Source organism: Hemicordylus capensis, chromosome 1 (genome assembly GCF_027244095.1).
Source record: "Hemicordylus capensis ecotype Gifberg chromosome 1, rHemCap1.1.pri, whole genome shotgun sequence".
Taxonomy (NCBI): Eukaryota; Metazoa; Chordata; class Lepidosauria; order Squamata; family Cordylidae; genus Hemicordylus; species Hemicordylus capensis.
In genome coordinates, this window is record NC_069657.1 from 154,027,654 (window position 1) to 154,099,742 (window position 72,089).

The 72,089-nt window shown below is 45.3% G+C and overlaps 1 protein-coding gene across 1 annotated transcript; it reads right to left on the bottom strand.

Moving 5' to 3' along the window:
- Window positions 1–4,606: 4,606 nt before the first annotated feature.
- GYPC (glycophorin C (Gerbich blood group)) lies at window positions 4,607–53,356 on the bottom strand. The gene is made up of 3 exons (XM_053287371.1): window positions 53,135–53,356; window positions 12,334–12,378; window positions 4,607–7,059 (listed from the first exon to the last, which is right to left on the bottom strand). The coding sequence occupies exons 1-3, from the start codon at window positions 53,163–53,165 to the stop codon at window positions 6,863–6,865; spliced, it is 273 nt and encodes a 90-aa protein (XP_053143346.1). The 5' UTR covers window positions 53,166–53,356; the 3' UTR covers window positions 4,607–6,862.
- Between the last annotated feature and the right edge of the window lie 18,733 nt (window positions 53,357–72,089).

Sequence of the window (72,089 nt, forward strand, 5' to 3'; positions counted from 1 at the left end):
AGGCATATAGTGTGAGGTAGGCAAAAATGACCCCTGAACAAAGCCAATCTACCAAACGCCAAAAATATTCCTATCCAGCCCCGCAAACCAGACGACCAGCAAGAGCCCACACTATAGCCAGGGATGCGGGGAGGGCTCACTTGCAATCTCCGGACTGAGCTTGAGGCAGGCCGAGAGCTGCAACGGCAGCTCGCACCCCACCCCCAGACAGCCCTCCAGCCTATGGCTGGCTAAGCTCTGCCTCGTGCTTCTTCAAAGGCCTGGGCAAAGAGCACGCCCCCAAGACAAGCTGGGGGGAGCAGACAATTCCATTTAGTGCTTGAAACAGGCCCTTTATTTTACAGATGTTTTGTTCTGAGCTCAAAACACTTGGAACAGCACATTTCGAGCTTGGAATGTTTTGCACATCCCTAGGGTGCAGGCATGCGTGTGTGGGTCTTCTGTGCACAACCACCTTCTGTGCATAACCCTGCAGTGCCCTTGTCAGTTTGAGCCACAGTTTGGCAAAGAACAGCACTTTTCTGAAGCCCATAAACAGCTTTGTGGTCTTTGGAAACAAGAATTGGCTTTCTAGCGTTCATTATCAGTGCACTAAGGAATGGGGACGTGCATGAACCTGTTTGGAGGCCCCTTTACGGACAGTTCGAAGGGTTTGAAGGTGGGGGTGGGACAACATTAAGGGTGGGGGAGGGTGCACTTACCCCTTCCTCCTCCCCCCCGCCGGCGCTCGCTTGAAATGGCGGGGTGGAAGTGTACCTCCCTGCTGCCCCATCTGCTTTTTGGACTGGAAGCAGGTGGAAATAGCGTGAGCATGCGCTAGAGCTACTTCTGCCTACTTCTGGTCTGAAAAGCAGATGGGGTGGCAAGGAGGTATGCGGCTGCTCCACTGGACCGGTTTTTAAGTGAGCACCAGCAAGGGGAAAGCAGAGGGAGGGGTACGTGCACCCTCCCCCACCCTTAAAATCGTCCCACCCTCAACTTTGAACTGGCCCCCACCGGTTCTGTGCACATCCCTACTAAGGAAGTGTATGTCCGAGACTCTGATTCAATGTTTCTTTTTTTAATGTATTGCTAATGAACACCAATCTACTTTTAAAAACAGTCAAACAGTCAAACAAACAAACAGCCAAACTGTTTTATGTATACAAATTAGTCCATTTGAGTACATAGAAATTCAATTATAATATTCCCCCAGGTGGAGACATCTGGACTGGATATATCAATATACCCTTAGCATTAGCATGCATAACATTTCGTCCTGTTTCCTGATTTCAGCAGCTGTAAGAAGGGAAGAGGTTAACCACCAGGAGACTTCCCACCTCCTTAAAAATCAATTAGATGTTCTCATTCAAGGTACTCAGCCACCAAGAGATGTGGTTCAGTATGTTGTGAGAGGGAACAATTAGACAAACCGACTTTTGAGTTATGCAACATGCTGTTTGACTTCAATGATTCCAAGCCAAGGGATTTACTGTAGAGATCAAAGTCTGCCAGAGTGATATTCATCCCAGTGGTCTGATCCAGTCCTTTTGCTTTTCAGAGTAAATGCCTGAGCTGTGTAGAGATAAATACAGACACGAAGATCCAAGCAGAACCACATGAATGGGGAGGGAATCTGTTACAGAGCGGTGTGTGTGTGTATCTATGTGTGTGTGTGGTGTCGGGGATGAGTATGGCTATACAACAACCTTGAGTCCAAAGGCAGCCTCATATTGGGATGATCTGGTTCTTACATGGCAAAGAGCACCTTTTTTTCCTATGTGAAGGGAAATTGCTCATATAAGAAATGTCTCAGCATCAGTATTCAGGAGCTTGCTGATCATGGAAGTGTCTGCCATCATGCTTACAGGGTTCACCTCTTCAGACAAATGAGCAGAAGAGTGGTGCACTTTGGGAGGCTTGTGCCTCTTTTTTAATAACATCTGGAGAGGGCTATTATGTTGTACAAATGTACAGCTGCCCATACACGTATACATGTTTTCATGTGAATGGCTGTACCTGTGTTCATTTTAAAAGTGAACCTGAATACAGGCCCCTCAAACACATGGCACAGAATAGGAAGTGTACAGAATAGGAAGTGTAGCCCCATTCAGACATTCCAAAACATGCGGCTGAAACCATATACAATGATGGCACAAATGGGTTGCAAGTCCCACCCCTGACCTGTCAATCACTGTGGCTCCCTGTCATATGCTTAGAGTGATGAATAGGAAAATGCCCTAACCATGATGGTGGGTGCTTCTGTGATTGCGAGGCTAGGGTAACCCAGCCTTGCAATCACGGAAGCGCCCATCATCATGATTAGAGCACTTCCCTATTTACACAAATCCCACTCTAAGCATGAGTGGTGGGGAGCCACAGTGATTGATGGGTTGGAGCAGGACTTCTGACCTGTTTGTGCCTTTGTATATGATTTCAATGGCATGTTTTGGAATGTCTAAATGGGGCAGATCTGTACCTGTGTACATTGGCTATACAAGCATTGAACATAACATGTGATTAGGGCTAACATATGAGGACCAATTTGTTTTGTCCTATCACCTGGTCAAAAAAGTTCTGCATGCTTTGGAAGCATAACAATGAAAACAACAGCAATTAAAGCTAATAGTGATCATCCTGCCTTTTGTCAAAGTTGCTCGGAGCAATGTATATGGTCTTCCTCCCTTGTCTCACCACAACAAACTTGTAAGATAAGTTGGAGATTGTGACTGGATAAGGTCACTCAGTGACTTTGCAGCTGAAGCAGGATTTGATGCTGCTTCTCCCTGGATTGTTCTTTCCCCTCTTGTGTGTTCAATGAAGATGTGAATGGAGACTGGGGTGTACCTTCTGGCTATGCCCCCCCATCCCTTTGTTGATGTGCCTGCTGGCTATGCTCTCCCCATCATCCACATATTCAGCTGCATGAGCACAGGATCCTGCATGGCAGTCAATCAGAGTTCTAGCATGGAGGAGCTCTGCACTCATACAATTGTCCATGTGTAGAATTCCTTCCTCATGCACACTGAATGGGGACATCACTGATGGGCAAAATCCTGCTATCTGAAACTTTGATTTCCTGTGGAGGTAGTTTTTAGCAGTGGTGGATTATGGTGTTTTGATCCTTTGTTTCTGATGTATATGGACATACAGTATGATACAAAGTAGTATACCATTATGTTTATTGATCAGTAGAGATGTGCAAAACATTTTGACAGCAGGACATTTTGACTTGAAATGGGCTCAAAAGTGTTTTGAGTGTTTTGAGTTCAAAACAAAACACGCCCTAAGGGCCTGCTTTGAGCTTGGACTAAAACAACCCCTTTTTGATTGAAATGTTTTGACATTTCGAGTGCCATTTTGGAGGCATGTTCTCCCCCTGCTGATTGATTTTCTGGTACTGGCTTTCAATCAGTTTGCAATCTTCTTGCTTCTTAGTTGGCTGGTTAGCATACAAATCAAGTGTTGTCAAGGGCAACTGTGCCCCCATTGGATGTGGGTAGGGAGGAGGGGGCCCCACAAAAGGAGGTAATTTCAAAATTTATTAAAATGGATTGGAAGGCAGAGAGAGCCCTTACAGTGTGCCTCTCTTGAAGGATACATCATTTCAGGAGGAAGGAAGGTTTGATTTTGTGGTTTTCTTTTCTCAGCACAGAGTGCTATTGCTGCTATAACTATCTGGATTTGCTGGATCTCAGATTGACAAAGGCAGAACTTGGGTGCCTGCCTGCCTTTCTTGCGGTTTGTTTTGTTTGTGAGATAGTGTTGTGGCGAGAAATGGACTGTGTGTGTGTTTCTGTGTAAGATTTCTTGATGATTGCTGCAATGACCCCATGTCTAGCCTTGAGACTAACTTGTGCTTCATTTACTGCTCTGCTCTGCTCTGCAATCTGCATTGCAAGAAGCACTCAATCAAAATGTGGCTCGAGCTGAGTGTATGGCTATGCTTGCTGCTAAGTGTGCTGCTGTGGCAGCTGTTGTAATGCTATGAACTTAAGGAGCCATAAATGTTGCCATGCAAATTGCAGTGCAAAACTTGTGTGTGTGCACTCAGTGAATGCACCTTGTTCTGGTTCTAAGGAACAATGAGGAAACTCGAAACATCCCATTGTTCCCCATGGGTAAGTCCTTTGGACACCAAATTGGTTGGATGCTACAACCACCCAACCCACAAAAGAAATGGGCAAGTGGGCAATTTTAAACGTATTTGTAACTTCCCCCCCTCAAGCCCTCATAGGATCCTAAGGGGAAAGGTTACAAATCTCTTACAAATCACCCACTTTCCCATTTCCTTTGTGTAGGTAGTAGGTAGCACCCATAATGCCTTATCACTCAACCCACTTTGGTGTCCCTAGAGGCTACCTGTGGGGAACAATGGGGTGTTTTGGGGTTTTCCCATTGTTCCCTATGGCCAAATTTTTTTTCATCGAAACAACCAGAGTTGACCGATGATTCAGTGAAACTTTTCAAGCATTTTGCGTTTTGTTTTGAGCAAAAACCAAAATGTAAAATACATTTCATGCACATCCGCATTGGTCAGTTCAGCCTTGGACTGCGAACAGGGTCATTTGTAAATGACAGAAAAAATCCAGAACAAAACTTTGAAAGAAAACCAAGAGAGACTAAATTATTGTATCTATGTTTTTAATAGTCAAACATGCTAATTATCAATGGACAAAAATTAGGTGTTGCACTTGGACTGTTTTTTTATTTAGATGAGGACTGTCAAAAAAACAGAAAAACAAAACAAATCAACAAAAGGAAACAATTGGCTCTTTGAGTCAAATGCTAAGGTTTGTTGTAGAGTCTTCATACTGACTTGGAATCAAATTCTCCTATTGTGTAAACAGCATAGGACCAATTAAGGCACTGATTTCATACTGGCCATGTCCCTATTTTCCTGTTCAGATGAATGGGAAATAGGGACATGTTGGGTTCCCGGCAATGGGAAAATCCGACACTTTATTGCTAATAGGCACTACATAATTTGTCATGCAGAAGGGTTCTCCAGTGGGGTAATGCAGTCCTAAACAAATTGCAGGCCAGCATTTACAGAGGCTCATTGGGGCTGTATAAACGTGCTGTTTTGGCTCCCTATCAGTTCTGTAAACATTTCAAGCATGTAGCAGGCTACCATACGTGGCTAGTGGGCTGCATTTGACTTGGTGGGCCAGGTGTTTTGCAGGCCTGACATGTAGGTGTGGTGAGCAGCATCCAGACTAAGTTACTCAATAGGACTATGTAGAATCCAGAGGAAAGAGTTGTGGTATGCAAGGACAAGACAATGGAGTTGAATCAGGAATATTAATGGTTTAATCAGACAGATATTATTTACAGAGAGGCAAGTACAGTCTGCCTTCAGTACTATTGCTGCTGGCTGTTTGTTAGCCCCATCTCTGCTCCAGATCTGGAATAAAAGTAACTGAAACACCATTCAAAAGCTGGCCTGGATCAATGAATGGATTAACCAAAAACACCACAGACTACTCAGGAGATACTCTATAGAGCTACTTAACTTCAATAGGACTACTCAGTAATTTAGTCTGGATGCTGCCCAGTGCTAACTTGGCCTTAGAGTCACATGTGCCCTGGTTTTGGGGAGGCCAACTCTAATGCTGAGTCAGTGCTAAACCTGCCCCTATCTCCCTTTGCAGCTGAAATCAAAGGTATCATCATGACTCCTATGTCAACATGAATAAAGGTCTGTTCCTACACCTCTCCTTTCTGCTTGTCATCCTGGGCAGCATCAACATTGCTTCAACAACTCTAAGCTGCGATTGCCAGTGGGGCACACCCTGAGAATTAAGCAGGGGGCATAAGCCACCTAATGGCACAGGGAAATGACTTGACTAGCAAGACAGAGGTTGCTGGTTTGAATCCTCACTGGTATGTTTCCCAGACTATGGTAAACACCTATATCGGGCAGCAGCGATATAGGAAGATACTGAAAGGCATCATCTCATACTGTGTGGGAGGAGGCAGTGGTCAGCCTCTCCTGTATTCTACCAAAGACAACCACAGGGCTTTGTGGTCGCCAGGAGTTGACATGACTCAACGGCACAACTTTACCTTTACTTTATCAGATACATAAAGGCAGTTATAAAATTTGAGAAGAATACTGAAAGGTAATGTTTGCTCTAGCGCAGCAGATACAGTATTAAGAAAATATGAGGCGATATGCCCTAAGCAAACCAATTTAGTCTCCCAGTACAAAAGGAGCCTTACAACACCACAAAAAATAGCAAGAAATAAAATCCTTCATTTCTGAAATTTCCCCCAGTGTTTTCTTACAGCATTTTCCTGTGACGTTCCAATTTCTGGGTTCTTTTTAAACTTCTAAACATACTTCAAAAAAAGAAACACGCACACACACACACACACACACACTCACTCTGACAAGCTTATGCATGTTAAGGAAAGCAAAATATCTGGACTGCAAAGTAGTTTGTGTGCCAGGATCCTCTGTTTGTATGCATTCCCTTCCAACCCCATGTATTGTTGCCACTTAAAATTCACTTTCAGATACTGTATCATTGCAGGACAGATCAACCAGTCTATGAAGATGTTTTCCATTGGCACCTGCTATTTTTGCCAAATGTCAAGGTTTGACATTTGATGCTATTATCTGCTATCAGTTAATCACTCATCCTGAGATTTTTGTTTCTCCTGATCTGATATTGAATGGAGCTGTGCTGATAATCAAATAAACAGCCACAGATTGGCATTTAGTTCGTCTTAGGGGCAAACAGCAATATTTCAATTAGTCCCCTTGTTCTCCTCTGCGAATCTCCATATCCTGGTGCTTTTTGATGTAGTGTCTCTGATCGATTCCCTTGGGAAGGAGAGAATGACTAAGTGTGTCTCATTGGGGCTGCCTTTACTCTCAGATGAAATATTCTTTCCGGCTCTCATCCATGGCTTCTTGAAGGGTAGGGTCATTTTTCAAAGCGTCGTCTGCGCTTTCGGCAAATTCAGTTCCCTTTGCTTCATTGGTGTGGTAGGTGCCCTTGTGCCGGTACATGTACCTCAGCATCACCACCAAGAGGCAAATCAAGACAAAAGCCACAGCTGCAGTAACACCTATGGAGGAAAGAAACATTTGAATTTTCCTTTTCATTAACGATTTCAAATAGCTTAAGTTGTTTTTCTTTTTACATAGATGCGGGCTTTCTGTTTCCTCCTTCAAAGGGAAAACATGCATAGATAACAACACATCAGAGAGGGGCTTTTGACATTGTGATGATGAGGCCTGGATGAGCAGTATATAAAACTAAAACAAGAAAACAACAAGGAAATGTTCAGATCCCCCGTCTTGAAATTCTGCTTGACTTGAAAGTACATACAACTTGGCAGTTGTTTGAGAGATCCGGATATTGTCAGTGCTTCATGCAACCCAGGAACTAGATACCTCTGGTAAAGCCCTGGTATAACCCAGAGATTTGGGTAATATGAGCCTATGCTGTTTGATACTGGCTTTATCTCTGCCACTGACTCACTCCATGTTCCTAGGTAAGCTTGACTCTGAGTGAATGGCAGCTCATGAGGTGCGGCAGGTGACAGTAAGTGACGGAGGGGGAACCTATACCTTTACTGGTAGAGTATCACTTGGTGGTAGCAGAGGCAGAGGGCATTTGGGGCAGATCTGTTCCTCCATGGTACTCCTGAATGGCAAGCTGAGCCCAACATGACTGATGACATCATTGGCCTATGCCCATTCTGGGTACTGTCCTCCACCCTCAGCTACCTGGGCCACCTTTCCCTGTTCTTTGCCAAACCTCATGAGCTGCAACTGCTCTGAATCCCACTCCGGCACTTCCATTTGCGGCATTAGTTGTGCGGTTCTGGATCTGGCCTTGACCAGGTTAGACTCCCAAACCTGACTTAAATAGAAAATCTTTGCTCTAAATCATTCTCCATGGCTGGGACCTTGAAGTAAGCTCACAATAGTTATAGAACGAGCGTGGAAAACCACTTTACCTGTACAAAACACACTTCAAGCAAAAGCATTAACAAACCCTCAGAGCTTTATGGTTCCTGATTCCAGGAACCAAAGCTACTGCTATGAAAAAAGAAAATTGCCTGGGTAAAGATGTTGCATCTACCATAATAACATGACTCCAATAGGGGATTCATCAATTTTTAAGGGCCATGATGGACTCCCAAAACACAATAGGCTTTAATGCTCTTTAGATGTCGTACAGTATTAATAAGCCTCGGGGACTCTGCACAATTCAATTTTCTTCCTAGTAACTTGTAGGAAGCCGAAATTAAAGTTACGGAAGATAGAACCTAAGGGAAATACAGCAGAACTTCACTAATTTGCACTAATGACTGGGAATCCACCTGGTGAATTACTGAAATTAGCAAGTACGGCAAGGAAGTGAGCAAACACAATAGAAAAAGAGGCTCAAATAATACATCTTAACATTGAAGATGCTTCTTTGGGGAGGAATTGTAATTCAAGTGAACAACTTGAATTAGGATGACAATGTGCTAATGGGACTGTAGCTAAATTGCTGTCATAGTAGTACTGATCAGTGGAAAACCCCACTAAAGGAATGATTCCTTTAACACTAGTTGATTATCCACTCTGGTTCTGTGCAAGGCATGACTGCTGTGACTAAGCCTGCAAAAGAAGGGAGAGGTTACTGGAGGGAAAAAAGGAGATGTGGTATTAGGCCTTGCATTCAATGCTTCTGGCTATTGCTTAGGGTCTCACAACACCAGATATGGGGCCATGAGATCTTGCCAAATTTATGATAAGATCTAATCTTCTTTATTACAGTTATTGACCAGAATACAAAGCAAAACTACACATGAAGAAAAATAAATAAATAAATAGATAAATAAATAAATAATATAGAAAATAATATACAGAGTAGATTAATCAAAGCAAAAATATAAAACAGGTTAATTGGAACATAGATATTACTAAGAATCTGAATGGAATTTACAGATTATATAACAGTACCTAGCTACTGTATTGATAACATCTTCATCTAGACTGGATAGTAAAAACTTCAAATAAAAATCGTCAGGGTGCCCTATAAATTTGGCCAACAAAGGGGAAATTAAACTAAGATGAGCGTCCCTATAAAAATGACAATACAAAATAGAATGTGTGATAGTCTCCACTTGGCCTGTGCCACAAGGGCATAGACAGGCAGATAAAGGAATAACTCTGAATCTACCCTCCAGAACAGCAGAAGGGAGGACATTCAATCTAGCTAATGCACATCTAAATTGGGAGATTATAACAGAATACAAGTAGCCTGCAGGTTTAGAACTGAGCAGCTGCTCCCCCAGGTAAATATTCTTAGACAAAGAAGCAGCCTCCTCCGGCAGTTCTACATCAATGATACGCTGCTTGACCACTCTCCTGGCCTGTTCATAACCCATCTTTAAAATTACCTCTGGGGAGAACCCATAGTGTGCTAATTTATCAACAATCAAAGTGGTCCAGCTGAACTTGAACTGATCAAAGAGACCAGACCCACCTGGGAGAAGAAGAATTTTATCCAAAATAAAATAATGGTTCTCCAGTAGCAAGTTTCCATTCTAAACAAACCTACCTCTCTTCTCAACACCAACGAGGGGACACAGCGAGGAACCGCTAGTAAAGATCTCAAAAATGTAGACTGAAGGGCTTCTAAAGACACAAGATTTCTAATTGGTCCTAGTTGAGCACCGTAAAACAACTGAGAATGCACTTTGGTGACAAACAATTTGACTGCGGCAGGAATATAAGATGCTCCCCTTGAGTAACAAAAGGAAGTAATAAGATTTATAGTGGATTGGGCCATCAACAAAGAGGAATTTAAATGATCCCTATGTGAGCCTGAAGAGTGGAAAACCACTCCTAAGTATTTAAAAGAATTGACTTGAGCTATCCTATGTGTGTTCAAAAACCAGGTATACTGCCTGGGACATTTAGCAAAAACCATGATTTCTGGTTTTTTGGTAGTTGATCTCGATAGCTTCTTGCGTACAAAATTTATATAGAAGACATTTCAGGCCGATTGGGGTCTGAGATAAAATTGCCATGTCATCAGCGTATAACAAGACAGAGATATGCCTGTCCACAATCTTGGGGGGATGAGTGGAAGGGCAAGAAACGAAAGAGACTACAGGGTTAATATAAAAGTTAAATATGCAGCCCTGTCACATACCCTTACAAGTGGCTATCGCTGATGACAAGGCCCCCAATGCATTGCAGCGGACTTTCAACCAAGTACCCTCATACAAGGAAATTAGCAGTAATAACAGCCTTCTATCTATTCCAAGTTCCAACAGTTTTTGCCAAAGCCTCTCATGGAATATTAGATTGAAAGATGACTTGAGATCAATAAAAGCAACATACAGTCCATGAGATGGCTCGGTGGAATATTTTTCGGATTAAAATTGAAGAGTAAGGGCATGTTCCAAAGTAGACTGGCCCTCCCTAAAGCCAGCCTGCTCTGGAGCCAAAATATCACCTCTATCAATCCAATCCATAATTGAGAAGTAAATGTTTGGCATAGATCTTACTGATCATGCTTAATAAGCTAATTGGGCAATAATTATTTGGGTCATCCCGACTGCCTTTTTTGTAGATGGGAATAATAATGACTGTGCCCCAATCATGGGGAATTTTAGCTGTGGCATCAATATATGTAAAAATGAGGCAAGTAGGGGAACCCACCAATTTAGATTAGCCTGCAATGCCTCTATGGTAACAAAATCATAGTCTTGCCATGAGCGAAAGAGTTAATAATCATTTCTATTTCCAAGTGTGATACAGGCTAAAAAAACACTGTTGTGTGATATGTAAGTCCCTGGAAACATTAATGTTGATATCTAGCCCAGGAGCTTCTTTGTACAGGGAGAGAAAATATGCTTCACTGACTTCCACTGGGATACATTAGGCAGGGGAGGACATTGCTTTGCCCATTGCGGGAGAGACCAGCCTCCAAAAACTAACTTGATTCCTAGATCTAGCCGCCTCAATAAATTGTGTCCAGTTTTCTCTGACAGCTGTGAATTTCTTATATCTTATTAACTGTTTATAATGAGATTTTTTATTAGCAATTTCAAGTGTGGAGATACTCGAAGGGTCCGCCACATGCCTTTTGAAGGCCCTAACCAAATCCCTCTTCGCATATAGGCAATCACTATCAAACCATGGCTTAGATGGAAATCTAGAGAAGTGAGTAGAATAAGAGCAGGTTTGCCAAATTTATGATAATAGGTAGGAATGGGTCCTATAAAGGCCCCATTTCCACCATTTCAGTTACTTACTACTATTATTATTTGTACACCGCTTTTCAATGAACAGTTCTCAAAGAGATTTAGGAAGAATAAGAATAAGAATAAGATGGTTCCCTGTCACCCAAAGTGCTCACGGGCTAAAAAGAAACACAAGGTAGAAACCAGCAGCAGCCAGCCACTAGAGGGGTACAGTGCTGGGGTTGAATAGGGCCAATTGCTCTTCTTCTGCTAAATATAAGGAAATCATCCCCTCACTCACCCCTGCAGCTGATGCTCATGCTTACAGCAGCAAGCATGAAGAAGTGAATGCCGCTTCTGTGATCAGGAGGTGAAGATGCCCGCACCTCCTGATCAAGTGTCTGCCATCACAGCAACAGCATTCGCCTCTTCAGATGAACGCTACTGTAAGTGTAAGTGGCTGCAGGGGTGGGTTCCAGGGCTGAGGCAAGACTTCCAGCCCCATCTGAGAAGCTGTACATGGGTACAGCATTTTCCACTAAGTCCCCTTTCCCTCTCTTGCCCTTAGTATATGTCTTTGAGGGCCCTCCAGCTCTCAGGCACATATTTTTGATGAGCAGCAAGAGCATCAGGGGCAGCAGAAAGAAAGGGAGGGTCAGCAACAATTGTTGCACATGTGAAACATTCTAACATGAGGACCATGTTAGTCTGAATGCTACCCATTAACTTGTAACCCACAGATTGGGAAACCTTTTGTTTTGATTATTTTTAGACATATTTAAAATATGGATTATGAAATTTGATATTTTCTCCCACCTTTGCATAATATCCCACATTGCCTAGGGGAATCCTCTCTCCCTGTGCAAGAAAGTCTGCTGTGCAGCAGTTTCATAAATGGCTCCTCAGATTTTGCCAGAAAGTCCAGGATTCCAAGGACTATAGGCAGATCTCTAACAGAACTGTATTGCATCACACCACTGATTTCTGGAGAAAGCCAACTAGCTAAGAATTACTTTTTTCTGTCTAAGATGGAGAGTTCTGTTTTGTTCCTTTAATAAAATACAATACAATACAATACAATACAATACAATACAATACAATACAATACAATACAATACAGTTTTTCTTAGAAGAATATTGTATTCTTACCTGCGATGACTGCAATATCAGATCCTGTTAGAGAGGCCCCAGGAGCTAGAAATAGAACACACAACTTCTAATTAGACAGAAGATCTCAGGTGATAGACAACCACAGCAACTGCACTGACTACAGAGTGGGGTTTTTAGCCCTTCCCTTCTCACGAAACTGAGAATGTGGGGTATCTGAACAGCAAAGAGCCTCCATAAAAGTACCCACTTCAAACAATGATTTCTGACATTATGGAATGTCACACATGGAAAAATAAATCACTTGCTCATTTAAGCAGTAGCCCTGTAACTCAGGGAAACTTTGTGAAATATTATAAACATTTTCTGGCAAAATTTCTGTGTGAAAATTCACAGCATAAACATTCCTTCCTTCGTAAGCAGGAAATACATTAAACAACGTGTACTCTTTAATCTGAGTGGCAGAAGAGGTCAGGTCAGGCGAGTTTGCTGGCCAATCAAGCACAGTACACTGTATACTTTTCGGAGGTCCGATATTGTTCTATTCTTCAATCCTTGTCTTCTTGGTTCCATGTAATATTCTAATTTTCTGGGATTGTGGATTTGGGGTTTTCATGAGCTGTACGCCATGATCATCACAATTATAACAAATTAAGGCTTGACTTCTCTCACTTTGCATGTAATGCGTCTGTCTCATATATCAGTTTCACCTTTTAATTTGCATTACTGAAATTAATGGACTTTTGCACGATATTCTAATTTTCCGAGTTTCACCTGTATGAGAGTGGATTCTTGTTTTTCACTGAAAATCTCATATGCTACCAGAGAATCTACAATGAACACCTCAGAAACAACAAAACCCAGTACCCCACAGGCTTGTGGGTATGGGGGTGGTTGGCACCCTATGTGCACTACACAACCCCTCACCCCTCCCCAAGTGGAATTATGGGGCTGCTGAAACCTCCATTATTCCCTATGGGAGAAATCTTAAAGACATGTAAACTTCAACAAATCACAAAAGCTCAGCCCTTTGCCCAATTCTTTTGAAATAATTCTGGAAGTTTCCTTGCCCCCATTGGGCATTACCACCCACCACATTCTGCTCTGGGTCATCCCTTTCCCCTTGATTTGAAGCGATACATTTGCTGGAATCCCCATTATTCCCTATGGGAAAATTCTTAAAGATGTGTAAACTTAAAAAAAAAATCACCAAAAAAATAAAATCAGCCCTTTGCCTAATTCCTTTGAAATTTGGGTGGTAGCTTCCACCCATTGGACACTACCACCACCACCCACTCTTTTTGCCCTGGGACCCTTTTTAAAAATCCAAATTGATTCGGATTCGGAAAATTTGGCTACAAAACAAAACAGGGCTGATTCGGATTCAGAAAATTTGGGTACAAAACAAAACAGGGATGTTTCGATTCGGATACAAATCGAAACAAGAAAATTCCAAAATGCACACCCCTAATACTCAGAAGCAAGACCCACTGAGTTCAATGGGACCTACTCCCTAGTAAACGTTCATAAGACTGCAGCCATAGTTATTTAGGAAAAAGGGTAACTGGATTTCTTATTTTAATCTGGTTTCATTTCCCCCCTGTTCCATTCAAATATCTTTCAGTCAGTATTAATTTATATTGTTATGACAGAATGTATCCTTAGATTGACACCTTATTTGAAAGGTAAAAATGACATTAAGATATTTTCTTTTGTCCTCGGCCTTTCTGGTAAACAACGATGCACTGTGATTAGTTTCCCCTCCATTGTTTATAAGTGTTATCATGGCCTAATTCTTACTGAGGGGGGGGCAACCTATGTTCGGGGCTGTTGCACTTCATGACTTAGGTGTGGGCTGATGAGACTGACAGCTCTGTGATGTTAATTGTATACACACTAGGACCACTAGGTGGTGCCATGTGAGGGGACTAAGTTGTGGGAAGGGAGAAATAAAAGGTGTATTTCATTTTTAGCTTAACATGGTATCCAAACTCTCTGTTAACTACATACGGCATCTGCTTGGGGGCTAAATAGAACATCTGCAGGGTACAGAAAGCCTTTCAGGACAGTCAGGGGCACAGACAAAAGCACAAGGAATGACTGATTGCCTTGCTGCTGCAGCCACAATATGCGTATCACTGCTACGTCACCAAGCAAAGGAAAGGCTGGACTAGAGAGAACCCAGCTTGTGGAAACACCACTTCCAATATAAAGCATAGAAACCAGGAGATGTTGTCTGGATGATCTGTGAAAAAAGGATGGTGTGAGGTCATACAGAGACCCATCAGTCCTATTTGGTTCCTGTGCCAGCAGGAACAATCTGCCAAAACCAAGCACACCTTGTAGGAACAGGAAAATATTTAACAACATCATTAATATGTGCAGCAACACCATCTACGGATAATACATCCCAGGGCTGCAACTTCATCCCTCCAGCTGTTGTTGGACCACAACTCCCATCAACTGTGACTATTGGCCTTGGTGGATGGGATGATGGGAGTTGTAGTCCCAGAGCAGACAGAGAGCCGAAGTTTTGCAGCTCTGAAACAAGTAATGAGAAACCTTTATGACAGATGTTCTAGTAGCTCCTCCCCCATAAGGAAGTATCCAGATAGGGAAGGATAGCTGCCAGCTTCCTGGAGAGATGATACGACATCTGGAGGCCCAGGAGATGGAAAGTGTTAGTAGTTGAATGACAGCAGAATAATCTCCGACATAAAGCTGAAAGTCCACACCATCTACTATGACCTTCACTGGCTATTACAGCGAAGGCATGTTTTTACATATAGGTCTTTGCTGTGTGTGTACTACTGCCACTGTGATGGATATTTATATGCCACTTTTCAACAAAGCTTCTCAAAAAGATTTACATAGGATGGGTGGATGGATGAGGGAGGAAGGAAGGAAGGAAGGAAGGAAGGAAGGAAGGAAGGAAGGAAGGAAGGAAGGAGAGGATAAGATTGGAAGGAGAGGATAAGAAAACGTTGGGTACCCAGATGTTATTGGACTTCAACTCCCATAATCCTCAAGCAAAGGCCACTGGGGCTGGGGATTATGGGAGTTGAAGTCCAATAACATCTAGGGACCTAATGAAGAATCCCTGCACTAGAAGATGCTCTTGTGCCGGGGATGGATAGGGACAGTTGCCCTCCCTCTGCTAAATATAAGAGAGCCACCACTTGAAAAGATGCCTTTTTGCTCAACAATTCTTATCCTTCTTCCACAGAAAGCAGGATGTGGTTTGACCTGCACTAGGGCCACTATTGGCACTATGCAAGGAATCTAGTTGTGGGTAAGGTTGTGCCATCAAGTCGGTGTCGACTGCTGGCGACCACAGAGCCTTGTGGTTGTCTTTAGAAGAATACAGGAGGGGTTTACCATTGCCATCTCCCGTGCAGTATGAGATGATGCCTTTCAGCATCTTCCTATATCGCTGCTGCCCAATATCGGTGTTTCCCATAGTCTGGAAAACATATCAGCAGGGATACCTCTTGCTCCCTAGACAAGTTACTTCCCTGCTGTGCCATTAGGTAGCTATCTAGTTGTGGGAGGAAAGGAATAAAAGTTTAGTTTCAATTTTACTTCAACATGATGCCCAGACCCATTAACTGTACTCCATGCTCCTCCATACAAAGCAACAGACATAGGGACGTCAGATGTGGGGCATGGCTAACCCCCATGTCTGATTTCAGACGTAGGGGGCAGGGTGAGTGGGGGCCTCCATGGTGGCCAGACACAGGCCACCACTGGCCTAGCTCCGCTACTTAAGACAATACTGCACATCAAAAAACAGCATGTCATGGGGGCTAGGATAGAGCCATTCTCCTCGAAATCTGCGTTCCTATGTGGAGAGAGAGAGTACTTTTTGTACACAGAAATATAATCAGTCATGTGAATCTCCACCTGGAGCTTGAAGTGGTATAGCCCAGACTCAGGCATGCCACTTCAGTGAGATATATCAGTGAAAGATTGCTTTATTACAATCAGCTGCTACAATAGCAGCAGCAGCAACAACAACAAAATAAAGAGATATATGGTAGGTCATTTGTCATAAGCAGCTACAATGTTTTTGAAGTGGCACTTTCATACAGCAGAGGTGAATTTGGCTCCAGGAATCCCAATTATATACTCTACTGGATTGTAACACCAGAGGAGATAATTCTGTCTTTTAAAAGCATATGAAAAACCCAAGCATGACCTTTAAAAAAATCTGAGATAAGGAATTGGTTTGACAGAGTTATGAGAGGCTGAAAAAAGGCTCGTGACTTTTCGGAATGATCTGCCCAACCTCAGCAGGGAAAGGGCATTTAAATCCCTTTAAATGCCATGCCATGCAAGCCATTCTTCTGGCAGGATTGCACCACTGCCCTCGTAAGACGGGGAAGGATCCTGGGGCCTGGCCGGCTATGACTAAGGATGCTCTTGAGATGGCTCACCCCTGGCAAAGCAGTCCATGGAGACCAAGACCACACGCCTGCACTTGTGACAGCTTGCCACCAGGGGACTAGACCTCTCATGAGAGGGCCAGTCTACCAGGGAGGACCTTAGGCTCACCAACTTGCAGTTTCTTCGGACTGTGTGCTCATGAGTTGAGCTAACATGAAAAAGGGGGCCCACTTGAGTCAATTATAGAACTTTTGCACAGTGACCCCTTCCCCTTCAGGGAAGACTTTCATGTACCCAAAGGAGATTTTGATGCTCCATGTATCTGGGCAGTACCAGGTGGGTGGACAGGGAAACACTGGGACCAGGGACAGAACTTTGCTCTCATTCAAATTCCTGGGGTCAGACCGATGTTGCATCATATGCAGATCTGTCGCTGCGGGGAATCGTGGGAGAGGGGAGCCCCAATTTCCAGTGACCACAGTAGATTGGGGTTTCCATTCTGGGCAAAAATAAAGATGGACATGTCCAAATGGGAGGATGGGCAGGAAGAGGGCATGGTTTGACAGCTTCCTTTCAGCAGTCACCAAGACATGGAGAGCTGTTGCCAGCTCTCATCCCCTTGGCTTGTTTGTATAGGGCAATCTATCTGACTGGGAAGCATCTTCCGTCCGGCCTGCATGAGTGTCTCCATTGTCTGACATTATTAGCGATTCTGCCGGACACTCGTGTCTCCACTGACGGTTCTTCTCATGAGTTGTGGAGGGATATCCCTATGGCCTTACACTCTCATGAGTGAGTGCTCTGCTTAGGAACAGCATCAATCATCATCACAGATGAGGAATCACTCCTTTCACTGGGGACGGTGCTGATTCTGCTGCCTCACCCTTCTCATGAGTAAGCCTAGGGATGGCACATGTTTCCCCAAGGGGAAGGGGCTGCCCTCCCTTCCCCAACATCATTGTGCCAAAAATAGAGCAGAGCCATTCAAGAATTCCTGGTTGAAGCTGCTTTTTAAACCTGACCCTGGGTACTGCTACCCCACCATATGTTGCCATCCCAGCGCTCTAATGAGGTTGCCCTGCTTATGTTGTGCATGTGCATGTGTTTGTGAGCATGCATCTTTATTGCTTCATTTTTGGAGAACAAAGCACATAGTGCCTGTTTTGCTATCCTGTTCCCTTTCTCTCCTGATTGTCAGGATGCACAAGGAACAAGGGATAGAATGGAAAGAGGACACGTCCCTGTGTGACTTTCCCATTTGACAGGCTGACAAGCTTGGGATGGGATGTGGTGGCCTCCCTGTTGCCGGGCAACTGCTTTGTTGGAGCGGAGATGGGGGGGGCAGAGCAAGTGCTCAGAGAGGCAGCCAGCAAGAGGCGCTGCAGGCATGGAGTGGGCACAATCCCAGGAAGGTATGCACTGCCCTCTCTATGATTATGATTCCAGAAGCAGCATGAAACCACAGTTATTGTGGTGCCACGTTTATACGTAACGCCGCCACTGAAAAACCTCAAGTTGTGGCAATGAAACTCACTACAAACTGAAGGTTCAAATTGGAATTCGGCGATGCAAATTTCAGGTCGCTTTTGCAACAAAATTGCAGTTGCAAGCATGTGGACATTCACAAATTCAAACTTCTGCCACATTTAGCTGTGGTTTTGCATTATGTGCAAATGTGGCCAGTGAGGTAGTGAGTGAGTGAGTCCAAAAATCCTTTATGTTATAGATATATACACAAACAGAGAAAGAATAGGATTTTGAAAAAATAGTTTTTATATCCCGCTCTTCATCCAAGGAGCCCAGCAGCTTAGGAATGTGTGAAATGTTTTGCAATTATCTCAGGTCAGAGTCATGTGGGAAATCTAATTCCTCTCTTGGATTTTGACTTCCCCCATTTACTTTGCCATAATCCCTGTAATGATAATGATCCCTGTAATGATACCCTGTAAAGTAATGATAAGCCTCTGGATGGGGAGGTTTATAAATGTAATAAATAATAATAAATAATAAGTCTTGCTTCAGTTAGAGGTCATGAATAGTTTTATGCTTGCCTGCCTCACCCAAGGTTATACCACATCATGGGTTTTGTATTCTTAATGATGCATGCCGTATATAGTCAGTAAGTGTATGCAACAGTAAGGCAGCAGTCCTATGCATATGTACCTGGATGTAAGCCCTATTGAAAGACAAATATGCTTTTTAAGATCTACATAAAACGTGGAATGCCCTCTCTGCTGAAATAAGAGCCTCCCCATCTCGGACAAGTTAAAAAATGTACCTAAGGACTTATTTTTTCATCCAAGCTTTTTTAATTTGACTGTGGTTTTAAATTATTTAAAGGTTTTTATTCTCTGTGTTTTTTGTTTTATATTGTAAACCACCCAGAGACAAAAATTTGGGGTGGTATACAAATTAGATAGATAGATAGATAGATAGATAGATAGATAGATAGATAGATAGATAGATAGATAGGACTTTCTTCTGAGTACAGATGCACTGCATGGCTACACAGTCAATGGTGCAGATTACAGTAGTCAAGTCTGGTGATTACCAGCATGTGTACTACTGTTTTGTTTATCTCAAGAAATTGACACAATAGGTGTACCAGCTGAAGCTGATAAAAAGCACTACTGGCCACCGCCTCAATCTGGTATATGTATGTGTATTATGGATGCAATACATATGCACAAAAATACTAGTGTTTTATGCAGCAATTGTCTGCAGTGTTAGTCTATTGCAGTAGATCAGATGGAAATAGTTAGGATCTGCTTGCAATCCAAAACATGATTCTGCATTAGTAAACCCAGCTATTTTGCCCCATATGCATTATAGGAAGCAATCTTACTGCTAGTGAATGAGAGAAATCATTGAACTATACTAGTAATTAGAACATTAACAATCTGGCCCATCCTATGGAGCCCAACCAGGGTTCTTATATACTGCACAAAACATGATGCTACTGCACTGGTGAAATCTCAGAAATCATCCTGTGCTAGTGCTGTCTTCTCCCTCTCATCCTATTTTCTTTCTTTTGTATTGCTTCTGCAGGGTCTATTCTAGGGGTGTGCAATTCAGATTTTCTGTGTTTCGATTTGTAACCGAATCAAAACAGCCCTGATTCGATTTGGATCCGAATCTGACCCATCCAAACCACCCCAAATTCGATTCGGATCCGAATCACGGCTGATCCGAATCGAATCGATTCAGGTTTGGATCTGTCCTATTAATTTCCCCAGATCCCCAGCTTTCATTTTTTAAAAAAGCTAAGCTCTAGCCCTTATAGAAGTGGAGTTATGGAGCAAAATGTGTGGTCACTATTTTTCAAATGTTCGGATTCTTTGGTGTATAATAGCTTTCACTCAATGAATCCTTATGAGGATTCATTACACACCTTCATTTCTTCTATTCATTTTGACTGTCTTTTGGACAGTGCCAATTGTCAACTGCCATGTGCCAACTACACCCCACTCCCACCCGCAAGGCAGTGAGGTACTACTCAGTTTAAGTTAAGTGCCTAATGGGTGGAGGCTACCACCCAAATTGCAGAGGGATTGGGCAAAGGGCTGGTTTTTGGTGAATTGTTGAAGTTTTCCATAGGAAATCATGTAGGTTTCAGCAGCCCCATAACTGCACTTGGGGGTGCTGGGGTGGCCCAGAGTGAGTGGTGGTGTAGTGAACAGAGGGTGCCAGCCACCCCCATGGGTTTCTAGCCTGTTGTTTCTGCAGTGTTCTGAGTGTAGATTCTCTGGTAGCATATGAGATTTTCAATACAAACCATGAATCCACTCTCATTTGCTACCACAGAATCTACACTCAGACCACCTCAGAAACAACAGAACCATGTACCCCATGGGTTAGCAACCCCATGGGAGTGGCTGGCACCCTATGTGAACTACACCACCACTCACTCTGGGCCACCCCAGCACCCTCCAAGTGCACTTATAGGGCTGCTGAAACCTCCATTATACCTTATAGGGAAAAACCTTAAAGATGAGTAAACTTCAACTAAACTGCAATTTGGGTGGTAGCCTCTACCCATTAGGCACTACCACCTCACCACACTCTTCCACCCCAGATCCCACTTTATGCCCCAAATCTTCCTCAAAGACACTAAACCTTCAACTATTCACCAAAAACTAGCCCTTTGCCCAATCCCTCTGCAATTAGAGAGCCAGCGTGGTGTAGTGGTTAGAGTGCTGGACTAGGACCGGGGAGACCTGAGTTCAAATCCCCATTCAGCCATGAAACTAGCTGGGTGACTCTGGGCCAGTCACTTCTCTCTCAGCCTAACCTAATTCACAGGGTTGTTGTGAAAGAGAAACTAAAGTATGTAGTACACCACTCTGGGCTCCTTGGAGGAAGAGCGGGATAGAAATGTAAAAATAAAATAAAATAAAATAAAATAAAATAAATAAATAAATAAATAAATAAATAAATAATAATAATAATTTGGGTGGTAGCCTCCACCCATTAGGCACTACCACCTCACCACACTCTTCCACCCCAGATCCCACTTTATGCCCCAAATCTGCCTCAAAGACACTAAACCTTCAACAATTCACCAAAAATCAGCCCTTTGCCCAATCCCTCTGCAATTTGGGTGGTAGCCTCCACCCATTAGGCACTTAACTTAAACTGAGTAGTACCTCACTGCCTTGTGGGTGGGAGTGGGGTGTAGTTGGCACATGGCAGTTGACAATTGGCACTGTCAAAAGACAGTCAAAATGACAGTCAAAATGAATAGAAGAAATGAAGGTGTGTAATGAATCCTCATAAGGATTCATTGAGTGAAAGTTATTATACACCAAAGAATCCGAACACTTAAAAAATAGTGACCACACATTTTGCTCCATAACTCCACTTCTATAAGGGCTAGAGCTTAGCTTTCTTTTTTTTTTAATGAAAGCTGAGGATCTGAGGAAATTAATAGGACAGATCCAAAACACAAATTGATTCGAATCGAATCAGCCGGGATTTGATTTGTACCCGAATCTAGCCAATGGACCACAGGGGTGATTCGTTTTGTCTCCGAATCACCCGAATCAGCTAGATTCGGGTACAAATTGATTTGTATCCAAATCGATTTGCACATCCCTAGTCTATTCCCTTGTTCCAACCCAAACTGCTTTCTGAGTTCTCCCAGTCCATCAGAGCAAAGACAGGGAATCAGTGAGACTGTGGACTGGACTTCTCATTCAAGCATCCTTGTATTGATGCTCCCAGTGCTATTGTAGGTAAGGTACAGATAGGTCGTGTGTACTGCTGTACTTGTGTTCAACATGACAGATGAATAAGTCTGTACAGATGTATACTTGCATAAACTGTATACTTGCTGTATGAGCATTGAACATAACCTGTGAATAGGGCTATCGTCAATGAGACAGGCATGGCAGAACCCACCCAACCTGTAATGCTATGACATGATGCATTCTCCTTCTCTTGCAGAAGTTTTTCCTCACACCTAGTTTGGCTCACGAACGGAGAGCTGGCAATTTCTGTATGCATGGTGGAAGAGTGACTGAGTGTGTGTGTGTGGCCCATACACACACACTACAAGGTTTGCCTATGGACAACTGTGTGTGTGGTGGTCCAAACCATCTTGAGCTTTTTCACCCTGCTGTGGAATGGGAGTATCATAGGTGCACACCTGCATACAGCTCTATATGCATACGCCCCAGATCACATATTACGTTGCTTCATGTGGTGGAGAGCATAAGCTCAGGTCCATTTCCACACCATGAGCAAAGAAGGGCCAGTCCCGAGAATACTCTGCTTCTCAATCCAAATAGGATATGCTCTTTGTAGTAATAGCTGCTAATGTAGATGACACAATGTTCAAAAAAGCATTTGGGAAACAAACAGAGCAAGGGTTTCTGGTCTATATTTCTGGCTCTGGGAAATGTACTGCTAAATTATAGAGTACGCTGCTTATGCAACTGCTGTCTGTCCTCTGTGCTTCTGTTTATGTTTTTGTCTTACCGACACCTGGCACTCATTAGAAAGTCATGAATCTAGCCTTACCATATACCATTCATTCTCATGTTGAAGGCCAGGTGGTGTTAGAGCAACTTTCAAAGGACACTTCATGTATTATATTTGTTAGGAATGCCCTTAAATTGCTCCAAGTGTGTACTTGAAAACATAACTGATGAGTGAGATGAACGAATATGCTAATCAAGGAGCTCGTATTGGATGTAGGTGTCGATTCAGTTGCAAACCCAGGTTTGCATCGGCATGAGATATTGAATGGCCCTAAAGGGAATGCTGCATTGTTGGCTGACCATTCTTTTGTTGGGCAGATTGCTGGTTAATAGCCCAGAAAAGTCCAGAGATGGTTGGCAATCTCTCAGTGTTTGAATCAGTTTGAGGAAAGTGACATATACCCTCCAGCTAAGAGTTATCATCAGTAACTTATATTTACTAGGTCTGGAGGTCATTCTCACAACCAGCCCTACCAGGGTAGGACAGGGCAAACCCAAGTAGGGCTGATCATGTGAAACCCTGGAATCACTCCCTATCTCACGCTCCTCCTCTGGGTAGCCCTGATTTGCTACGCAGGCTTAAAATGAAGTAGGAGAACAAACGAAGGCCTCCTACCTAACTTGCCGGTTCTGTAGAACTCCTGGGAGCGCTTCTCACGATCAGCAAAAATCGGGCTAGCAGAGGCTAGCCCGATTTTTGGTGACCATAAGAACCACCGGGCTCACAGCCGAGCCTGGTGGTTCTTGAGTGGCAAACCCGCTCGAGAACCCTTGGTAAAAAGCAGGTTTGCGGAGCGAGCGCTCCAGCAAACCTGCTTTTTACCATTGTGAGTAGCCATGGTGCGGGTTTGCGCCACGCCTACTCATGAGTAGACCCCCGGCCGGGAGGCAAAAAGCCGTCTCCCAGCTCAGGGGTCTCTCCAGTATGCCCTGCGCGTCCGCAGGGCATACTGGGGCTGGTGGGGGCCGTGTGGCCCCCGCTCCCCCACCCCTCGCTGGCTCCGTCTCGGAGCCGGCCATCATGTGGGTGGCCGATCCGGCCGCCCAGGGCTCCCTGCCTGCTCGTGAGCGGGGAGAGTGGGCTTAGCCCGCTCTTCCTGCTCACAGGTTAAAACTGGGTCTCACTGATCATGAGACCCGGTCCCTGGTCTGCCAGCAGCCATTTTAGTCATAGAACTGGGGGGAAGGACCAGCCAGGCAGCTCAGAGCTTTCCCAATACACTGTGCTAGGTCTGCAGTGTATTGTGGGATACCTGGTGGCCCTGACTGCCTCCTCCCAATTGCTGCTAAGCGTAACGCTGCACTGCTCATGTGGGTGCATGGGTGGTGGAGCCTTGACCAGGTTCTGGTTGTCTGGGGGCCCAACCCTTGTAGTGAATGACCTCATGGGCTGCTTAACTTACAGTCTTTTCAATAAGGGACCTTCTAGCTAAGTTCATGCATATTTGCTGTAGCACTTATAATTTGGCATAGGTCTCCTGGGGTGGGGGTGGTATTTGAGATTTTTATCTTTTATCAAGCTGCTTTTGTAAGTTTTCTTATAATTTGTAATGTTATGTAATTTAACAAAATTATTTTAGAAGCAAGTTTTATTGAGGGTGAAAGGATCGTGTGTGTGTGTGTGTGTGTGAGAGAAAGAGAGAGAGAGCGAGAGAGCGAGCAAGCGAGTGAGAGTGCACTGTGAGTTTGCCAAAAGCACCTTCAGTGTGCAGGGTGTCCGTAGGGAGTTGATTTATTTATCTGTTTGTTTGTTTTTCAAATGTGCAGACCACCCCTAACTTCTGTCTCTGGGCAATTCACAACAACATAAAACAGATTATTATTATTTTTTTAAAAAAAGTATAGTCCATTTAAAAAGTCTGAGTGAAAAAATAAGTCCTTAGAGACTTTTAAAAGGTTGTCAGAGATGGGGAAGCTTTTATTTCAGCAGGGAGAACATTCCAGAGTCTCGGGGCAGCAACAGAAGGCCTGTCCCTGTGTAGCCACCAGATGGGTGGTGGCAACTGCAGACTAACTTCTCCAGATTACTTCAATGGGCAGTGGAGCTTATAGCGAAGAAAACATGAGGCTCTTCTCATGATCCGTGAGAAGAGCCATGAAGGGGCTTAGCCCACTCTCCCCGCAGACAGGCCAGGTGGCAGCCCTGGGTGGTCGGATCAGCCACCCACATGACTGCCGGCTCTGTTATGGAGCCGGTGGGGGCTGGTGGGATCAGGGGCTGCACGCCCCCCGGAGGCTCCAGCATGCCCTGCACGAGTGCGCAGGGCATGCTGGATAGACGCCCAAGTCGGGAGGCTGCTTTTCAGCCTACAGGTCAGGGGTCTCCTCATGAGTAGCCGCGCCGCGGCAACTCACGAACAGAAAAACTGGGTTTGTGGAGTGCTCGCTCCACAAACCCAGTTTAACTGCCAGGCTATTTAAGTGGGTGACCCGCTTAAGAACCACCAGACTCGCAGCCTAGTCTGGTGGTTCTCACGATGGGAGGAAATCGGGCTAGCCAATCGGGCTCCCATCGTGCGAATAACCTCATTATCTTAAATACCCAGGGCTGAAGATGTCTAGGACTTTAAAGGTTTTAACTAGCACCTTGTATTTTGCCTGGAAACTTATTAGTAGCCAGCGTAGCTTGTTTAGTATACAAGTAATATGGTCTCTCCAAGATGACCCTGAAACCAACCTGGCTGCCACATTCTGTACCAACTGCAATTTCTGGACTACATACAAAGGCAGCCCCACATAGAGTGAATTACAGTAGTCAAGTCTGGCAGTTACCAGCATGTGTACTACTGTTTTGTTTATCTCAAGAAATTGACACAACAGGTGTACCAGCTGAAGCTCATAAAAAGCACCTCTGGCCACCGCCTCAACTTGGGACACCAGGAAGAGGTTTGGATCCAGAAGCACCTTCAAAATGCATATGTGCTCCTTATGGGGAAGTGTGAACCCATCCAGAACCAGCATATCAAAATTGTCTCCCAAGTTCCGCACAAGAAGTACCTCTACCTTATCTGGATTCAGTCTCAGTTTATCATTTCTCATCCAGCCCATCACCGCCTGCAGGCAAGCATTTAGAGAGGTTATGCCTTCACATTATGACATTGACATGGAGGAATAGATTTGGGTGTCATCGGGATACTGATAACATGTTAAAAAGCACTGGAGACCATATGGAGCCTTGGGGAACACCATTAAAAAGTTCAGATTTTGAAGAGCAACATTCTCCAACGTCCACCATCTGGAATCTGCCTGAGAGTTAAGTGCAGAGCCACAGCAAAGAAATTCCTCCCACCCACAACCCCCTCAGACACTCCAGAAGGACACTATGGCTGAAAGTATCAAAAACCACCAAGAGATCCAAAAGGACGAAGAGAGTCACACTCCCGACCAAGGCAGTCTCCACCCCATAGTCCACCCGAAAGCTAGTTTGAAATGCGTCTAGATAATCAGTTTCCTCCAAGACTTCCTGGAGCTTCCTAATTACTTTGTCCAACTACAGAAGTTTGGAGACAGGCCTATAGTTGCTTAACTCTGAGGGATCCAATGCAGGCTTCTTCAGAAGAGGTCTAATGATTGCCTCTCATGATTTGAGGCAGAGGATCTGTTACCTTGCAGGACTGCCTGTTATTTGCTTCCATGTATGCCCAGGCTGCATATGTGCAAATACTAGAAAAATATGAGAAAGCTTCCAGTATTCTGTCATCCAGTGAAAACCAAACCCAGGTAGTGCTACCCTCTCAGAACCTTTCACTGCTTAGGGGTGTACACACCAGTATGGATGAAAGGAGCACATTTGTAGAACCCCATTTTATATAAGAAGCATTCACGAACTCAGTATCTGATTCAAAATGCGCACGCCTTGATAGAGTTAAATCTCTGCCCATTATCTGTTTAAACACTTTCTGCTAACTTTGGTGCCCCACTGGAGTTGGCATCCACTTTTCTGAAGGGGTCATCAGGGTGAGCTCATCAATCTGACACTTCCTCTGCTGAAAAACCCATTGCTGTCTTCCCTTAGATAGAGAAACTCATCAACACTGCTCTTTGGAAATTAAGGAACAGTTTCTCATCTGTCAATCTGGACAGGAGACAGAATAATTTGGCCTCCATTTATATGCTAAATTATTACAAGGATAATAATGGTGGGGTGGGAAAAAATAACCACCACACCGATAATTTAGGTGACTGTAAATGGTTTGCCTTCAAAAGAGGAGGTTAGAAAAAAATGCAGATAAAACACACAGATTGCTTCAGAATCAAAACACTCAAGGCCCACAGCTCATCCTTCTGCAACTAATGACCATTCAGAGTGAATGGGATTGGGTCTTGAATTGCATTCAGATGCAAATATTTAATTGCATCCCTACAAAATAAAGCTGGGATATTTGCTGGAGGTATTTTCACACAAGCAACATAGTTAAACCATGCCGTATTTGATGAATTAGATTCATTACGTTAATGGACTACATATAATCTGAGCAGCCCACCTTTAGCTTTAAAATATGGCAGAGGTGCCTACGTTTATTCTTGCTGCCTGAACACTATTGCTGTCACTTTAAAAAGAGAAAGCAATTAATTAACCTAAGGGGTCTATAATTTTTTTGATGCTTTGAAAAAAATAATAATGGAAGTCAGTATTCCCTATGAGCTGTTATCCATGTGGTACCATTGCTTATTGATCAAGGTGGGGGTGATATGCTTTGGTATAAGCTCCCTGAGAATAGATGCTCTTTTGTTTAAAAGTACTGAAAGCAATGGACAAAGACTGCATATTGTACTCAGGAAAACAACAGTTGTTTCTCATTCTATAAAAAGACAGCACTAATGAAATCAAGTGATGATGCTGAACAATCTTGTTTATTTTAGTGGGTTTTGGATAGTGATACCATCCGCCCATATAAATAGGCCTGGGTGCCCTCCAAGAAGTTCACCGTGGTTTGAAACTCTGTACTAAAATAAATACTATTCTAGAATTAGAATACATTTATGCAAATATGTACCACTTTGCTAAATTAGAACTGTGTCTGCATCATTTGGGTTTTTTGCAAAATCCAAAAATGTTTTGGCAAGGAGTGAGGTGATAAACGGTAAAAAAGAAAAGAAAAAAAGATAGGTGGCATGAACAAAGGTAGGAGGGGCAGGATGGTAGAGACTAGAAGCTATTTGGAAAGGAATTGATTCCCTTTCAAGGCAGAAAAGAATGGCTTCTGGCTAGAAGGATATCTTGCCAAAGTTCCCCTTTTGTTTGTGAGCAAATATGGGTGAATTTTCATTCAGTTCTGAAATACATTTCATAAATTAAAGGAGAAAATTCTATCTAAACTAGTTTATGGCCACCTTCGCACATAACCCCAAACTGTGGGTTGACAAGAATGAAGTTAACTCTTGAAGCCAAAAATTGTCCCGCAGATGGTCTTCCAACCCAGGGTGGGCAACCTAGGGTTCCAGGGCAGAGGAGCTCTTCCCTCTCCCTAGTCCACTAAGGCCACATCCCAGCAAGCTCTGAAGCACTCACGTCACCAGACTGCAGGCAAGGCATCAGTATGTCAGCAGGGTGGCAGCCATTGGCCATGATTTTTAAGTGGGCATGCCTAGCATGATCGTGCCTTTTTGGTATGGACCACCCATCCTTGGCAGGGAAAGGCCATTTAAACCCTTTTAAATGGCATTTTAAACCCTTCCCCTCACAACACGTGCCACCACCCTTGCAAGAGCTAGTCTTCCACAGGGAAGCAGCAAGACACATGGAGCGGGCAGGGCACAGACTCCATGTGTCTTGCCGTTTCCCTGTGGGTGCACATTCAGAATTCCTCGGCTGGGACTAAAACAGCAGCGTATGCAGATGTGCTGCCATGGGGAATTGTAGATGAGGGGAGTCCCTGTTTTTGGCAATCCCTGTCAAGCCGAGTGGCCGTTCCAAGCAAAAATCAACATGCAAACATGCCAAGAGACGGACAACATGCAAACAACCAAGGGACGGACAACCAGTGAGTGCTTTAAATCCTGCTGCCTGCCAGTCACCACAACCTGGAAAGGTGTTGGTGTGGTACCCTTCCCTGGGACTTGCATGGAGCTAGCAACAGGGCTGGGTGGTCAAAGCCCTCCAGCTCGCATGCATGTCTCCATGGCCTCTCACTCTCATGAGAGAGTAGTCTATTCCAGAGCACCATCCGTCATCATCTCACCGGAGGAATATCTCGTGTGATTAGATAGAAAAACGCTCTAGATGGACAGTTCTTCTCATGAGTAATACTCATGAGAGTATATATCCTACCAATTTGTACAAAAAATAGATCAGAGCCACTCAAGAATACCAGGGGCTGCCTTTCAACCCAGACCCCAGGTATTCCCCCTCCCCAGGCATGTGTTATATTTGCTGGGAAACAACCAGGTTACTCAGTTTCTGGTGCCACCAGGACTCCATCTGCTTATGCAAATACATCTTCATCACTTGATTTGTGGAGACCTCTCCACAAAGTGCCAGGCTTGTCATCCCACCCCCTTTTTCTGCAGATTGCCAAAGCGGGGAGCATGGTACACAGTGTAAAGCAGGCATCCCCCAATGCGGCTTTTACCATTTACATGCTTTGAAGCTTTTGACCCAGCAATGTGGTGTCCCTGTTGTTGGGCAATGGCTGGAGGAGTGTGGAGACAGCGGGGGTGGGGCAAGTGCTCAGAGAGGCAGCCAGCAAGAGGTGCAGTAGGGATATAGCTGGCACGTTTCTGGGACGGTCTGAGCCACCCTCTCCATGGTTTCACAGCACAAAACCCAGGTTATGGTGGTGGCAGAATTTGGATGATATGATGCCACTTTCAAATCTCAGTTTGGAGCAGCAAAACTCATTACAAACCAAAGGTTCAGATTACAGTTACGGCTTAAAAATCTTAGGTTGCTTTTGTGATGAAACCATGGTTTCACGCATTCAGGTGACCATGAAAAGGAACTTCTGCCCCCTTCACTTCTGGTTTGGCGTTATGTGTGAAAGTGCCCTATTACTATTAGAAAAACAGGTTGTTGTTGTTTTTTGGGTTTTTTTGGCAACTTGTAGAACTCCTCCTTGTCCTCTGACTTCTTCACTCTTGTAATCTCCTCCATGACGTTTTCACCCTCCCTGCTTCTTATGATGCTAATTCTTGATCTGCTCTTATATCACAGTGGGCTTTGCTGGCAAAGCAGTCATTGTTAGGGATGTGCAAAAAATTTCGGGCACAGAACGATCTGTGCCCAAAATGAAAAATTTCGGGTGATTCGGGGCCAAACCGAATCACCCCCGATGTCGCGCGATATTTTTCGGGCACGAGCCCAATCACCTGAATTTCGGGCACGAAAAATTCAGGTGATTCGGTTCACGGTTGATTTTTGGTGAATTTTTAAAGTTTTAGTGACTTTGGGGCAGTTCAGGGGCATAGCATGGGATCTGGGCAAAAGGAGTGGGGTGGGGTGGTAGTGCCTAATGGGTGCAGGCTACCAACCCAATTTCAGGGGGATTGGGCCAAGGGCTGATTTTTGGTAAATTTCTGAAAATTTCATGTCTTTGGGGCAGATTGGGGCATATTGGGGCAGAAAGTGGGGCCTGGGGCAGAATAGTAGGGTGGGGTAGTAGTGCCTAATGGGTGGAGGCTACCACCCCAATTTCAGGGGGTTTGGACAAAGGGCTGATTTTTTGAGAATTTTTGAAGTTTTAGTGACTTTGGGGCAGTTTGGGGGCAGAAAGTGGATCTGCCCCAAAATAGTGGGGTGGGGTGGTAGTGCCTAATGGGTGGAGGCTACCACCCCCATTTCAGGGGGATTGGGCAGAGGGCTGATTTTTTGAGAATTTTTGAAGTTTGGGTGTCTTTGGGGCAGATTGGGGGCAGAAAGTGGATCTGCCCCAAAGGAGTGGGGTGGGCTGGTAGATAGTGCCTAATGGCTGGAGGCTACCACCCATCCCCAATTTAAGAGTGATTGGGCAGAGGGGGGAATTTTGGTGAATTTATTTTTATGAGGTTTGTCTTCATAAGGTGAAGTGTGCTAAATTGATTACTTCCTCATATTATTCATAGTAAAGGAAAGTGTGAAAAAGTGAAAGTGGGGACATGAGAGTTGTTTAATTGGAAAAAATCTCATTTGCTATGATAGAATGAGAATTCACACCTCAGAAAAAACTTCCCTTTGCCCAATCCCCCTGAAATTGGGGTGGTAGCCTGCACCCATTAGGCACTACCACCCCACCCTACTACTTTTGCCCAGATCCCATGCTATGCCCCCGAACTGCCCCAAAGTCACTAAAACTTTAAAAATTCACCAAAAATCAGGATTTTGCCCAATCCCCCTGAAATTGGGGTGGTAGACTCTACCCATTGGGCACTACCACCCCACCCCAAAATTTTGCCCCTGGGCCCCTTTTTACCCCCCGAATCGATTCGGATTCGGATTAAATCCGAATCCGAACCGAATCAAGGGTGATTCGGGTGACCCAGATTCGGGCACAAAACAGAACAGTGGTGATTCGGTTCGGGTCCGAGCCGAATCACCCAAAATCCCGAATTGCACACCCCTAGTCATTGTCCCTCTGGCTGCCATTGGTTCAGCTGCTCTCATGTCACACAGGACCTGGTGCATCCTGAATGCAACTGAATGCAAAAAAGAATCTTTGGATACCCTAAAAGAAAAAATTCAAGTCCTTGAGTGAGTTTCCAAATGACACCTTTTTGGTGCCAATCGACAGACTAGCTTTGAAGCTTTTTGAAGGATAGGCAGAAGGACAACACATTGTTCTTGTGATATGTGTAAGATGCTCTTTTGAAAATATTTCAGTTGTTTAATGTTTGAGCATCAACATTAAAATGTGAGAATCAAAACAGACAATGAGCCGGGTCTCACAATCCGTGAGAACTGGTTTCTTCGGGTGAGCGGGGAGGGAGCCCTGGGGGGCCGGATCGGCCACCCACATGATTGCTGGCTGCGAGACAGAGCCGGCGGGGGCTGGGGAGCTCAGGGGCCACACGGCCCCCGCAAGCCCCAGTATGCCCTGCGCAAGTGCGCAGGGCATACTGGGGAGACCCCCGAGCCGGGAGGCGGCTTTCTGCCTCCCGGCCAGGGGTCTACTAATGAGTAGGCACAGCGCGAAGGTGTGCCGCGGCTACTCATGATTGTAAAAAGCAGGTTTGCGGAGTGCTCGCTCCGCAAACCTGCTTTTTACCAGGGGTTCTGGAGCGGGTTAGCCACTCCAAAACCACTGGGCTCAGCTGCGAGCCTGGTGGTTCTGACGATCAGCAAAAATCGGGCTAGCAGAGGCAAGCCCGATTTTTGCTGATCGTCAGAATAGCCCCAGTATGATATCATTCATTTATCAACCTGAGTTGTAGAAAAAACTCTGAAAGATTGTAGCTTCCTGCCATGATCTAGCCTAGAGTATATGTATTGTGGAGCTATGAGCATCCAGATGATAGCAGACACTATGCACTGGATGATACCATGAGATGAAACCATGAGACCATGAGGCTATTCCCACGATCAGGCAAAATTGGGCTAGGGGAGCCTAGCCTGATTTCGCCTGACCGTGAGAACCACTGGGCTCACAGGCAAGCCCGGTGACCTCCAGGCGGTGAACCCGCCAAACTACCCCTCTGCAAACTCGGGTTTTTTAATTGTGTGTTGCTGTGGTGCGGCTCCGCGCTGCAGCAACTCATGAGGAGACCCCCGACCGAGAGGCTGAGAAGCAGTCTCCCAGCTCAGGGGTCTCTCCAGCATGCCCTGCGTGCTTGCGCAGGGCATGCTGGAGCTTCTGGGGGCCATGTGGCCCCCGATCCTCCCAGCCCCCACCAGCTCCGTAACAGAGCCGGCAGTCGTGTGGGCAGCCGATCTGGCCGCCCAGGGCTGCCACCCTGCTCATCTGTGGGGTGAGCGGGCTAAGCCCGCTCTCCCTGCTAACCCCCTCATGGCTCTTCTCACTAATTGTGAGAAGAGCCTCCATGTCAAAATTAGAGTTTTCCCTCTAAGCTTCTAGTACTAGTTAAGATATAAAGTCACCATGAGGACCTATTCCTTAATCTTTATAATAGCAAATTCTATCATACAAAGATATATCTGGGTTTAAAAAACAACAACACTGAGGGATTTTTAAAATCACATTCTGAAGTAGTATTGAAAAAATCCAGTGACTCTGAAGAACCTCTCCCTCTCTAAGGGAGGAGAGCTGATCTTGAGGTATCGTCCTCTTTGCTAGGCAGTGCCTTCCCTGGTTTGCAGTTGAATGAGAGACTACAAAGTTTCTTCTGGAGCTTCTTCTGGGTCTGCAGGCCCAGTGCTGTCGGCTGTGGGGGCTGTGGTGATTGGGGGCTGCGTGGCCCCCGGAAGTTCCAGGATGCCACGCGCAAGTGCACGGGGCATCCTGGAGAGACCTCCTAGCCCAGGAGGCTGCTTGCAGCCTCCCAGTCGGAGGTCTACTTGTGTGTCGCCACATGCCACAGGGTCACACGAGCAATGAAATACGCAATGAAATGAGCAATGAAACACTTGCTCCGTTAACCTCATTTAAGGAGAGGGTGTTTTAGGTGGGCTAGCTGCCTTGGAAGCACCGGGCTTGCAAGCGGGCCCAGTGGTTCGCAAGATCCACTGAAAGTGGGCTAAGGGAGCTTAGCCCACTTTCCGTGGATTGTGGGAATAGCCTCTACATGTGAGAGCACTGTAAGATATTACTCTTAGGGGATGTGGCTGCTCTGGGAAGAGCATCTGCATGCTTGCTGGCAGAAGGTTCCAAGTTCCCTCCCAGGCATCTCCAAGATAGGGCTGAGAGAGATTCCTGCCTGTAACCTTGGAGAAGCCACTGTCAGTCTGTGTGGACAATACTGAGCTAGATGGACCAGTGGTCTAAGTTGGTAGAAGGCAGCTTCCTATTTTCCTATGACCAGTCCTGGGTTACACTTACTAGAAAACCTAATTCAACTCTGTGCATTTTATACTAAATAAATGTGCCTGGGATTGTAGCACACTTCTGTGAATTCTGAAACAAAAGCAGAAGATTACATAGTACAAAGCGGGCAACAGAAGATTATATATAAACTTTCACACTAGAGCTGGCTAGGGAAACAACAACAACAAGCAAGAGAAATTATTTAACATTCTACACAGGGTCTCTCTTGGCCTAACCTATCTCAGGAAGGACTTCAAAGTATATAGTAATCCGTACCTCTTGAAATAATATGTGTGTTCACTTTAGGATTACCATCTAAGTGCTTGTTTTCTGACAGGGCCATTTGGTTACATTATCCCAGCAAAACACCTGCTTAAGGGTTGGATGTAGGGGCAAATGCTGATGGGAAATGACATGTCTATAGACCAAAAATATGTATTAAAATTTGAGGCAAAGCCAAATTCTCTCTTCAGATATGTATGAGAAATAGCCCTTTATGTCAAAGTAGAGATTGTACTAGTATGGGGGTCCAAAGTGATTTTCTGTTTGATAAAAAGAGCCACCACAAACTGATGCTATCACAAAGACAGGAGCAGTTCATACCAGATAGTGCAATTCATTTTTCACACTTGGGGCTGACCAAAAAAAGTCTACTTACCACAAAAGCAGATTTGCATCTGACCTGGAAATAACAGCAGAATAACTGTACAGAAGGACCCCTTGAAGACCCTATCATTTGTTTACTAGTCAGAAGGAAACATGGAGGTCGTTCACACAATCAAAGAAGCTATTCTCATGATCACTGAAAAGTGGGATAAGGGAGCTCAGCCCGCTTCCCAGGGATAGTGGGAACCACCAGGTTCCCAAGCAAGCCTGGTGCTCCCAAGGCAGCTAGCCCGCCTAACTCCCCCTCCCCTTAGATGAGATGAATGGAGCGAGTGCTCCATTAACCTCATCTTTTTGCTCGTGTGTTGCTGTGGTGTGCGGCAACACACAAGTAGACCCCCGACAAGCAAGCAGCCTCCCGGGCTCGGGAGTCTCTCCAGGATGCCCCACACACTTGCGCAAGGCATCCTGGAACTTCTAGGGGCCGCAAAGCCCCCAATCCCCACAGCCCTGCTGGCTCTGTGACAGAGCCGGCAGTTGTGTGGGCGGCCGGGTTGCGCCGTGGCAACTCACGATAAAAAAAAATGGGTTTGCAGAGCACTCGCTCCGCAAACCCAGTTTAAGGGGAGGGGTAATTTGGCGGGTTAACTGCCTGGAGGCCACTGGGCTCGCCTGCGAGCCTGGTGGTTCTCACGGTCCACCGAAATCGGGCTAAACTCCCCTAGCCCAATTTTCGTGGACTGTGTGAATAGCCTCACTCTGCTTAAAAAAAATAAGTTCTTTTTGCTTATCCACTCACCATCCAGATAACGTACTTCCTTGTATGTCATCTGGATGGGGAGTGGATGAGTGAAAAGAACTTATGTTTTCAAACTGGAAACATCCTTGCTTTCCCCTCAACCAATGCAAGGAGATCAAATTATGCTAGGTCTTATGTTCAACTGCTTCCCTGCCTGCTGAACCTGTCCACAAAAAGGATCGGGGAAGGGCATGGGGCTCTTAACTCTAGTCTGCAGAAGTGGATTTCCTACTCCGAGGGAAATGAGAGAGAGCACTTCCAAATATGGTCCTTATATTGTCACCCAGTTATTACTTTTCTGCTTTGAGTTACAAGTGGGATTGCATCACTACATCCACACCGGCGATTTTTGTGCGTGTGTTTTTAGCACCATTCAAAAAAAGCCTATATCCTATACAAAAGATAAAACAGTAGTGCTAAACAGAATCCACACATGCAGTCACGGTACAGCATTTTTGTTGTTGTTTTCGAACAAGTTGGAAAAAAATGCCATTAAGCAATGTGAAGATTTAGATGCAGAGAAAATTCTGGCTGACAACAGATGGATGGTGGCATTGTGTGAATCGTCCATAAAGAGTCAGGGAACAAAGTGTGACAATCCCAGACTAAACATGCCACCTGGAAGTGTCTGTGGGGAGGCTGGAGGTTGGGCTGCACCTAAGAGGATAGTGAACAGCTGAGCACAAGATGCTGAGGAGGTGACCAGAATTGACTGGGATGCCATGTCATTATGCCCCTGTCTTTAATATAACCGCCATTCCTAATATGCTAGGTATGCATGTACATTATATTTAAATGGGAAAGCATGGAAGATAGTGGCATAATAAGGAACCACACAACAGGAACAGTGGGTTATGCACAGGAGCTGGAATGGGAAGCAGAATTAGGACTGGGCGCTGGGGGCCAACCGCAGTAAGTAAGTAGAAGCATGAGGGCACAGCACCAAGCTGCCTCTCTGCCTGAATTGCAGGGCCCAAATTTGAACCAGAATGCTGCTAGCAAGTACCAGACATACAAGGCTGCATCGTATCATTGCTTTGAAAGACCAAATGTCAACGAGACTTAACTTTCTCATGAACACAAACTGGGACTAGCTCAGCATAGCTGGGGTTGCTGGTGTGTGTGTGTGTGTAGTATTTTTTGCAAAAAGAAGGTGGGGGAAAGCCATATTGTGTGAAAACCTTTCCCGTAATCCCTTTGGCACTTTAACAGCTCATCCTGGGGGGAAAGTACAATAGGAGTAGCAGCTGCCTTTTGCTACTATTGCATGGAACTTTTGCTATCACAGCAGCATGTGGTGACGGGAGATATTTTCAGGATCACTTGGCAGGCTGTTACTGACAGGCTTCTGACAAAAGCCTCAGCACAGCTTTAAACTGTCTTAGTCTTTTAAAAGTCTGGTGCTGCGTCCCCCATCCAGCCTTTTCCTTCCATTTATTAATTAGAGCAACTGCACTTGCCGTGAGAGTCTAGCACACCAGCCCCACAGCATGGCTCCATAGATTGCAGCACACCTCCAGATGACAACTGTAAAAACCAAAGCTGGTACGACTCCTTTCCCATTGACTAGAATAGGCTAAAGATAGTAAGATTGTATGTTGCTAAAGATAGAATCTGGTGAAACATAAGACGAGCCCTGCTGCATCAGACTAAAGGTCCATCTAGTCCAATGTTTCATTTACTACAGTGACCAATCAGAAAGCTCGGGGAAGCCCATAAGCAGGGCATAAAAGCAGTAGCCCTCTCTGGCTGTTGCTCCCCAGCAAATGGTATTCAGAGGCACACTTTGAGGCTATTCATACGATTGCAGAAAATCGGGCTAGCCTCCACTAGCCCAATTTCCTGCAGTCGTGAGAACCACCGGGCTCAGCTACGAGCCCGGTGGTTCTCAAGCAGGTAAACCGCTCAAGTAGCCCGCCCCTAAAACCGGGTTTGAGGAGCGAGTGCTCCGCAAACCCGTTTTTTTTTAATCGTGAGTAGCCGTGGCGCGGCCGCTACTCACAGGGAGACCCCCGAATGGGAGGCGAAAAGCTGCACAGGGAGGCGAAAAGCTGGGAAGCTGCACATGGGAGGCGAAAAGCTGCACAAGCCCCAGGGCTTGGGGCTTTGCCCATATGACCCATATGAGGTCATTCACACAATCAAAAACTGTGTTCTACCCATGTTTGGGAGCTGTGTGTGCTCCCAGTTTGACTGTTGAACTGCACTTGCCTTGGTGGATCACGTGTTGTTCGGCTCTGTTCTTGATTATAATGTCTTTACACCAAGCTCACCAGGCACATTGAAGCAGGCGCAGTTATGGAACATTTTTCCCAAAGCATTTCCCAAAAGTTATTATATGACCTTTCCACTTGGAATATAATTTAGAAGCTAGGAGTAATCATGTATTGAGTGGTTTTAGCTTGGTATATTTTATATTTTAGTACGATTTTGGTATGCACTTATTGCTTTAGAATATTGTATCTTGCCCTGGGGATAGTATGAGCTATAAAACAAATAAAAACAGCAACAACAGTTGAACACCAGTTTTTTAATATCCATTCCATTCTCCTGTTTCTTTTAAATCAGGCTTGTTTTAACTGTGTTTTCCCAAATTTGAGTTATGGTTATAGCAATTCCAGTTATTAACAATTAGCTAGTAGCCAGTGTGTTCACAGTCTGCTGCCCGTGAGTGCCATCTGATAGTGAGGTAGCTGAGTTTGGCAGGCAGAAGTATCATGGCCCTTTGGACGGCCATCAGTTTAGCTGCACTGATGTCACAGAGTGGCACAGCAGCCTAGAGCTAGGACCCAAGTGCTAAGGGGAACTGTGTACACCTTTGAATTCCAAGGTCAATCAAACAAACAAACAAACGAACTTTTGTTTAATTGCTCTGACAAGTGTTGCCGAGATTCCAGAGTGTTTTAAAACGACACCTTGTGGGTACAAATCAATGGAGCATTTTTAGAAGAGAAACAGATATAGAATCAGACAGGCAGACAGATGACATTTGCTGCTTGTGGCATACAGTGATGATCACAAATTAAAATTCATAGTTATCACTTGCTCAGTATTTATAGCACTGAAAGGACAGTGGACCTCCCAATTCCATCATTTGCTCAATCCAGTGATTTATTTTGCCCACAAGAACCCCACTGAGCCTTCACCTAGCTCCTCTGCCCACAAGGGCTGCCCTACCTATTTTAGGAGCCATCCTAACCCAATGCAAAATAGCAGCTTCTATTTGCACTAGTGCTGCCATTTACTCCCTTGTGCAGAACTGCTGGGGGCAAACAGGAGATTGAGCCATGGACAGTTCCACAGAATACCATATTCAGAGACTTTTGGACCTTCTGTCTCTTGCTAATCTATTGCAAATCTGATTGTAAATCTGGCCTGTATAACTAGTGACTCACCAGTCACATAATTTGGACTGAATGCCTGACAACACCCCACTCAATTTTACAATCCCAGAAAGTCAATAAAAACAGGCAATTGTACACAATGTAGACCAAAACAGGGCTGTAGACAGAGGAAAAGCTTGAGGAGCAACTCCTCACTTAACATTTTTTTGAGGGGGAAGAAAGACACTTTTGTGGGGAGATATGAGTTATATGGTTTGGCAATGAGGGGATCTGCATTCCTGGACCAAAACATATATGGTTGATGGATGTGTTTGGTTTGATGCATCACAAGCTCACCAACTGAGAAGCCATGCCACTTATCTTGGCACTAAGTGCTTATGGTTTGGCCAGGTCTTATTTGTGACAATGCCGAGGATTCCAAGACATTCTTTGTGTGCTCTGCTTCCCTCTGTCCTTACCAGATTGCCCTTAATCCCATCCCACTTGAGGGACCTTCCTAGGGCAAGATGCCTGAGGGGCTCCCAAAAGGCCAGAGCTGACTCCAAACGTTATTGAACATGGTGAGGCTATTCTGACAATCACTAGAAACCCGGCTCCATTTCTAGTGATCATTAGAACCACCGGGCTCGCCCGTGAGACCAGTGGTTCCATGGCGACTAGCCCACCTAGAAACTCCTCCCCTTAAACGAGGTTAATGGAGCACTCACTCCATTAACCATGTTTTTGTGGCCATGAGATGCCATGGCACAGCTTCGCACTGCAACTACTCTCGAGGAGACCCCTGCCGGAAGGCTCTCCAAGATGCCCCATGCACTCATGCTGGGCATCCTGGGACTTCCGGGGCCCGGCCAGCCCCGGATCTGGCTAAGCTTGCTCTCCCTGCACAAACCCTAATGGTGCCTCACACTAATTGTGTGAAGTGCCTTGGTGTGTGTGCCGATTGGCCGCCCAGGGATGGCTCCCTACCTGTGTGAGGGGAGAGTGGGCTAAGCCCACTCTCCCCACACAAACCCTAATGGTGATTCACACTAATTGTGTGAAGGGCCTCGGTGTGGGTGTGTGCATGTGCACACACGCACATACACATATATATATACACACACACACACACCATGTTCTGCCCTTCTTCAGGTATATATATTTGCCTTTAGAAGATCAAGCCAATGAAACTCTTCTCACGATCAGTGAGAAGAGCTTCTGGCGGGTCTGTGGGGAGAGCGGGATACCTTATCCCTCCCCACAAATGATCGCCGAGCTGTTCCTGTGTGGCCGATTGGCTGCCCACACAATTACCAGCTCCGTCACAGAGCTGGTTGGGGCAGAGGGGATCGGGGGCTGCGCTGCCCCCAGAAGTAACAGGATGCCCCACACAAGTGTGTGGGGCATCCTGGGGTGACCCCAGGACCAGGAGGCTTGTTTGAGCTTCTAGGTAGGGGTCTCCTCCTGTGTCACCGCGGTGTGGAGCCACGTTATGGTGACACATGATCAGAGCACTCGCTCTGCTAACCTGGGCTAAGGGGAGGGCTACTTATAAGATGGAGAGTCATCTTATTTGTTTGTTATTTCTCTATGTAAACCGCCCTGAGCCATTTTTGGAAGGGCGGTATAGAAATTGAATATAATAATTATATTATATTATCGCCCACGAGCCTGGTGGTTGTCATGATGGGGGAAAATCGGGCTGGGCTTCTTTAGCCCGGTTTCCCCCCATCATTAGAATAGTCTCACTGTTTGTATCAGTGGAGCTAACATGGCCTAACAAAACCAGACAGTGCTTGTCTCCCTAGGCCTCACATTCTCATATGTTTAATAGGCATGTCCACTGCACATGCTCAGGAAACACATCAGAGAGAAATGGAAACACGTATGCTCACCCACATGCTCACATGTTGGATATTACAGCTCCTTTATAACTAATGTCCCATCCACTAATGTCTTGTGGATGTCAAAGGGTGTGGCCAACACACACACACACACACACACACACACACACACACACACACACACTCATAATGTTCCCTGAATGTGTGAAGAGAAAAGAAGTGTAAAGCCCTAATGAGGCTCTCCTCTATTATCTGTTCGTGTCTAGGTGCCAAAACAAAACTGGTTGTGGCACCCATTAACAAAACTGCATGTTAATTACCATTCTTATTAGGCTTTATTTTATGGCCTGAATGTATGGTGTCTGAAATTATTCATTTCTTAAAACATACACTCCTGCTTATTTGGACTCTAATACACTATCCTTTTCAGATTTCCCTTCTTTGCACTGATCTAAAACTGGGTGTTGTTTTTTTTTAATATAGGAAAGTTAAGCTTCTTCTGTGCTATAAGGGGGAAGGAGAATAGCTCTGGTGGAATTAATAACCAGCACGATCTTTAATTACAGGACATGTGCTTCAGACGCCTGGAGATAGCTACAATTACCCATCTGACAAAAATAGTCATGTCGCGCTTCAGACAGGCAAGCTACTGTTTCACCTCTACATGCACTGATTGGTCACCTCAAGGCAGCTGTCAGGACGTGTAAGTCACAGCACTGGCCTATGCACCACAGAAAGGAGGGGAGTGGGGGTGGTGGCACTGCCTCACTGATTTCGGAGAAGGCTTTACTGAAAAGCAATACCATTGAGAGGAATTCATAATTTCATCTGCTCAATTACTGCCTGGGGCAGGGTAGCAGAGAAGCTGCAAGCATAACACAGGATTCACTTCCTGCCTGGGTAATGCTGTTAACAGCACAAGACAGAAAACACAGCCCTTCTCTTTCAAGAAGTCTTTAAGGGAAGGGGGAAAGCCTTTGCCTCAGGCTACTTGTTTTCATTTAAACCACCCTCACATATCAGCTCTCTGTCTGTTCCTTGGCTGGTCCCCTTGCCTAAGCCTCACCCATCATCTCTTTACCCGGACAAGAAGCTCTTCAAACAAACATCCCATCTGGAGCATGGTTATCATTTGGGCCAGTCCTTCAGAAGTCCTGTGACCAAATAGCAGATGCTTCCAAAGCCAAAGGCTTGGTTTGTTCCTAACAAGTACAAGAGTTCAGCTGGAGCCACCCTTGGCTCACTTCCCATAAACAGGATGTAAGGATTAAGAAACATTTGAGGAGGAAAGGAAAGAGGTGGGGTGGGGGACAGAGGAGCTCTTCTGCAAAGAATCTGACGGACTCCAGAAGGCAGGGAGAAAATCAGGATACAGTAGTGAAGGCACAGAGGCAACAACTGCCACCTGGCCTTTGGTTGGCAGGTTCTATCCAGTACTGAAGTAAGACTCCACAGGATTAAAGGTTCTCTTGACTATGATGAAAAACTCTCTACAGTTTAATACTAAATTATAATAGGCAAGACATTGAACAGCATTGATTGCTGCCCCAGTATTGCACAATAAGATTTGCCCTTACCAATTCCCAACTCCATTTCAGCCACTTTGTATGATTAAGGCAGACCATTTGCGCAAAGGTTCGAATTGGGGGAGGGTGGACTGATTGTGCGTCGGATTCAGGCACAAAGAATCATTGATCTGGTAAATGGCTTTGTGGGGAAACATATGGTTTGCGTCTTCCTGGCTCAGTCCCTGCCTGCCATCTCTAGACAGTTGGAAAAGATCCTGGCCTGAAAGCCCAGGCAGATGCTGCCAGTGAGTGTAGAAAGCGAGACGGACCAATGGACCATATTCAGTATAAGGCAGTAGCTTCATGTGTCTATGGGGAAGGTAAGCTGGGGCTGTGGGGAGATTGGAAAGAAGAGAAATGGCAGTGGAAGGGCATGTGTGTAACGTTTGGCTTTTTGCCACTGGATTTTGTTCCATGCAGAAACTTTGGTAACCACTGAGCTAAGCACAAAGCAGGCAGGAAAACTGGCTCATGGGAAGAGGTGAAGCAACTTTCCCCCCATGGGAAGGCTTTCCCTCTTATTCATGCTCGGCTCTGCTCCTGAGGCTGTCACTGCTGCAGGCTGTAAAAGTTACACCCGCTGACTGACTTTTCCAAGCAAGCAGCAACTCTCTGTGCAGTACAGAGATGCCACTGCCATGTGTCTCGTTACCAAAGGTAAATCCCTAGTGGCAACTCCCCCCAAGTCTTATTTAAAACCCGCAGAGCATGAAGCAAGGAGCAGGAGACTAGGTCCCTGTGTTCATTTGCAATTCAGAAAATCAAGTCCACCGAGGCAGCTTTGAAAATTAAAAGAGGATTGATAAACTCTGTTGGTCCTCCGAGGAGGGGAGTTAAAAAGGGCCCGAGAATGGAAATGAAATAACCCCTATCTGGCACCTGCAAAAACTGGAGCTGGGGGCAGCGAGTGGCCTTTGAGAAAGGAAGGAAGTGGCTTTTGCACAGAGAAATAAAGCCCCCCAGGCCATAAGTTGAAAAGGAAAGATTTATGCCTTCTTCCCCTGTGGCCATAATTTCCTTTCCTTCCTTCTTGCTGACAATGCTTCTAGAATACCCTGGGAGAAAAGAAGAAGGTAGAAAAAATGCATTCAGTGTTAAAAGCAGCATTTTGTGGTAGGAGAAAACAGGGGCATTGGAGAGCAGGCTCAACAAAGCCTAGGCTAGATTCTGATTATTTTAGGGTTTCCTTTCTCTCCCCCACTGCCCCCGACACTGGATCCTATAGAACATAGTGGCCATGCTCTATCACTAATGATACAACTTCTGGACACCTTTGGGATTTTAATGAGAACCCCACCAGCATGTCATAGGAACATAGGAAGCTGCCATATACTGAGTCAGACCATTGGCCTATCTAGCTCAGTATTGTCTTCACAGACTGGCAGCAGCTTCTCCAAGGTTGCAGGCAGGAATCTCTCTCAGCCCTATCTTGGAGAAGCCAGGGAGGGAACTTGAAACCTTCTGCTCCTCCCAAAGTGGCTCCATTCCCTAAAGGGGAATATCTTACAGTTATCTCACACTTCTAGTCTCCCATTCAGATGCAACCAGGGCAGACCCTGGTTAGCTAAGGGGACAAGTCATGCTTGCTACCACAAGATCAGCTCTCCTGTCAACCTAGTAATGCCCAAAGGAGAACAAAGGCTTACTGAGAAACCCTTGGAAAATGCAATCCACTCCCCCCAAGATGTTGAGATCATAATCTCTGCAATTCCCAGTTTGCACCGGGGCTGCCACCTTGCTTTCCCAACAGTCCTGTATTATATGGGAAGTCCCGTATCTGAGGCAAAAATCTCTTGTCCCGAACAGGATGCTGTTTTCCCCTTATTAACAGCAGAGCCTGGGGCTCCCCCTCATCCCTCAATGCATTTGCATTGAGCCCTTTGAAGTCTGGGTGAAGTCCATATTTTAGGGGCTATTCTCACAATCAGCAAAAATCAGGCTAGGAGAGCCTAGCCCAATTTTGGCTGATCGTGTAAACCACCGGGCTCGCAGGCAAGCCTGGTGGTTTACAAGTGGCTATCCCGCTTTTTTAGCCCTCCCCTTAGCCCACTCTCCCTGCTCAACTTCACAAACTGGGCCTCACTGATCGTGAGACCCAGCTCATAATGTAAAAGAAACAACAAAGTTCCCAAAAGAAGCCCTAGTTGCTCTGCAAACTTGCTGGGGCAATTGCTTGGTTTTCTTTCCATCTTGCAAGTTGCTAATTGTTTACTTATCAAATGTAAATAGACCTACAGACTCCTGCTAACCGACTCACCACTTCTGGCAGATAAAAAAGCCTTTCAGTGGGGAAGATGAGGGGATGTAGTGTGTGTGTAAACCTGGGGGATTCTCTTAATTCTTCACCTGACACTTGTTCTATGTCTACGTGGGATGTTCTGTGTGAACAAGAAGCTTTGTGAAATCAAGGGGCTTGTTTTGTTGTTGTTTTTACAAACGTATTGCTATTCGGGCTTCTAGGATGACCATGCCCCCAAGACCGCCCCCACTTGTGTCGCATATTCAGACAATGGAATGTTGGCAACCCTATAATGCCGGCTAGAGAGATCAAACCTGTTGACATTATCATGAGGTAAGAACAAAGACAGGTGAAGCTCGGCAGCCTTGCTCAAGCAGTATCCTTTGAGAGGAGACCCACAATAGATAGTGGCTGCACACTTTGAAGTCATCTCATGGTAGTTGCAATCACAAAGGGGAAAATAATATTTACCTTGAGTTTACCACCCACATGCTGATAAATTCATATTATATTTTGTAAAACAAGAAGGAAGGATATATGTGAATTAAACATATATACAGAAAAGAGGCACTGGCTTTGCAATTCATGGTGCTTCTCATGAGCACACTCATACCTCTGTCTCTTCAGCACATATGTTTTAAATGTGAAACTCCTCATTAGGAGCCTGGAATGTCATCTTTTATCAGTCATTAAACAAAGCAAGCCCAAACTGACTAGAAACTTTCTCACTGTAAGTTACTGATAAAAAAACAAACCCACTTAAGCTCCACTTCTGGACTTAACAGTGGTAGTGCTGTGTGTATGTTGTGGAGGCAGAATTAGGCTGTCCTGAAGTACTACAATTTTTTTCATAAGCTATTAGGCCTGTGGATGATGGAAAATATCAGACCAGATCCAATGAATATGGGGATTGGATTTTGGGACCCTTGCAAATATCAGATATGGTATGCTTAGTAGATTTCTGATCAGAAATCCATTAAAAATGTGAAATAATCCCCATAGATGTCTATGGGGAAAGAGAAAAAAAAATCAGAAATTGGGAATGGCTGGGCAGAGAGCTTTGAAATTTTGCACATATGTATTTCAGGATGATGGGAGTCTGTGTACAGGATTTTAATTAAATTGGTCTATCTATTGATTTTTAATCTTTTTTTTTTTTTGCTAAGGTGTTCTTATGCAAGTGAGCCATTTTGTCAAACCAAAACAATGTTCAAGAGGTAAGAGCACCTTAGCAAACCTTAAATAATAATAAAAAATCAATGCATGGACCAATTTTCTTAAAATTCAACACACAGAGCCCTGTCATCCTGAACTAGGTGTGCCAAATTTTCAGAGCCCTCTGCCCAGCCATTCCCAATTTTCTCTCTCTTTCCCCATAGGCACCTATGGATATTTCCCCCAATTTTTAATGATATTAGTTTGGCAAGGTGTTCTTGTGCAAGAGCATCATTTTGTCAAACCAAAATGTTGCACAAGAACACCTATATTTTAAAAAAGCTTTGAGGAATGATAATCCCAGCTGCTGCTATTTGACACCAGAGGCTGTTCCATGCTCTGGAACACCCATGTAAATACATGAGTGGGCAGGCAGGCAGATGGCAGAAGGCTGCAGCCATTTTGCAAATGGCCATCCAAAAAAAAAAAAAATTTGCTCTAAGTGCTGAAAGATGCTGTCACTGTTTTGTATTTCCAATGCCATTTTAGCTTCCAGTATTCTGACATTTCTGTGATATTAGGATAACAATTCTGATAATTTTAATCCAATATAGGCTTCTAAATATCAGATCAGAATTATTCCCAAAATATCTGATATCCCTGATGTCTTTCCAATATCCTTATCAGACATATCTGACTGCACAGGCCTATAAGCTAACCAAGAAAAGAGGGTGGCAGCAATTCCTAGCAGCATTTTTCTGTTTAATTCAGCCTGGAAGAGATCCCTGTGGTAAAACACATGTTGGTGAAAATTATAAGAGAAACTGGCCTGATCTATAGATTAATCAAAGCAGGCCAGCTTTTCTAGATGTTCACATACCTTTCCTTCAGCAAACAGGCAGTTGATGTCTCAGAAATGCAAGCTCACCTGGGTGTGAATTTAATTACACCCATTATGCTGAATCTTGGGGTAACTTCATTATTATGGATTTTGGTCTTTGCTGCATGTTGGTTCTGTACAGCACAAGTATCACCAGTAATGTTTGGAAATATTGATTGAAAAGCTGATTCTGTTCATACTGTATATACCATCCCCAGGAAACCATTTGTAACATGAACAATCCTAACATCTTTGCTATTTCTTCTCCAGATGGACCACATGAACAATCAGTGGCCTTGACTCAGTTTATTAGCTGGATTTTAAAAAAATATACAGATGGTCTAATTGGTCATCTAAGTCAGATGTTTCCACTCTTGCTTGGATAATTGAAACTTAAGTAAAAGCAAAGCGTAAGAAGTTAAACAACAAAAATTGGTTGCTAACATGCTAATAGATTGGAAAACAATCTATTGGCTCCCAGCTGTACATACCAATCAGCTGGTGAATTCTATATAATTGCAATAATGTTTCACATATCTGTGAGCAAGCTTATCTGCCCTCTTCAGCGAATGAAGTTATTCACACAATCAAAAACTATGTTCTACCCAGGCTTGGAAGCTGTGTATGCTCCCAATTTTTGGTTGTGTGGAAGCAAGGTAGGAGGAAGACCTGGGTAGAAGTGTATAAGCCTATTCCCACAATCACTGGAAAGCGGCTAAGGGAGCCTAGCCCACTTTCCAGTGATCATCGGAACCACTGGACTCGTGGGTGAGCCCGGTGGTTCCAAGGCAGCTAGCCTACCTAAATCCCTCTCCCTTTAAATGTGTGCTTGTGTGCCACCACAGCGAGTGGCGACACATGAGTAGATCCCTGACCAGGAGGCTACAAGCAGCTTCCCAGTCTCGGGAGTCCCCTCAGAATTCTCCACATGGTTGCACAGGGCATCCTGGGGCTTCTGGGGGCTGCCCCCAATCCCTGCAGCCCCCACCGGCAGGGTAGGAGGAAAACCTAGGAAGATATGATTGTGTGGAAGCAAGGTAGGAGGAAAACCTGGGTAGCTCTTCCTCCTACCTTGCTTCCACACAATCATTTATATCCAGATTTTTTTCTTGAAGCTCCCCACATGAACAGAGTGGAGAGCCAGATGGGGTTAGGCAGAGAGAGCGGACCAAGCCTGCTCTCCCTGCACACGAGCACCCGCAGAGCCCTGGGAGGCTGAATCAGCTACCCACACAATTACCAGCTCCATCACAGAGCCAGTAGGGCCTGCGGGGATTGGGGGACACTTGCCCCCCGGAAATCCCAGGATGCTCTGCGTGAGTGCACGGGACATCCTGCAGAGACACCAGAGACTGGAAGGCTTGTATTAGCCTCCCGGCGGGGGTCTCCTCACAAGTCGCCGCAGTGCAGAGCTTCTTCATGGCGACTCATGCTCGTTCTGCTAACCTCATTTAAAGCGGGGGGGGGCGCTAAGCAGTTCCTACAACCGCAGGAAAGCGGGCTGGGCTCTCTTAGCCCACTTTCCTATGGTTGTGAGAATATCCTCCTTACCTTGCTTCCACAGAACTAAAAATCGGTTTTTAGTTCACACAGCTCCCAAACCTGGGTAGAGCACAGTTCTTGATTGTGTGGATGAGCTCATTATGTTGTATTTGCATTCAAGTGTCTGTATACATGTATTTGTTTTTGTGTGGAAGAAGTTCTGAGCAGGGCTACAACCCCCAGATGCTTGAGGCTTCCCAGGATGCCCTGCATCACTCCTTGCCTGCCCTCGAATCTCCCGAGAATCATTGCACCACCCAGCCACCCACACATCAGTGCTGGGCAGACAGTTAAAGGGCCCCCATCAGCAATACACTAGCCAGGACATTTGCCCTACGATCTGATGCCTCCTGGAGGTGGGGGAAGGGACTCTCAACATTGGAATCCCAATTTTACAGACGTGCACAGTAATAAAATAAAATAAAAATAAAATAAAAATAAAAATAAAAATATTGGTCTGTCAGTCTATTCTGATCTCTAAACTGCTTCATCACTATGAGCAGGAGAAAGCCAAGATGTACAGGAAGATAATAGGGGCGGGTGTGGTGGTGTCTCTGTGACCACCACTGTGTGGTAGTGTCCCAGTTGGGGAGGGTGTGGTGGTGTCCCTGTGATATTTACCTACTTGACTAACAAGCAGAAGGTTGCTAGTTCGAATCCTTGCTGGTACTATATCAGGCAGCAGCAATATAGGAAGATGCTAAACGGCATCATCTTATACTGCGCGTGGAAAGCTGTGTGGCAAAAGGAGGTAAACCCCTCCTATATTCTAACAAAGCAAACTACAGGGCTCTGTGGGCACCAGGAGTTGAAATTGACTTGATGGCACACTTTACCTTCATAGCTCTCAAAATGCAGAATTATCCACAGAAGAGCAGTAAGGAAAAAAATCTCTCAGTGCAAATCTGAAGGCTGCTGTGACATGAGCAGCCACTAGCTAGAGCAACCCTCTTCCCCATCTGCTCCTGTATTTGCATGTTTGAAAATTCTTACATAGTAAGTTGGGCCATTCTGCAGCTTTAAAATATTTAAAATATTCCCATCATTTGGTGAGTGCTTATCTGGTGAATAATAAATGCATTTGAGATATTAAAGTTGGTTCTTGTGTGATTTGTATGAACTAGACAACATCTCTGGATGACAACCAATAACTCTACTAGCAGATTTCAATCTTGAAGATGTAAATATATACAGAAAGCTCCTTACCCACATATTCTATTGATATGCTGTTTTTCTCCAAGAAGAAGAATAGGTAAGGTTGCCAGATCTCACAGTATTTTGCCAGATTTATGTTTGAGATTGCATAATAAAGCATCATGAGATTATTAAATTGCTGGTGGAGGTTGGGGGGTGGGTTAAATCAAACTCTCTTTTTGGCATAAGAATGGTCCACAATATAATTGTATTGCCTTAAAAAAAACCAACCTGGAATCAAAAGACTAGTATAGAATGCTACTGTTTTATATTAAAATATATATTAACAACTCATCATAGATGTAACCATGTAATATTGCTGGTGTGTGGGAGGGACTGCCTAAACATAATGAAATATCTGGGTTTAACTGTGCTACATACGGTTTTATGTTTGAGACTAAACACTGACATTCATGTTTCAGCACAGGCTGCTCCAGGCTCCACTATCATATCCTGCCTGCTGGAACAATGTACAACCCCCATTTGCAATCCTTGCTAATGCATCTCAGTATCCATCATTGAGGAATATACATATCAGGATGCAGTGTGCTATAGTTATTGGGGTGCTGGACCTTTCACTGGGTGGCCCAGGTTTAACTCTCCATTCAGCTACAAAGCTTTTTGTGTGACCCTAGGCAAGTCATTGAGGCTATTCACACAGCCACTCGAAAGCAGGCCAAGGGAGCCCAGCCCACTTTCAAGTTGTGAGAACCGCCAGGAGCTGTGTGGCTCCTAGTGGTTAGCCTGCTTAATTCCACACCCCTTAAATGAGGTTAGCAGAGTGAGGACTCCGCTAACCCCATTGTAGAGATAATGGGTTGTCGTGGCGCAGCTCTGTACCATGCCAACTCCTGAGGATACCCCTGACCGTGAGGCTCCAACAAGCCTCCCACCCTTGGGGGTCTCCTCAGAATGCAGGACATTCTGGGACGTCTGGGTGTTGGGAGGCCCCCAGTCCCCGCCACCCTTACGAGCTCTGTGACAGAGCTGGTAGTCGTGTGGATGGCTGATCTGGCCACCCAGGGCAAGCTCCCTGCTCGTGTGTGGGGAGAGCGGGCCCGCTCTCCCCACAAAGCCCAGTTAGGCTGTACACATGGATCATGTATAGAGCTTCATTGAAGCTATTCATACATGCGTGCAAAACCAGGCTATGGGAAGCAACGTGGTGGCTACATGGTGGCAAACCCACCTATTTAGCCACCCTTCTAAATGAGATTAAGGGAGTGCTCATTTGTTGTGCTTGTGTGTCCCATGGCTGGCACACTCAGGGAGGGGAGGGGGGATTCCCATAATGCACAGCACACTCACGCAGTAAATTATTGGAGCTCGGGGGGGGCAGCGTGTCCCAGCACCCTGACCTGCAGAGAGAGCCACAGAAAGGTAAGTTAACCCCCCCCCTTTCCCACTAACTGCCTGCGAGCCCTTCTCACAGATCGTGAGAAGAGGCTCACTATCTCCTGGCCAGCCCAACCTACCACACCAGGTTGCTGTGAGGATAAGGGAGTAAGTATGTTACCTTGAGCTCGCTGAGGGGGAAAGGTGGGATAAAATTGTAATTCAATTATATTATTATTTTGAAATAACTATATTCTTAAAAGGGTGAGTGCGCCTGAATACCTTGGCTTGTGAGTGCTCATCCCATGGGCTTCTAGGTGTGTGAAGATCAGGATCACTTACTCTGGGCTTGCAAAACCCAGAGGCCATGTGCCTTGGAAAGGGATGTGGGATTTCCTTTTCCTTAGGTTCAATATATATTTTTAAGTCAAATGATTTAAGACAAAATGTGTTTTCTTCCCACTAGGCACAGAGGGAAGACCTACTATGATATTTGGATATTCTTACATTTTAGATGGGCATAACTTGGAAAAGAGGCACCTTTTAACGTGGTGATTCTCTTTTATTTAGCGGGGGAGAGTAACTGGCCCTATCCACCCCCAGCACAGGACCTACAGTGACTGTTGCTGGTGTCTATCTTGTGTTTCTTTTTAGATTGTGAGCCCTTTGGGGGAAAGGGGTCCATCTTATTTATTTGTTATTTCTCGGTGTAAACCACTCTGAGCCATTTTTGGAACGGCGGTATAGAAATTGAATAATTAATTAAGTAATTAATTAAAACAACAACAACAACAGTATAGCGGATTTGGGCATGCTGGAGAACTTTGTTATCTACAGTAGATATAATGCTAAACCTTCACCTGACAACACAGATCCAATTCCAGCTCATGAGTAACTTCTTCTCAAGCACAAACTGTCTATACATGAATTTAGACCAAGAGTTCTCAAGTCTTGTGTCCCTACTTGTAGTAGGATTACAACTCCCATCAATCTTAGCCAAAGGGGGTGATGAGTGTTGAAATCCAACAACATCTGGGTTCCAGGGTTGAAAACCCCTGATTAAGACACTTACCATTAACTTCGCTGTATCTCAGGGTGGGCTTGATTTTCTTCTAGCATATATTGCACATAATGTGGGAGGCAGTGAGCCCCCAAAAGAGTGGTGGAACAGGATAGCTAGCTATGGCTAAAGCAGTTGGTCTTGGAAGGTTCATTTTTATAAATGCATTGTGAGACCAGTAGTTAATTTTACATGTTACTGCATGTGCAAACACACCAACTTTTTTATTGGGCCTATTAGCATTCCTTCTCCTTGCATAAGTACATTAAAAGCCCACACAGCTAACTTCATTTGGATGAAAACAAAATACAAAAGTGGCATTTGCTCATGTGCACACTAAGATTAATTGGCATATTCAATTGGTTTAGTTTAGTTTCAATCTAGTTAGGCACATGTAGGAGCTGTAGGCCTCAGCAAGTCAAATATAGGAAGGAGCTGTTGCTCAGCGACAGAGCACGTGCTTTACATGCAGAATGTCCCAGGTTCAATTCCTGGCATCTCCAAGTCAGGCTGGGAAAGATCCTTGTCTAAAACTCTGGAGAGATGCTGCTAGTCAATTTAGACCAGGGCTGCTTAACTTTGGCCCTCCTGCTGATGTTGGCCTACAATCCCCATAATCCCTGACTATTGGCCACTGTGACTGGAAATTATGGGAATTGTAATCCAAAAACAGGTGGGGAGGGGCTAAATTGAGCAGGCCTGGTTTAGACCAATGTTGTTGCACTACAGCTCCCATCAACCCCTGCCACAATGGTCAAAGGCAGCTTCCTGTGCCAAAGAAACATTTGTACCAAGCTATTTGTACTAAGCTGACTTAAAAAGAACACTAGGGAAGGGGAAAAGGCAGTGTGAATACTTCAATGACTTTATTTCCTCCCCTTACAACTCTGTCATGAGAACCAGAAAACATGTTCTCTGATTTCAGAGATGCTGAATATGGACAAACTGAAGTATGAATAGATATTCCAGGTCTCCTATATACCAGAATTTACAGATCCTGCTGGGGATGATGACCCATTCAATTGTCACTAATCATAAAGCCGGAAGAATGGATGATGCTAGCATTCATTCCTTTCTCTCCCAGTCGGTAAGCTTCTAGCAGGCAGGGTCCTGTCCATTTCATAGAATTCTGGAAAGCTGATTGTGCTGTTGTAGCAAAAGTGGTAGTAGTTGTAATTTTGTTTTTAAAAGCATATTAATAATTGAATGAATGTGCAGGAGCACCATCAAACCAGCTCTGGCTGAATTCCAGTAGAAATCTGATCTATAGCTCAGAATCTGCTTCAGTGACCCTGCTGGAAACCTGCAGCAACTTCTCAATTCTCAGGGACTCACTCAGATCAACAAACATCACATTAGAAAATGGTGTGCTTCCATCTTGTTAATCACCCACCCAAGCCTCCATGGGCTAACTTCTTTCCTGGTATAACTTTTCTCCAAAGTGTACGGAATTCTGGTAACAGGAAATATGCCACACACACACACCCCCCTTTCCAGTCCCCTCGCTCAATTGCTGTTTTGCCAGGGTTCTGAAAACAAAAATGCATTGTGGCTAAATATAGACTGACAGTTTGGGGGTTGGCTCTCATATTACACAGAGACAGTTACGTTTCTGTATATGACTGAGGTAGTAATGTCCCAGGAGGGGGAGAGAGAGACACTACTGAACACACAGCTAAAAGCTTCTTTAGCTTAAAGGTAAAAATGCAATTAATATCAGTTTTGGCTACACTTTCTCTGCAAATCAGCTTAAGGAAGATTTCCAAAGTCGTGATCTGAAGTTGAACTTTGCAAATGTCTGTTATTTTTGGCTTCCTGCCTTGACTTCTATACACACACATTTTCATTTTCTCTGCCTGCTTGTCGAACACACACTCATAACTGCCAGAAAGAAAAGGAGTAAAGTTTCTACAAACACACTTTATAAAGGAGATCTGTTTGGAGTCTGAAGTTGCTGTTGCTCTTTTAAAAAAGACTTTACATTAAAAGTTATAGTTCCACAGTTGCTGTTATAGTATGGGGGGGAAATAAGTACTCACGCGGAGCAGATGTAGTGTTAAGGGACGCCATCCTTTCTGCATTCAAAAATGCCCCTCTTTTCTTTGGACTGACAGTCTCGCTTTCCTATCCACAATCCAAAGATAGCTGGAGCAGAACAGCTGGAGGGCTGGGGAGAAACCAGGAGAAAGCAGCTCTTGTTCAGATGCTTCTTGCCTGGTTCTTGACCATTTACCACTGGAAAAGGAAACAGCACGTGTGTCATTCAGTTTGGTCTCTCCAGCTCACATGAGGAGGGGAGGGGCATTTGTTTTCAGATAAGCACTAACTTTTTTTTTTTTTTTAACATTTCTTCCTAAACCCCGAGCCTTCTAGGACTTTTCTACCTTCAGCAAGCAACAAGTTGAGACAAACACATTTTTATTCCAAAGCAAAAGTGCCTCTTGCCCCAGCAATGCATGCCATGATATGCAATATATAAAAAGAAAAAGCCAAAAGTGAATTTAAAACAGGCAAAAACTCTGCTAAGTCTGTCAAAATCTAGCAAAGGAAGATTTAACAGAAGTGCTGTCATTTCCTGACTTTGGTGTGGCAGTCTATCAACACAGAGATCTTTTCCCATTCAGCCTGGAGACAGACATTTCCCCCCAGGGAGAGTGAAGATGGTTTCAACATATAGTGTATGCACTGGACCCAGTTTTGCATCCAGCAAGCAGGTTTTGCAGCTTTTCTTCGAATTTCAGTACCTACAAAACATATTTGATCAGAGGTAACTGTGAGCCAAAAGACACAGCTGTATACAGTGATGTAGCACAGTTGCTAAGAGACTGTGCTATCAGTTAGGAAGTCTCTATCTCACCTCTGCCAAACATTCAGCTCAATGGTCTGGGGCCAGTCACAGTCTCAGCCCACTCATCCATCTGCAGAATGGTGATTACAATGCTCACCTACCTTTTAGGGTTGTTGTACAGATTATGTGAAGTGTTTTGAGCACTTCAAAGCACTATACAACTGGTAAGTCATAGTATTTTTGCACCATGGGGGTGATGATGCCTATTTCGAGCCACTTGTAACTGTCTTTTTAAAAGCCACTATTGTCAATTTCTCTTCCAGGAGTGAAGATTTGTCTTGATGTTCCTGGGATCTGGTTTCAATTCCTTGCACTGTGGCTAAGTCTATGAAGCCTTAAGCAGTTTATTTAACATTTGTTTGCCTTCATTCTCTGCCTGTAATTTAGAAATAGGTATTAATTTCCATTTTCTTCCATGCCCCCCTTCTCCAGTATTTATGGAGGGCTAATTTCCTGTTTAAAGGCCAAAGCAGGTTTTCATACCAGTGATCTATTAAGTCAGGGGTGGCTTCTGGTGGCACCACAGCAAGTTGGGTGGTGGGGCATGGTGGTTGCTTCCCACCACCCAATCCCCAGAGCAATAAGGCAATCAGATGATTTTTTTAAAAAAATGATTTTTAAAATGTTTGTCAGGGCCATTTCAAGTCATTGAGGCGGGTCTCACAATCAGTGAGACCTGCTTTTGCCGCTTTTGCTGGGAGAGCGGGCTAAACCTGCTCTCCCCACAAATGATCCCAGTGGGAGCTCTGGGCAGCTGGGTCGGCTGTCCACACGATTGCCAGCTCCATGATGGAGCCAGCGGGGGCTGGGGAGCTTGGAGGCCATGTGGCCCCCCGGAAGCTCCAGTATGCCCTGTGCTCGCATACTGGGGAGACCCCTGGAGCCAGGAGGCAGCTTTTCACCTCCTCTCCAGGGGTCTCCTCACGAGTAGGCATGGCGTGGAGCTATGCTGCGGCTACTCACAATCTTGAAAACCAGGTTTGCAGAGCGCTTGCTCCACAAACCTGGTTTTAGGGCAGGGGTACTTGAGCGGGTTACCCGTTCTAGAACCACCGGGCTCACAGTCGAGCCCGGTGGTCCTCACAATTACAGAAAACCGGGTTAGCGGAGGCTAGCCTGATTTTCTGCAATCGTGAGAATAGCCCCATTGACTTACTGACCCAGATAACATTCCGTGTGGAGAGAACTGGTCAACCAATTGGTTTCCTCTGAGGACTGGTCTATTCATTCATTCCAGTTGGTGGACCAGCTCTCCCCCCAAAAACAGTGCAATTCTGAGGACTCCCCCCCCCCGAGGAGAGCTGTTCTACCAACTGGGTTGAATGGCTAGGCCAGTCCTCAGAGGAAACCAATTGGTAGACCTGCTCTCCCCATATTGGATTTTATCTGGGTCAGTAGGTCAATGACCTAAAATGACCCTGACAAAATTAAAGCAAACCTTGAAAATCACCTGATTGCCTGATCACACAGTGGGTTGGGTAGTGTTGTGGGTTGGCTGGTGGGACATGATGGGTCCTACCCACCACCCAACCCCCAGAGCAATCGGGCAATCAGGTTATTTTAAATGTATTTTTTAAAATCCATGTGATATAGGGAGAGCAGGTCTACCAGTATGTTTCTGGGAGGAATTGTCTACCCATTCAACCCAATTGGTAGTTTGGTAGAACTGCTTTCCCCAGAAAAGCAGTGCAATTTTGAGGGCTGTTTTTCTGTGGAGAGAGGGTCTACCAACTGGGTTCTACTGACCTACCAACTGGATTGCCTTTCCAGGGAGATCAGGTCTACAATTTGCTTTTCTCTGAGGACTGATCTACCTATTCAACCCAATGGATAGACCAGCTCTAAAAAAAGAAAAAGAAAATAACAAAAAAACCAGTCCTCAGATTGCACTGTTTTTCTGGGGAGAGTAGGAGGCGAGTCTCACAATCGGTGAGACACGCCGAAATGGGGTTTGTGGGGAGAGCAGGCTTAGCCTGCTCACCCCACAGATGATCCCCAGAGAGCCCTGGGCTCAGCCACCCACACAACTGCCAGCTCCGTCATGGAGCCAGCAGGGGCTGCAGGGATTGGGGGCCGTGCAGCCCCCAGAAGTTCCAGTGTGCGGGGCATCCTGGAGAGACCCCCAGGGCCGGGAGGCTTGTTTTAGGGCCGAGGGCCAGGAGCAGGGCCGGGAGGCTCCTCATGTATTATCGTGGTGCGAAGCCGTGGCGTGGCAATACACAATGAAATAGACGGGGTTGGCGGAGCGCTCACTCCGCTGACCTTGTCTAAGGGGAAGGGGAATTAGGAGGGTTTGCTGCTGGGAGCAGCGCAGCTCCTGCTGCAGCAGATGATTGGCAAAAAGTGGGCTAGGCTCCCTTAGCCCGCTTTTTGCCGATCGTGAGAATCTCCTCTTTGTCTACCATTTGTGTTGAATGGGTAGACCTGCTCTTCACAAAATATGCAAATCATTTCATCGATTCAACATTTTGCTATTTGATTGGTGGTAAAATTGAATTGCAAAATCCAATTCATACACACCCCTAATATAATACAACCATAATAACTAAGCAACAGTAACAAAAATGGCAACAAACATCCTAGATAAAGTTCCTTCTCTTCTCGGTGGCAGCCAGACTTTTGATGGAATAGTGTACTATTGAAGAGAATTTAGTGTGCCACTGTGCTAAGGATGCCATCCTCTGTGTATTACTGAGAAATATCAATATCTGCAATAGTTTCACTTGAAAGAGAGAAAGTTAAAACAGCCAAAACAATTGTGCAGGGGAGATGAGACTGGTATCAATGGTTCAAAGGACGTAGAACTTTTCATATGGCTAAGTACTTGTAGAAGTGCAAGGATGCAAGAAGAATAAAGAGGATTGGTATGAAATGCTCTCACAAGCTGCATTTTCTTGCAGTGTATTGTGCAGTGAACCCTTTTATCAGCTGTGAGATTTACTCACTTTTCCCCATATTCCCTTATGGAAAACATGTGTGGCAAAGGTCTGTCAGCAAGAGAAAAAATGGAAAAGGAAGCCTGAAAGTCATCTCTGCCACAGAAACATAGCAAGATATTTCCTGCACTAAGGGTGACCAAATCACTCTGTTTGCCATGTCTCACTTCCAGCTTTCTGTTCCAGATCAGCATATTGAAGCTGAGGTCTATGCGTCAGCAGGAGCTGACTGATACAGGCCTGTGTTTCAAGGAATGACTACAGAAAATTGGGTTTCAGAGAAAAAGTGGTTCAGTCATGTGCTTCATAAGCTGAGCAATGGATTGAATCTGCTTATGAGAGAGGAAGACCATAAGAAAATTAACCTTATGAGGCACTTCACACAACTTTATTTATTCTATTATTTTCAACTTCTCTTCAATGGAAATCAAGGTGGCAAACAAAGGGGTCCCAGTTAATCTCCTGTTTCCCCCTTGCTGACTGGTTTTGGCACTAGCTTCCAACTGGCTTGTGATCTCCTTACTTCTTGGTTGGCTTGGCTTGCTGTCATACAGCTCAAGAAGCAAGGAGATTGCAAGCCAATTAGAAGCCAGAGCCAAAACCAGTCAGCAAGCGAAAAACAGGCCTCCAAAATGGCACTCGGAATGCTTGCGGCACTCAAATCATTCAGAACTCAACCGGTTGTTCCAATAGAACGGTCTGGGCATTTGCATTCAATTCTGAGCTCAGAATGGAAGTCACAGCTCATTCCATGCACATCCCTACTATGTAGGCTCACCTCCCCTGTCAACCATGCACACAAAATTTGTCTGCAATGAATCAATCATCTTTATTACAGTCCTAGACCAGCATAAAACAAGACAAAAGAGTATATGACATAATAACATAATAGCAATTGATAAAACTGTAGCTAACAAAACACTGTAGAATTATGAAATCTACAGTTTGTTTGCAGAGACAGATGATATATCCAGGAAGAGATTAGAGGTCAATGTTTTTAATCACAAGGGAGGACTCCCACTGGGTACAGCATTTATCTTTTCAAACAAACACTGTACTCATGGTCAGCACTGTGGGAGGGGTGAGACGACATTGTGGATTGATGCAGGGGTGGGGCTTCAGTTGGTGTTCTGAATAGTCTCCAGACCAAGGCAATATTTGTTTTTTGTTTTTTAAAAACTTTTATACCGCCCTTCCAAAAGGCTCAGGGCGGTTTACATTAAATATTGGGTCTCAACAACTTGGGTCTCAACAACTTTTGTTTAGAGACCAGACAGGAATAAACAAAACAGAAACAGACTTACAACCAGCAGACCTGCAGTTCTGTACTGCACGTCTGAGTCACAGCTTACCTCCTAACCAGGAACCCCCCAACCAGGAAGTGGTTCTTAAAGGTACACCAACCTATACACCACAGTTGGCATTACAGCTGTACTATACATGGTTACAAGAACAACTGAGCAGGGCTCTAGATCTGCTTATGGATGAAGGAGCCAACCTGGTATGTATCACTGAGACTTGCCTGGGGGAGGCTGGTGGCCCAGTCTAGTCTCAACCTCTCTCTCCAAGGTGCTCTGTTGAGCAGCAGGGGAGGCAACGTGGGCGGGGAAGTGGAGTGACAGTGGTCTACAAGAATAACATCTCCCTGTCGGAGTGTTAAACTACAGAATAACCAGAATCCCTGTCAGAGCATCTGACCATATTGAACTAAGGATAGACTGGGACTTCTGTTGGTATACCGATCACCCCACTGCCCAGCAGAGACTCTAACTGAGCTGACAGGCTTGGGCTTGAGCTTGGCTTTGGTGGGGCTTGTGATGGTGGGGGAGTCCTCCCAGGGTTGTGGTGCTGGGGGATTTCAATGTTAACTTCAGGACCAATTTGTCCTGGGCAGCTCAGGAGATCATAGTAGCCATGACAACGATGGGCCTATCCCAAGCGGTTTCCAGACCGACACATATTGCTGGTCACATACTTGACCTGGTCTTTCACTCTGATCAGGGTGGTGTTCCGTGAATGGGGACTCCTGTGATTTCCCCATTCTCATGGATGGACCACCATCTGGTTAAGGTTGCACTCAAAGATCATGTCCCACCTCTGAGGGTAAGGGTATGCCAAAAACTGGTTTGTCCAGTTCAGTTCAAGTTTGAACTGGACTCTGCCCAAACTGGGCAAGTTTGCTTGGCTCGAATTTGAGCTGGTTCAGGAGTTCTACGGTTTAAAAAACATCTGGCCCATTTTCAGGCCATTCTGGCCCTTCCTCTGGTGGAGGCAGCCATTTTGGAGGCTGCCGTGCATGCGCCCTGGCCCCCAGGCCATGCAAATCGACAGGGCACATGTGCGACAGCCTCCAAAATGGCCACCAACACCAGAGTAAGGGCCAGAACAGCCCCCAAATGGGCTGAAATGGCCCTTTAAAGAGCAAGGGAAGGCCGGCTCAGGAGCGAGAGATGGAAGACACCCCCACCCCTGGCAGCACCCCCAGACCCAGCAATAAGTCCTTTAAAAATCCCTTAGAACCCACGAGCCGGGCGGCGGGGGGGGGAGTTGGCTCAAGGTCGAGCTATGAGCCCTCATGCCAGCCCAGTTCAATGGCGAACCAGCTTGACCTCGAACCAGTTCACACATCCCTACTGTAGGGGTGAAGGGCCTATTAGGATGGTCCATCCAAGATGGTTATTGGATACAATAGGATTCCAAAACGCCTTGGAAGGATTTAGTGTTGGCTCTGCTGATGATCCTGTTGGTGCCTTGGTGGAGAATTGGAAAAGCAAACTCACCAGGGTAGTAGACATGATAGCTCCTAAGCGTGCTCTCTAACCCACTTCAAAATTGGCCCTTTGGTATAGGGAAGAAGTATAGGAACTGAAGCGGCAAGGTAGATGACTGGAGTGCAAGTGGAGAAAGATGCGGCGCGAATCCTACAGATTACAACATAGAGTGCATTTTAAGACCTACGCCCAGGCAATACGTGTGGCAAAGAAGCAATTCTTTCCTGCCCATGTTGCACCCGCAAGCTTACATCCAGTGGAGAGGGCTAATACATGTCCCTGCTCCCTTGAATCAGTATTTGGAACCATCAGTTACCCGCTGTGACATTTTTAATGAGTTATTCATGGATAAAGTCTCTTATATTTGCACTGACTTAGATTCAGGTCCCACAATTACTGCAGTATCTGATGTGGAGGTGTCCAACAACTCCTCTTATATGGTTAAGTTGGATCAGTTTCAGTTTGTGACTCCTGAGGATGTGGACAAGCTGCTTGGAACAATGCGGCCTACAACCTTTTCTTTTGACCCTTGTCACACAGAGGGTGCTGTTAAAACATTATAGTTGATGTGTGCACGCGTATAAAACTTGCCATGGGAATGCTGATTGTAGTGGTGAACATAACATATAGCCCATGCAGGAGTGATAAGTGTCATAATGTGTTATTGTGTAGTTCATATGCATGTGTGGATTGTCTCTAAATAAGGCCTCAAAAATGTTGTTATTCTTAGTCTAAATATCCTGCCACTCTATGTACCAGCTGAGAAGCATTTTCTTAATAGAAGCCTATGAAAATACATATGGTTTAAGACAGAAGTTATGCAATGATCCAATTTCTGTTTTGGTACCTTGCTAAGCAGTCATAACCAGAGCTTCGTGTTGAACTTTGCCATGACAATTCAGATGGATTTTAACCTCTTTGAGGGTCTCACATTCCCCCCATTGTTGCCCCCTATGAGATCTGATCTATTAAGAGCCTTCTTTGTCCATCAAGGAAAGGGAACAGCGTGGAGCATTCCCAGTTCATCTAGAATTGCTGGGGAGCATGGGATAAGAACTGAGAACAAAGACAGCCTAATTCTCTCTCTTTCCTTCTGACCTCAAATGAAACTGCCCTAAGGGAAGCAGAGAAGCAAGACAATGAAGGGAGGGGGGAGAACCCTCTCTGCTGTGTCATTAAATTACTACATTCCTTTTGCTGCAGGCAGCAAAAGCTGTGAGGATCAGGCAGCTAAAAAGAAGCATAAAATGCTTTTTGTTTGACAGAGACCTTCTGCAGTTGAACTCATATCCTACAAAGCAGTGAAGGTATTTATGGAGTTTGTAGATGTGGATTATCTAAGACCTCATTCACGCTGTGGCCCAGTAAATACTGCCCAAGAGTGCTGTCAAATGTTGACAATTTCAGGCATCAGCTGCAGATTCATGCCCATTAGAGGCTTAACTGACTCCCGTATCCCCATTCTCACAACCAATACTGGTGCTGCAAGTTGGCCAAGAGACTCACACCACCCAGCAGCCCCATTTCCAAAGAAGGGCCATATCATCACTCCCTTTGGCTGCTGTTGAGAACAGGAGAAGGAGGAGCAGCTGTGCAAGACTCTTGACCTCTCTTCTTACCCTCTTCTTTGTACCCTTCTGGGGTGAGTGGGGGAGAAGCTGCCACTATTGCTGGAATTTCCCACATTTGTCGATAGGGAGGGAGCTGTTGCCCATTGATGCCCACTGCTGCCAATAAACGGCGGGTGTGGTGGCCCAACACACCATTGGGTCAGGCCCAACACAGCATGGCAGGGCTTTGCCCAGAGTCCCCAGCAACCTGTCATCAACACTGGTAGCATCCATAGTACTTTACAGAAACGGTGCTGACTTGATAGGATTTTTTTCTTGGTCTGTTGATGCCTCTGGTTGTGCAGAATTTTATGATGAGAGGGAATGGTACAGTTCCATTTGTTATTGCAGCATGTTATACTCTCAAGCTGTTTGCTGGTTGGATGGCCTGTTTACATGTCAATAAGGACCCAGTCTGAACTTACTCCAGCCACCAGTGTTTACAAATTCAGGAGGCTAATCCGAGGCTGAAGTGAGTTGACAGAACATCAGCAACTCCTAGCAAAAACACCTCACCTATGTTTCATGTCACAATATGTAATCATATTGTTACTAGCCAAACTCGCTACACCATTTTGGGGTGCTTCAGTGTACCTCTCAAACTTGTCCACTTAGCATTTTCTTTCCTTAGCCTGCTTAGAAGACAAACAGTGGTTGCATTCCAAGTAAAAGGTTATTCGGACAAAGCATTTCCCTGTGGTGCCTTTCAGGTCATTTGCAAATGTCTGCACTGGACTAAAGGAAATTCTCCTCTCTGACTGCATCTGAGCATAGGTAGAGAGAGATACAGGGCAGACCCAAATTAGAATAAAGTAGAGACAAAAGGAAAGGAATGCAAGTTATCTTCCGCCCATACATGAAGATAAGAAGTTTCAAGTCTAAACAAAACTTCTCACCTCCTTTCCTCCCCACTGTTATCAGAATCAAGGAAGTAAATGCCAGAATGCATGATGTGTCCCCTCCGCTTTATAATCAGTTGATTGCTCTCAGTGATCTCTTTGTGAACATCCTTTTGTTTAAGGATCATACCAGGCAGCCACCCCAGACATAACCCAATCAATACTCAAAATTCATGTTTTATTTGGAGCAAAAATTCCAAAATCCCTAGAAGTTTCCTCAAGAAACATCTTATCAGTATTTGATCCACCAAAACTCTTCAATCATGCCTCAGGGTATGTTTTTGCCTATAAGAAGCCCCTCAAAGATGGCATCCTGCTTTTGTTGCTCTAGCTGCTCTTGTATCATGTGTGTGCCACAGAGGCGTAATGATAGGGGGCTGGGGGGGCACATGCCCCCGGCGCCATCTTTGCGGGTCACGTGGGGGGCGCCGCCATGACCCCCGCCGATCCCAAAATATTTTTTTAAAACAAAAAATTTTTTAAAATAAAAATTTTTCCAGCTCAGCAGAGCAGTCAAGGGAGCGTGTCGGCACCCCCTCCCCCACGAGCGGTCCCTTCCATGCGGCGCCTGCGCCCCCCCTATTGCTTTGCTGGCCTGGCTAACTGGCTTGGTGGCGGGCACCTAGTTTCATGCTGCTCACAGTCGCAACGACGGAAGGAACTTATGGCCAGAGCGGGTCTCTCACGCACGCATGCGTGACTCGGCCGGCGTGCGTGCGTGCATCCGTCCTCCTCCCAGCTCGGCTCGCCTTCTGCACGTGCTGCCGCGGAGGAGAGAGCGTTGCTGTGGCTGGGGCTGCAGGCACGCGCAGGCAGGACGACGAGGACAGCACCGGCACGGCACAGACAACTAGAGAAGCCAAGCCAAGGATTCGGCGGGTGGAACCAGACCTTGAGTGAGTCGGGCGTCAAAAGGGGAGTCTTTAACAGCGGGAGGAGGAGTCTTTAGCACTGGGCGGTGCGAACAAGGGCGAAGAGCGCGCTCTCTAATGGCACCTGCTGCTGGGATTCGGTTCTGGAACCCTTGGGGCAGGCGCCTGCGGCAAGAGAGCGCGGAGGAGACCGGAGTGCAAGGCACCCGAAGCCTGTCGGCAAGAGGGCTGCCAAGCAGGATGAGGATGGGGCACTTTCGCTGCTTCTCCCCTCTCTCCCCCTCATAGGAATGGGGCTTGGAAGAACTACTCCACTTCTTTGACTGGATCATACTGTGCAGCAGTGACCCCCAGGTAGAAGGGGAGGGTGCTGCAGGCATGGCACCCAGCAGCTGCAGTTTAATCATAAAACGTTATATTTGTTAGCTGCCCCATAACAAATGGTCCCCTGGGCCGCTCACAACACAGCATTCCAACCTCAAGTAAAAACGTATAACACATAAAAGTACAACACACCACACAATACAAAATGCAATACAATTTTAAAAAGTTTTTAAAGTCAGTTTTTTAAATCAATTTTTTTTTAAAAAAAAAACAAACCTATTAAATACATTTAATGTGTGTATATGCGACTGTGAGCGGTCCCCTAGGGAAGCCTTAAGAAAATCTTAAAGGAAATAACTAGGGCTGCCAACTGACCAGGAAACCCACCAGACTTGCTCTTGCAACTTTAACAGCAGCTTGATCTGCAACAATTTGCAAGTGACTATCTCCAGATATCATTAAAAGCTCCCCCTGCTGGTCAAACAGTCTAGGCATAAAAGGAAAAGCTGGCAACTTTCAAAACTGCTAGATAGGCATTTGTTTTTTTCTGGCTTTCTTCTTTTCCATTCGGCCAGCTGGATAGGAGGATGACATTCTGGCTACTGGCTTCAGCATCCTTGTTGATCAGTGTTGGGTTGGTTTGCTTTTTATTTTAATTTTGATTACTGAGCTCTGTCTTGATTTATTTTTGTGAGCCTGGTGCCCTTTTTCCTCAGGCTTCCCAACTTTTAGCTGCTGCTGTGAATGTGTCTACATTACAATTTTTCATAGTTGGATTGTGTCAGTCAGATATATGTTGGGGGGGCGGTGGGGGGGCGTGGTGGTGGGGGCGCAATTTCAGTGCTTGCCCTGGGCGCCGTTTTCCTTAGTTACACCTCTGGTGTGCCATTGCATTGCCTTGACCCCTGCATTTGCACCTCGCCATCAGATTTTTAAACTGTTTAGAATGTTTTAATTGTTTTATAGTCTCTGTTTTTAATTGTTAATTGATTGTAATTGTTTTGTTTTAATGAAACTGCCCTGAGCCATTTTTGGAAGGGCGGTATAGAAATCGAATGAATGAATAATAAATATCCCCTTCCAAACATTAAAGCTAACCACCTTCTTTCACATACTGTACCCCTATTACCCCGCAATAAAGCAACTCTTTATTTTCAAGAACACATGTCTACTCTCCTTTGTCCTTTCCAATGCATCCATGCCACAGCCCACTTTCCTACAGGACTTTAAAGCTATATATTGCTGTTGATTGGTCTGCACCTATTTGAAGCTAACTTTCCCCACTTTGATCAAAGCATAGACATGGTGCATAGTAGTTGACATGCATCCACACAGACCTCTTAACAACACAAGCCACAGCAGGGTGGCTCTAATGAACATTGTTGCTCTAGCTGATGAATATTCAAACCTTCGTAGAATCACAGCAAGATCTGTGAATGAGCCAAGACTGACAGCAGGATGGGCCCCTCCACTTGGCATAGTGAAGTGGTGGCAGGATTAGGATGCCACTAAAGGGCAAGGAGTTGTCAGTTTTGTAATATTGATTGATTACTGTGAGAGGGAATTATATATGGGATTTTCCCCCCCTCAGAGGCTGAACTGACTTATTTGATCCCTGGGGTGATTCAAATCCTCAATGCTATACGGGCAGTGTTCTCTCTGGGCTGAGTTAAGAATGGTGGTGGTGAACAGAAATCAACAGATTTGAAGGGTGGGAATGTGCCAGGGCCCAGGATAAGAAATAACAGCAGCCAATCACCTGCTGCACTGGGTAGGATCACCTTCTGTACCTTGGGTTTCGAAAAGAATGTGCATGTCTTCTATCCATCCACTACACAAAAGGAGCTCCTCCTAAAGATCTGTGAGCTACAGAGCCACATTCTCCACTGTGCACAAAAACAGAATGTATTCTAAACATATAGACGTCTTTGAGTAAAGCTACATTGTTGCTGGCAATGGATACTTGTCAGTTCTGTAGCACTTAAACATCTCCACTGTTGCTAGGATCTTGTTATGATTAACAGAAGCACCATTTCCCATAGAACAATCAAGCAGTTGTATGACCACATGATAAACTTTTCTACAGTTTTTTTTTTTTAAAGTTCCTGTTTCTATCATTCCGCTCTTTCATAAGTCTGGACCCCAAACCATCCTATAGACAGACTTTTGGAGAAGGAAGTTCATGTATGGTGTGAGTGTGGGGGATATTTTGTCCCATCAGAGTCAAAGCCACACTGGCCAAGTTGTATGTTTAAATCTGCAAATTCCGTGCTAGGAGAATCTAAGGCTGAAATGATTTTAAGAGTAGAGAGCAGTCCCAATGAGTTCTTCACCCACAAATGTGAGCTAACTTACAATACATTTTTAAAATCTTTATTAATAAATTTCATTTAAAAAGGAAATAAGAGTATAACCACAGAAAAGTCTAATGTAAACAAATCTAAATCTAACTCTGCTGCCCAAAACATGTCTCTAGTATAGTCTAAAAGCACGTTTAGAGATAAATGGTGAGAAATCCAGTACCCTGTAATCTCTTGAATTTTTTATTTTGAAAAACTTCCTCCCAAAAGTTTAGTATCATTGCACATTCCAAAAATGTATTGCTTGATTGGTTATTGTTCAATTTCTATACTCCCTTTCATTTAAAAAAAACCTAATCCCAAGGCAGTTTACAAACATTAAAATACAATAAAACTCCATAAAACTAACATTAAAACTTTAAATTCAAAACAACAAAACCATTAAAAAACCGCCAAAAAAACCCCAACCATAAAAAGGGCTGAGAAACCTGGAACCCCCTAAGGGGTAAACGCCTGAACAAATTAAAAAAAATTACTTGTTTTTTTAGGAGTAACCACAGGTTTCAAAGAGTGGACACTCACTGGGAGAGCATTCCAGAGCCTGGGGGAAACAACAGAGAAGGCCCTGTCCTGCAACATGGTAAATATATCCACTGCTGTGGATATGCTGTGGAGCTACTTCTCCAACACTGATTGATTTGGAGATTATAAATGTGCTTTAGCTTTTTGGGTATTCAATATAATCTAAACTGTACTTTATAATAGATCTAAGTGAGATGTTAATTACACTTTTTATGCTATTATGCAATGTAACTATAGGAAGAAGAATATTTATGTATGTATGTATGTATGTATTTATTTATTTATTTATTACACTTCCGCCGCATCCAAAGGTTCTGGGTGGTGCACAACAGGTAAAATACTACAACTAATAGCAATTAAAACAAACAGGTTAAAACAATTTTTTTAAAAATCTAACACAGTTCAGAGCTATTTAAAACCAATTAAAAATACTTGAAAACAATTTAAAAACCTTGGAAGGCCTGGCCAAACAAGTAAGTCTTTAGGGCTCTCTTGAAGGCCAACAATGAGCCCAGACTACAGATATCTGCTGGGAGTGCATCCCATAGGCTAAGAGCAGTTACAGAGAAGGCCCGGCTCAGAGTCGCCCCACCAGACGTGCTGGTGGTAACTGGAGACAGACCTCTCCAGATGACCTAAATGTGCGATGGGGATTATACAGAAGAAGGCGCTATCTAAGGTAAGCCAGACTTAAGCCATTTAGGGCTTTAAAGGTAATAACCAGCACTTTGTATTTTGCCCAGAAACATATTGACAGCCAATGCAATTGTTTGAGAACAGGCATAATATGGTCTCTCCAGGTTACCCCAGAGACCAATCTGGCTGCTGCATTTTGAACTAACTGAAGTTTCTGTACTACATACAAAAGTAGTCCCACGTGGAATGCATTGAAATAGTCAAGCCTGGAGGTTACCAGCTGATGCACCACTGTTTTGAGATTGTTCTGTTCAAGGAATGGACCCAGCTGGTGAATCAGCCGAAGCTGATGGAAAGCACTCCTGGCCATAGCCTCCACCTGCGATACCAGGGTGAAGTCTGGATCCAAGAGCACTCCCAAGCTGCGTACCTGTTCCTTCTGGGGGACTGTAACCCCATCCAGGACAGGGAGATCTAACTCATCCTTCAAATTCCGATCCCCCACAATGAGCACCTACAGCCCACTCTAAAACCTGTTTGAAATGGGTCTAGATCTAGATAATGTTTCCTTCAAAACTGCCTGGAGCTCGTTAGACACCAGTCTCTCAATTACCTTGCCCAACCATGGGAGATTGGAGACTGGCCTTTACCTCCCTCAGTGAAGAGTTAATTATATTAACTAGGCCATCTGCAACAATTTCCCTGCTAGATAGAAGCAGTGAAGTCGGATGAGGATCCAGAGAGCAGGTGGTAGAACAAACCACCCTAAGCAGCTTGTCCACGTCCTCAGGCATCACAGACTGAAACTGATCCAATCTAATACTGCAAGAGGGATTGCTGGACACCACCTTAATAGACTCTGCAAAAACAGTGGAGTCCAAGTTGGCCTGAATACAAGAGATTTTTACTGCAAAGAATCCATTAAAGGCATTACAGAAGAACATAGTCTCCGGGGATTGGTTTAAACTGGAGGAAGCCTGAATCAAACTCTTCAAAACCTGAGACAACTCTGCCAGACACAAACCTGCAGAAGCAATGCGTACAGACCAAAATTGTTGTTGTTGTTGTTGTTACTGCACACACCGCTTCTGCATAATCCTTCAAATGGGCTCTCTCCTGTGTCCTGTCAAATTCAAGTTCTCCTCCACTTGCGTTCCAGTCACCTACCTTGCTGCTTCAGACCTTGTAACTCCTCTGTATACCAAGGGACCACATTTAAAGCAAGTTGGAAGGGGCACTTAGGAGCGATTATGTATACTGCCCTGATGAGTTCTCTATTCCAGGTTCTGACCACGTATGGAGGAAAAGCAGGATATAGATGGGAGAAAGGCAGGATATAAATCTGTTCAATCAATCAATCAGTCGATCTGCAATCTGGGTATTTATCTATTTAATAGATAAATTGCTTACAGTCTCAACAGAGATGCACTTCTGCTCTAGAACAAAGGAATTCCCTAAGCCTACACCTGCTTTCTACTCAAATTCTGACCATCTCAGCTTTGGCAGTAGGGCAACGAGCAAGTCCTCCCTGGCAGCACCTACCCCCCCAATCAGTTCTGAGAATGGATAAGTTAATAAGGTCTGGGCTGGGAGGACAGGGCTGCTCCTGCCACATGTCCCCCCACCCACAGACAGGTTGAGGATACTTTGAATCTTCACAGGAGGAGGCCTGTTGCCCTCCTCCCTTATGAAGTTAAAAAGCAGTTCTGGTTGTCTTAGCCTCGGTTATGGGACAAACCCCCCCCCATTGGAAACACCTGCCTCCCATATCAAATTTGGGGGGATGGAGACACAGAGCAGATAACAGTGTGGGGGTAAAAAGGACAGGGGTACTCCGGTCTGACAGTTCTTCCCACAAACAGCACTGTTGAAAGGCACAGGGGCAATTCTCACGACCAACAAAAATTGGGCTAGGAGAGCCTAGCTCGATTTTTGTTGGTTGTAAGAACCACCAGGCTCACAGCCGAGCCCGGTGGTTCTTGAATGGGTAACCCGCTTGAGAACCCTTGCTAAAAAGCAGGTTTGCGGAGCGAGCGCTCCAGCAAACCTGCTTTTTAGGCTCGTGAGCAGCCGCGGCACGGCTTCACTCCGTGCCTACTCACGAGTAGACCCCCTGCTGGGAGGCGAAAGACCTCGGGGGTCTTCCCAGTATGCCCTGCGCACTCGCACAAGGCATACTGGGGCTTGCGGGGGCAAGCCTGTCGTAAAGCATACTTCAATAAGAACACTTCTCTGCATAACAGCAGCAAGAAGGATGCAAATTGATTTCCTGGAGGTCAAAAATGCATTTCTGCATGGAGAAACAGAGGAAGACATCCTAATGGAGCAGCCACCAGGATTTGAAGACCCTGGAAAAGGCTTTTATACAAACTCCAGAAAAGCATCTATGGATTGAAGCAAGCTGCAACAGCATGGAATGAGAAACTGATCCAGATGTTACTCAAGGAGGGATTCTCACAAGGAAAGGCTGACGTCTGCCCCTACACAAGATTAAAAAATGACAGGTGGATTTACATTTTGATTTATGTTGATGAGTTCACCAATCAGCTTCTCCAAGAGGAGAGCCACGGACAGGGTCTGGCTCAGAGGAGTGGTGTCACCACACAAGCTCTTCGTGGGAAACAGGAAGGACTTGAGTGCTGACATCATCTCGGACATGAGCTTCCACTCCAAGTTGGATAGGTCGTATACACCCAAGGATTCGTTCCCCATCAGGTCGTCAAGGGCCACCTCCTGCTCCAGGTGGAGTTCCACCGGGTATCTACATCTGTGGGGATGAGATGTTGTGGAAGCCCATGGACATGCTGCTGCTTGTGAAGCAGATGCCTGGGCTTCCCACTCCAGTGGATGTGGGCTGCAATCTTGCAGGACTTCTCCATAAGCACAGCCATGGTAGCAACAGCACCTACCATGGGGCAGCCATGTTTCCTGGAAGTCTTTGCCTCCTTGAGCCAAGGGCGTCTCTGACAGTCAGGTGGAGCATGTGTGCCATGCAGCGGATGTTCGCCCACTCCAACACCGACTCTACTGCTACCGTCACGTTGGAGCCATTGTCTGTCACAATGAAGCTCCGGGTGAGGTGTGGCAACCCACCTATCCACTGCTCAATTTGGTGGCAGAGTACAGCTGCCACCTCCTCCTTGGTGTGCTTGACACCCTAGGTCTCCACATGCAAGACAGCCCACTTGTGCCAAAATGTGGTGTGGGACATGCAGGGGCCAGAGTCAGCGCTGTAGGTCCCCCCTATCTCTGGACCCCACCAGTCAGCAGTCAGGGCCAGGAAAGCAGCGTGCATCCCACTCACATGGTTCCACAGATCAGTGGTGAAATGCACGCTGGTGCCAGCCGGTGCTGCACACAGCATGGCTGACATGAGCTACCTGCACCTCCTGTACAGGGAGGGGGCCACATTTTGGCTCAACGTGGTCCTTGAGAGGATGGTGTAGTTGGGCTCTAGCAGCTGGAGTATCTGGCAGAAGCCGGAGTTCTCGGCCAGCTGAAAAGGCTGAGCATCAGTGGCTATCATCTCCCCTATGAGGCGGGTGAAGAGATGTGGGTCCGTGTGACCAGGGCACTTCTTGCCCAACTGCATCCACCACTTTACTGGCAGCGTGCCCTGCTTCATAGAAGCTGGCGCACTGCCTTTGCAAGCAGTAGTCACAGGCACACAAGGCACACTAGTGCTGCCAGCAGAGTCAAGGAGATCTGGGTGACACCATCGCATGTGTTGCCACATGGAGGTCATCCCCAGATACTTAGCATCCTTGCCCCAGCTGACCTGTGCCCTGCAGTGGACACAGCAAGCAGCAGTTGGGGCATCATGAGGGACCTCAAAATGCTGCCCAACATCAATGCTCTGGGTGGCCTCCGATGCACTGGGTGCTATCTTGGGCCTCTTGGATGACAGCAGACCTAGAGGGGCTGCTGGTGTTCATCCACAGCTGTCACCCACCTCCTTCCACCCTGCATGGAAGAAGAAGGGCCCTGCTTCACTGGAGGAGGGGCAGCCCACTCCACCTCAGCAGCAGACCCTCCCCCCTCAGACCCAGACTGGGAGGACCCAACACCAGACTCCACTATGACCTGGGCACCATAACGGGGGCCCCACTGAGTGGTAAGAGGAGCGTTGGAAGGACCTCAAGAGGGAGGGAAAATCTGCTTGCACTGCCAGCTGTCAAGCCCCTGCCTTCCACCCCCACCATGGAAGAAGCTTCCTTGGCAGGAAAGCTCCCTGCACCGCCACGCTCTGCACGGGGCAGCAACACTGGTGGCGCACTACCCAATGGACTCACCACTGGTCCAGGAACTGGTTTGGTGGCAGCAGGCTCCTCCGGATAGAAAAGCCTTCGCGCCACTGACTCACCTGGGCCAAATAACTAACCAATGGGGACCTGTGTGCCCCCCACCCTAGCCTCCTGCACCAGCTTTGGGATGGGGACCCCTCCCACCTATGTCTGTCAGCCTGCTGCAAGCTCTGCTCGCCACACGCCGCTCAGACATTCCCAAGATCCCAAGTGTTTTTTTTTGGGGGGGGGGGATTTTTATTTTTTATTTTTTTAAAAAAACAAAACTATTTGGTGGGGGAAAACTTTTTTTAAAAAACAACACCCTATTTAGAGAATATCTTTAAAAAAAACAAAACCAAAAACAAAACCCTATTTAAAGAAAACCTACCCACCCACTCCACCCACAACAATCTTGTGGTAGCAAGCATGATTTGTCCCCGTAGCTAAGCAGGGTCTGCCCTGGTTGCATATGAAAGGGAGACTAGAAGTGTGAGCACTGTAAGATATTCCCCTTAGGCAATGGAGCCGCTCTGGGAAGAGCTGAAGGTTTCAAGTTCCCTCCCTGGCTTCTCCAAGATAGGGCTGAGAGAGATTCCTGCCTGCAACCTTGGAGAATCTGTTGCCAGTCTGTGTAGACCAGGCCTGCTCAAATTAGGCCCCCCAGCTGTTTTTGAACTACAACTCCCATAATCCCCAGTGACAGTGACCAATAGCCAGGGATTATGGCAATTGTAGGCCAACAGCTGCAGGAGGGCTGAAGTTGAGCAGCCCTGGTGTAGACAATACTTAGCTAGATAGACCAATGGTCTGACTCAGTATATGGCAGGTTCCTAAATACAATACAATAAAAAACACAATGGGGGTGACTGAGGGGGGACCTGTGAAAACAAGAAAAACCTGCCCCCCCTCAAAAAAAAAAACACCCTGTAA

Bases quoted from the DNA above. Each gene is read 5' to 3' on its own strand.
- GYPC (XM_053287371.1), bottom strand. From the start codon at position 53,165: ATGGCGTCCCTTAACACTACATCTGCTCCGC. The intron at 12,379-53,134 runs GTGAGTACTTAT...TTCTATTTCTAG, and splicing joins TAACACTACATCTGCTCCGC to CTCCTGGGGCCTCTCTAACA. The intron at 7,060-12,333 runs GTAAGAATACAA...TTTCCTCCATAG, and splicing joins TGATATTGCAGTCATCGCAG to GTGTTACTGCAGCTGTGGCT.